At 45.2% G+C, this 71064-nt stretch overlaps 7 protein-coding genes across 7 annotated transcripts in view; 4 read left to right on the top strand and 3 right to left on the bottom strand.

Annotated features, from left to right (window-relative positions):
* The window catches only part of LOC125510208 (plant UBX domain-containing protein 8-like), a 5917-nt gene extending 5415 nt beyond the window's left edge, over positions 1–502 (top strand). The window contains exon 10 of the mRNA XM_048675308.2: positions 118–502. Within this exon, the coding sequence (XP_048531265.1) occupies positions 118–231 (114 nt within the window). The 3' untranslated portion in view covers positions 232–502. The remainder of the gene's footprint in view (positions 1–117) is intronic.
* Positions 503–604: 102 nt separating this feature from the next.
* On the bottom strand, positions 605–1710 carry LOC125510209 (protein YY1-like). Its single transcript, XM_048675309.2, has 2 exons — positions 904–1710; positions 605–782 (listed from the first exon to the last, which is right to left on the bottom strand). The coding sequence occupies exons 1-2, from the start codon at positions 1208–1210 to the stop codon at positions 778–780; spliced, it is 312 nt and encodes a 103-aa protein (XP_048531266.1). The 5' UTR covers positions 1211–1710; the 3' UTR covers positions 605–777.
* An 8652-nt stretch (positions 1711–10362) lies between these two features.
* Positions 10363–12423, top strand: LOC125532371 (uncharacterized). Its single transcript, XM_087524299.1, has 5 exons — positions 10363–11019; positions 11149–11301; positions 11383–11628; positions 11757–11808; positions 12137–12423. Exons 1-5 carry the CDS (start codon positions 10462–10464, stop codon positions 12421–12423), a joined length of 1296 nt encoding a protein of 431 aa, XP_087380425.1. The 5' UTR covers positions 10363–10461.
* Positions 12424–13693: 1270 nt separating this feature from the next.
* Positions 13694–16750, bottom strand: LOC147972334 (protein FAR1-RELATED SEQUENCE 5-like). The gene is made up of 6 exons (XM_087524298.1): positions 16059–16750; positions 15745–15957; positions 15191–15455; positions 14399–15089; positions 13846–14303; positions 13694–13750 (listed from the first exon to the last, which is right to left on the bottom strand). Exons 1-6 carry the CDS (start codon positions 16085–16087, stop codon positions 13694–13696), a joined length of 1713 nt encoding a protein of 570 aa, XP_087380424.1. The 5' UTR covers positions 16088–16750.
* Positions 16751–29458: 12708 nt separating this feature from the next.
* Positions 29459–30038, top strand: LOC147972333 (uncharacterized). Its single transcript, XM_087524297.1, has 2 exons — positions 29459–29584; positions 29658–30038. Exons 1-2 carry the CDS (start codon positions 29459–29461, stop codon positions 30036–30038), a joined length of 507 nt encoding a protein of 168 aa, XP_087380423.1.
* A 1429-nt stretch (positions 30039–31467) lies between these two features.
* Positions 31468–32941, bottom strand: LOC125510216 (glucuronoxylan 4-O-methyltransferase 1-like). The gene has a single exon (XM_048675316.2). The coding sequence runs from the start codon at positions 32691–32693 to the stop codon at positions 31803–31805; it is 891 nt and encodes a 296-aa protein (XP_048531273.1). The 5' UTR covers positions 32694–32941; the 3' UTR covers positions 31468–31802.
* A 6282-nt stretch (positions 32942–39223) lies between these two features.
* Positions 39224–39796, top strand: LOC125507257 (uncharacterized). Its single transcript, XM_048671898.1, has one exon. It carries the CDS (start codon positions 39224–39226, stop codon positions 39794–39796), a length of 573 nt encoding a protein of 190 aa, XP_048527855.1.
* Positions 39797–71064: the final 31268 nt, after the last annotated feature.

Below are 71064 nucleotides of genomic sequence, written 5' to 3'. Positions count from 1 at the left end.
GTAACTTGAAGTGTGAAAATATTACAACCACTAATTTGTTTTCATTTGTATTTTAGCATTAAACTGCTTGACTCTTACTGCCATCCGGTCTCGTATTTACCATTGTGTGTCTTGCAGGTAAGGACATACCCCAGGCGTGCTTTTACCACTGCTGACGGCGACCAATCGTTTACTGATCTCGGGTTAACAAGCAAGCAGGAAGCCTTATTTATAGAGCAGATTACTGATTAGGGGAAAAAGATTGAGCCTCACCTAGGGATACCACCATCTGAGACTGAGTTGGGGTTTTACATGTCTATACTTGCATATGGCTTTTATTAGGGAATCTAAAATTGGTCTGTGTCGAAGAGTTCAAACTGTGTTCTTTTGTGATGTGGAACGGTTCGCATCACTTTAGTCTTATGTAGGGGGTATAAAACAGTGATCAGCAATGGATTCAGGATATTTGGTTATGAATGCGCGCTAGCGCAGCGATAATCATTGTTCGTTTCAGAGAGAGAAAGATGCCTTGGTTTCATTGTGGGTTCATTATATGTTTGGGTCTGGAAGGACCTTCGGTGCAAATTGGTTTCATTACTATTGTTATTAATCTGACCTTCAACAGAGGCCAACAGACACGAGAGCCTGTAATGATCACAGGGGATCGATCTAGACGGACAGGACAGCTACTAGGCACTGCTAATACTACTCAAGATGGTTGCTCCGACCATCGATCTCTTATTCATCGTCGTCTTCTTCAGTTCCTCCTCTTCTTGCATGGAGCCAGGCAGCGAGCGATCACTCTGCAGCGGCAGCAGTCAAAGGGAAACAACCGGGAGCCCGTCAGTTCAGCTAGATAGATATTCAGGCAAAGAGAGAGCAGCACATGAATCAATCAGCATGGAGTGTTTATAATGATCTTACGGCAGGAGACGCGCGGGAGGCCGCACTTGGCGGGGAGGCTGTTGATGATGTCGATGGCGCCGCAGGCGCAGTCGCGGGACACGGAGCCCAGCGCGGAGCAGCACTCCGGCCCGGGCGTCGGGAGCGCCTGCCCCGGCAGCGGCGGCACGCTGTACCGCGCGCACGGGGCCAGCTGGCTCAGCTGCGCGCCGCAGGTGCCGAGCGGCGGCTGCGCCTCCGCCGCGCCGCCCAGCGTGATGAGCAGCACCAGGACGAGGAGGGCCGCCAGGGCGCGCGGCTGCGGCAGCTGGGCCGTGGTCACCGCCATCGTCGTCGTAGTCGCCGGCTCGGTGCGCGCGCTGCTAGCTTGAGCGTTCTGTGTGCGTGTGGTTTGCGGCGCGGTGTGGTGGTGGTGCCGGAGGGCGTGATTTTATAGGCGCGGCGACGGAGGTGGGAGGGTGGGAGGCGGCGAGTCTTGCGTTGCTCACCTACGCTACGCACGCAGCGGTGCTCCGATCGGCGCCGGGCGGGAGGAGGAGCGGGGCACGGCAAGCGTGTGAGGCTGACCCAACCGAACGAGGGGCCGACAACCAGGCCTACCACGGCAGGAAGAGAGGAGGGAGCCGACGCTAGCATGCACCGCAGCTATATCTCGCTTACAGCGACTTGTAAGATACGCTCGCCACAAGCTTTCTCCTCTGCGCTACAGTATTTGGGGCGACCTATTTTGTCAGTTCATTCCTTCGCTCGTTCGCTCTGGTTTTCTTCGGGTCTTTCTTCATTATTGGTTTTTTTGCTTTTCTTCAGTTCTCTTTGTTTCGTCACTGCTTTTCTTTGGTTTTCTGTTTTTCTTTGTTTTTCATCGGTTTTCTTCGTTCATTTTTCGGTTTTAAGTGATTTTTCTTGTATTTCTTCCCTTTTTATGAGGTTTTCTTGTTTTCTCTTCACTTTTCTTTGTTCTCCCCATTTTTCCTTCTTCCTTGATTTTCAACATATGTCTACATTTTTCTTACACATTGTACAATTCTTGTATATGTCAAGAATATTTTTAAATACATGTTTACCAACTTTTTTAAATAACCGTTTTTCTTTAAATACTTATTTTAATGTTCATTTATTTTTGTACACATTGTACATTTTCGTTATATGTCAAGATCGTTTCTTTAAAACACGTTTAAAAATTTTCAAATATTTTTTTTGATATCTATTTTTTTGTACACACAGTACATTTTTGGTATACATACATAACATTTTTTATAAACGTTAAAAAAATTCATATAGTATATCATTAACATTTTCCAAATATATGTTTTGATGTCTACTTTTTTACACATCGTACATTTTTCTTATATATACGAAACATTTTTTTATACATGTTTACCATTTGTATACATGTTTAAATTTTTTAGTACAAGTTATATATATTTAAAATACATAATTAGCATTTTTCTATGAAATAGTTTTTTCAAAGTCTACTTTTTAATACACATTGTACATTTTTCTTAATACACCGCAAAGATATTTTTGGAACAATAAATGTTTAATAAGTTTTAAATATATGTTTCCATGTCTATTTTTTTCGTACACATTGTACATTTTTTGTATGCATCTAAAACATTTTCTTGTATAGGTTTAATATTTTTATACATGATTAACGTTTTTCAAATATATGTTTTGATGTGTACTTTTTGTACGCATAATACTTCAAAACATTTTCTATACATCCAAAACATTTTTATACATGTTTAATTTATTTTATGCACGCTTAATATTTTAAAAATACATGACTAACATCTTTTCACATCATTCTTTTGATGTCCATTGTTTTCATACACATTTATATTTTTGGTACAAATCTAAAACATCTTTTTACACTGGTTTATCATTTTTCAAACACATGATTAATATTTTTTTCAAATATATGTTTTGATGCCTACTCTTTTCGGACACATCATACATTTTCCTTATAAATATGGAAACAACAATTATACACGCTTAACATGTTTGTTGAATCACACGAACATTTTGGTATATTGTATGAAAGTTTATTTTTAAAATTCCATGTACATATTTTTGAAACACGTAACATTTTTAAATATATTTTTAAGTTATCATCACTTTTTAAAAGTTATACTAACAAAATATTACACTGCATTAACATTTTTCAAAATCTCAATTTTATTTTTTGACGTAAATTAATGTTTGGAATATTTGTATTGAAACATATTCTAAATTATAAACAAAAGTGAAAAATAACAACACAGAATATGAAGAAAACATTAAAAAAGATTAACTTAAAAGTTAGGCTGGCGCAATACTTGCAGCTGAGTGGGCGCTCCTTCGGCGAGACCTTCCTCGCTCTCAATATATAAGCGAGGCATAGGTGCTCCCGCATGTTGGGAGCCGACCCGAGAAGAATGATACGTAAATTAATGCTCTCCATTTTTTCCCGTTCGCAGAATCGTGGTAGAATATGAAGAATGTTACAAGTTCACTGATCTCTCAAAAACAAGCAATTACTTCACACCTTTTGCCATTGTTGTTTAGCAATGAATATCCGGGACAACAAATGTTGTCAAGGAAGAACGTCAAACAAAATTCTTCTTCTCATTGCAAAAGTAAAAATAAAAATTAGATCTTATTCTTTAAATGTTTGCTTTAGAGAAAAGGCTCAAGGTGAGCTTGACTTTGAATTAATATTAGATTACAACCAACAACTTACGAAGACTAAAAACAGAAAAATAGTGAAAATACAAGTTGCTGAGAAACCAACTAGCAGGTGTTGGGAAACGCAGTAATTTCAAAAAAAAAAATCCTACGCACACGCAAGATCTATCATGGTGATGCATAGCAACGAGAAGGGAAGAATGTTGTCCACGTATCCTCGCAGACCGTAAGCGGAAGCGTTATGACAACGCGGTTGATGTAGTTGTACGTCTTCACGGTCCGACCGATCCTAACAACGAAAGTACGGCACCTCCGCGATCTGCACACGTTCGGCTCGGTGACGTCCCACGAACTCTCGATCCAGCTGAGTGTCAAGGGAGAGCTTTGTCAGCACGACAGCGTGATGACAGTGATGATGAAGCTACCGGCGCAGGGCTTCGCCTAATCACTACGACAATATGACCGAGGTGGATTATAGTGGAGGGGGCATCGCACACGGCTAAGGGATCAATGATCAACTTGTGTGTTCTAGGGTGCCCCCTACCCCTGTATATAAAGGAGTAAGGGTGGAGGCCGGCCGACCCTTGGGGTGCGCCAAGGAGGGGAGGAGTCCTCCTAGTAGGAGTAGGACTCCCCCTTTCCTAGTCCAACTAGGAGGAGGAATGGGGAAGGAAGGGGTGCGCGGCCCTGCCTTGGCCGGCCCTCTCTCTCCACTAAGGCCCATGTGGCCCATTAGTTTCCCGGGGGGAGGGGGGTTCCGGTAACCCTCCGGCACTTCGGTTTTCTCCGAAATCATCCGGAATACTTCCGGTGTCCGAATATAGCCGTCCAATATATCAATCTCTCGTCATGTCTGTGATCACATCCGGGACTCCAAACTATCTTCGGTACATCAAAACATATAAACTCATAATACCGATTGTCACCGAACGTTAAGCGTGCGGACCCTACGGGTTCGAGAACTATGTAGACATGACCGAGACACGTCTCCGGTCAATAACCAATAGCGGAAATTGGATGTTTATATTGGCTCCCACATATTCTACGAAGATCTTTATCGGTCAAACCACATAACGATATACGTTGTTCCCTTTGTCATCGGTATGTTACTTGCCCGAGAGTCGATCGTCGGTATCTCAATACCTAGTTCAATCTCGTTACCGGCAAGTCTCTTTACTCATTCCGTAATGCATCATCCCGTAACTAACTCATTAGTCACATTGCTTGCAAGGCTTATAGTGATGTGCATTACTGAGAGGGCCCAGAGATACCTCTCCGATACTTGGAGTGATAAATCCTAATCTCGATCTATGCCAACTCAACAAACACCATCGGAGACACCTGTAGAGCATCTTTATAGTCATCCAGTTACGTTGTGACATTTGATAGCACAGTAAGTGTTCCTCTGGTATTCGGGAGTTGCATGATTTCATAGTCATAGGAACATGTATAAGTTATGAAGAAAGCAATAGCAACAAACTAAGCGATCATCGTGCTAAGCTAACAGATGGGTCAAGTCAATCACATCATTCTCTAATGATGTGATCCCGTTAATCAAATGACAACTCATGTCTATGGTTATAAAACATAACCATCATTGATTCAACGAGCTAGTCAAGTAGAGGCATACTAGTGACATTTTGTTTGTCTATGTATTCACACATGTACTAAGTTTTCGGTTAATATAATTCTAGCATGAATAATAAACATTTATCATGATATAAGAAAATATAAATAACAACTTTATTATTGCCTCTTGGGCATATTTCCTTCAATATCCCACTTGCACTAGAGTCAGTAATCTAGATTACATTGTAATGATTCTAACACCATGGAGTCTTGGTGCTGATCATGTTTTGCTCGTGAGAGAGGCTTAGTCAATGGGTCTGCAACATTCAGATCCGTATGTATCTTGCAAATCTCTATGTCTCCCTCCTTGACTTGATCGCGGATGGAATTGAAGCGTCTCTTGATGTGCTTGGTTCTCTTGTGAAATCTGGGTTCCTTTGCCAAGGAAATTGCACCAGTATTGTCACAAAAGATTTTTATTGGACCCGATGCACTAGGTATGCCAACTAGATCGGATATGAACTCCTTCATCCAGACTCCTTCATTTGCTGCTTCCGAAGCAGCTATGTACTCTGCTTCACATGTAGATCCCGCCATGACGCTCTGCTTGGAACTGCACCAACTGACAGCTCCACCATTTAATAAAAACACGTGTCCGGTTTGTGACATAGAGTCATCCGGATCGGTGTCAAAACTTGCATCGATGTAACCGTTTAGGACGAGCTCTTTGTCACCTCCATATACGAGAAACATATCCTTAGTCCTTTTCAGGTATTTCAGGATGTTCTTGACCGTTGTCCAGTGATCCACTCCTGGATTACTTTGGTATCTCCCTGCTAAACTAATAGCAAGGCACACATCAGGTCTGGTACACAACATTGCATACATGACAGAACCTATGGCTGAATCGTAGGGAATGACTTTCATTTTCTCTCTATCTTCTGCAGTGGTCGGGCATTGAGTCTGACTCAACTTCACACCTTGTAAAACAGGCAAGAACCCTTTCTTTGCCTGATCCATTTTAAACTTCTTCAGAACCTTATCAAGATATGTGCTTTGTGAAAGTCCAATTAAGCGTCTTGATCTATCTCTATAGATCTTGATGCCCAATATATAAGCAGCTTCACCGAGGTCTTTCATTGAAAAATTCTTATTCAAGTATCCTTTTATGCTATTCAGAAATTTAGTATTATTTCCGATCAACAATATGTCGTCTACATATAATATCAGAAATGCTACAGAGCTCCCACTCACTTTCTTGTAAATACAGCCTTCTCCAAAAGTCTGTATAAAACCATATGCTTTGATCACACTATCAAAGCGTATATTCCAACTCCGAGAGGCTTGCACCAGTCCATAAATGGATCGTTGGAGCTTGCACACTTTGTTAGCACCTTTTGGATCGACAAAACCTTCTGGTTGCGTCATATACAACTCTTGTTTAAGATATCCATTAAGGAATGCAGTTTTGAAATCCATTTGCCAAATTTCATAATCATAAAATGCGGCAATTGCTAACATGATTCGAACGGACTTAAGCATCGCTACGGGTGAGAAGGTCTCATCGTAGTCAACTCCTTGAACTTGTCGAAAACCTTTTGCAACAAGTCGAGCTTTGTAGACAGTAACATTTCCGTCAGCGTCAGTCTTCTTCTTGAAGATCCATTTATTCTCTGTGGCCTGCCGATCGCTACCTCTTGAGCATGTGTTGGTTTTCCCTTAAAGAGGAAAGGGTGATGCAGCAAAGTAGCGTAAGTATTTCCCTCAGTTTTTAAGAACCAAGGTATCAATCTAGTAGGAGACTACACGCAAGTCCCTCGTACTTGCACAAACAATCAAGAACCTTGCAACCAACGCAATAAAGGGGTTGTCAGTCTCTTCATGACCACTTGCAAAAGTGAGATCTGATCAAGATAATAAGATAAATATTTTTGGTATTTTTGTTGTATAGATTGAAAAGTAAAGATTGCAAAATAAATGGTGACATAAATAGCTAGTTGACGGGAAAATAATATGATGGAGAATAGACTCGGGGGCCATAGGTTTCACTAGTGGCTTCTCTCAAGATAGCATAATCTATGATGGGTGAACCAATTACTGTCAAGCAATTGATAGAAAAGTGAATAGTTATGAGAGTATCTATGCATGATCATGCATATAGGCATCACGTCCGTGACAAGTAGATCGAAACGATTCTGTATCTACTACTATTACTCCACACATCGATCGCTATCCAGCATGCATTTAGAGTATTAATTTCATAAGAACAGAGTAACAAATTAGGCAAGATGACATGATGTAGAGGGATAAACTCAAGCAATATGATATAAACCCCATCTTTTTATCCTCGATGGCAACAATACAATACGTGTCGTGCTGCCCCTGCTGTCACTGGGAAAGGACACCGCAAGATTGAACCCAAAGCTAAGCACTTCTCCCATTGTAAGAAAGATCAATCTAGTAGGCCAAACCAAACTGATAATTCGAAGAGACTTACAAAGATATTTAAATCATGCATAAAAGAATTCAGAGAAGAATCAAATATTTTTCGTAAATAATCTTGATCATAAACCCACAATGCATCGGATCTCAACAAACACACCGCAAAAAGAATTACATCGAATAGATCTCCAAAAGAATCGAGGAGATCTTTGTATTGAGATCCAAAGAGAGAGAAGAAGCCATCTAGCTAATAACTATGGACCCGAAGGTCTGTGGTAAACTACTCACACATCATCGGAGAGGCTATGGTGTTGATGTAGAAGCCCTCCGTGATCGATTCCCCCTCCGGCGGAGCGCCGGAAAAGGCCCCAAGATGGGATCTCACGGGTACAGAAGGTTGCGGCGGTGGAAATAGGGTTTCGTGGTGCTCCTGGATGTTTTCAGGGTATATGAGTATATAGAGGCGAAAGAAGTAGGTTGCTTTTCCACATTCATCAAATACTCCTATTCATCCCCTCTGGTCGATTAATCATTCTGACGGCTACCTATAAAGTCACCTTTAGTTATGGTGTCCAAGGCATGTATCTACCTAGAATACAAGCTAACATAAAAGTTTCCGAGGAGTATTGTAGTGAACATTTGTGAGTAGATCTACACTGTGCATCCTGAATCCTATACCAAGCATTTAAAGGTCTATGTTCGAAAATACTCATGTGAGCGCGAGCTCACAGGATCCCGCTATCTGTGCCATTTATCCCCCTCGTGATCTGTGCTGCAATTGGTATAGTACTAGGTATATATCCACATATATTATTACTCCATATGTGCAATGGCCCACTGCACAGGAAACCCTGTCAGTTAGTGGGGCGGCGGATCAGACGGGGTTGGACGAGGGGAACCATTTTGTCACGGTAGCTGGTCCAAAGGAGCCGGTTTGCTCATTTATGGCAACACCGGAGGCAGCTACCAATCTTCTCCAGCACACCTCCTCGCACTCATCCTTCTTCATATAGCAGTCCACCCATTGCTCCCCTAGTCAGAGATTGAGAGCGAACTAAACCAGACGAGCGCCACATATTCTTGTGGGTAGCATGTCTGCGTCCTCATCCTCAAGCGGGTTCGAGCAACTCCCGCCGCTAATCAGCTGCCCTGAGTGCGGTGGTCGGGTCTTCACCTGGATTGCTCGGGCGGGGCAGAATGCAGGCGTTCGTTTCTACAAGTGCGTCAACAAGGACGTGAGTACAATCCATTCGCCATTCCTTCATCTAAGTACTCGTCTGCAGTCAGATCGACTAATACATTGAGTTTTACTGTCCGATTTGAGTTGCAGGCTGGAATCTGCAACTACATGAGCACCAAGGAGGAGTACCTTGCAGAGTTAAGCTTCCATTTGGGGACGGCACAACAGCTAGGACACGGAAGCAGCCAGGCTGGATCTTCTTTGAATCGCAGAGTCCGTGTTGTCCAGCAGCAGTGCACTGTTCCAGTAGTTTCCCAAGCCTTCAGGGTTAATCAAGCAGGCTCTTCCGCCGCCGCGCTCCGTGTTCTTGTGTTCTTGGATGCTGCCATACTGTTTGTTGGTGTCCTCATTTTCTTGGCGTTGCTGAAAGTAGTCTCCCTCCTTAGCAGGTAGAAGGTGGTCTTGTTGACAGAATAGAAGGAATAATTAGGTAGTCTGTCTTTTGTATCACAGTGCTTGGTAATCAGAATCAGGTTGTGTGTCCTTTGTATCCCAGTGGTTGGTAATGAGAATAAGGAAGTGTTTCATTTGTATCCGAGTGGTTGGTAATGAGATTTGTCAGTGGGTTCTTCTGGAAGACCGTTGTTACGATATGTGTCATGCAATTAGTACTCAATTTATGTTCAGATATTTATTTTTGCCCCGACCGTATTTTTGGGCAGAAGTACTAATGTTAGATCTTTGTTCTATAGCCAATAAAGCGTAATTTTTTTGTGAGGAAACTGGTTACTTAATTAACCACATTAGAACGGGATGCCGCTGTCATCGGCATGACCGGTGGATGCAATAAATTCTTGCACCTACCCACCGTTCCAGAAATTTACTGACCTTATCTCCAACCACCAGCCCGCACCCACCCAACAGCCCTCATATCACCCCTCTGTTTCGCTTGCCCCGGTTTAAGCTCCTCTCCCAAGCGAAGTCGCCGGCGATTTGGCCCACGGCGAACCCATTCCGGCGGGAGATCTATAGGTAAGTGCTCATTTTTTTCAATCCCCTCACCCCACCTTCTCCGCCCCTCCTCGTCCCATGCATATGACCCGAGCAATCCACCCATTATCTATTCAAATTTGCGCTAGATCAGCAAAGATGGATCTGTCGCACCATTCAATTCCAAAATTCATGCTGCCGTCAAACTGCTTGTGTGCTGTATCCGGATCTGATTCAACTTATCCTAACGACCAGTCCTAAGTTGTGTTGTAATAATTGTCTTCACCGTATTTATTAAGCAAGTTCAGTCATACGCCTATTTAACCCAACAGTAGCTACTTGAGGCACCAGGCAATCTGATTATCTAGTACTAATGTTCAGTTCAGCATAGTTCGCCAGGCATGGGGAGCAACACATGTACAGATGATTTTACTCCATGTCTTGTAGCAAAAAACTCCATCATTCTTTTATCAGGGTACATTAGTTCAAGCTCACTCACAATAAAAGTGTTCTCAATTGTAGGCACCATGTCTGACGCTGGTAGTTGTGATGGGACCGCAGCCTCTGGGGATGCAGCTAATGACAACACCAATAGGCAGCCATTGCAAGCCAATGATGAATAGGCACCTCCTGCTCCAACTTCACGAATATCAGTCAGAAAAGCAGTAGAAGTGATCCAGACATTTGATGATTACAAGAGGTGGCTCATTACTGAAATTGGGTTTGGTGGAATGCTAAAGCTACCCTTGCTGCAGAAGCTCAACCTTAAGTTCAATGCCTGGACTATGAGCAAGGTCTGCGTCGAGCGCCGAGCAATTGTTCTGTCAGAAACCAAGGTACTAAAGTTTTTTGCGGAAGACATCCACAAGGTTTTTGGCATTCCGTGTGGTCACCGAAGTGTTAAAGGGCGCGATGGCTTCATCAAGCCAGAAGCGGTAACATTCATAAAGAGGACGTTAGGGATGGACAGGACGGAAGTGCATAGCCTGCGTGCGGCTGAGGAATTCCTTCTCCGTGACATTTCCGAGGCTTCCAGCAAGATGGAGAGGGATTGCTTGCAGATTGCATTCGTCATATTTGTTATGGGCCATGTTCTGGCACCTAGAACAAAACATGATTATGGCACCATAGACTACTGGGGTGCGCTGGCAAATACGGAGAACATATCACAATTCAACTGGTGTGAGTTTGTACTTGACTTTTTGCTAGAGGCAGTCTGGCGGCTTAAGAACGATATGATGGCCAACAATTTGAACACCAATCTTGTTGGTTGCCACTTGTTTTTACAGGTTTGTCTGCTATCTGTGCTGAGGCCACAACAGCCGGCTCATCATCATGGTTTATGTGATCCTTTGTAATGCTTTGTGTGATACATTTCTCATTCACATGGATGCCGTATTAACAACCTTTATATGCAGATATTCTTCCTCGACAATGTTGACCTTGGAATTTTCAATAAGAACCATAATGTCCTTCCTCACATTAGTGACTTCGACCAAAGCAGCATGATGAACATGATAACAATGGTGACTCACATTGGGAAGGGCCCCACATCCTACTCGAAATGCATGGTAATCTTACTGTTGTTAGGTGACAGTGATGATTGATTCTCCCTCATCATAACAAATGTTTTTCATATGTATCCATGGAAGATTCGTCAAGGTAATGATCTATGCTACGCTCGTTGCAACATTGCTGATTCCACTGAGAGAACATCCAACCAGCCAGTTGATGGCGGCAATATGGAGGAAGATGTTGGCAAGTTCAACAATGACAGGAACGATTCAGCTCATGTAGCATCTTCAGCTGTCGGGAACCTAATGGATGTTCAGACACCACTACGTATGCTTGGACCAATGGACTTTATAGAGCACATGCGGAGCCGATACCCCAGTCTGGTAGGTTTCGCTGCTACGGTTTCTTCTATTTTTTGTATTTTCTTTAACTTCCAACAATTGCAATTGGGGCTACTCTCGCCATCTTTACTGAATCTGATGCCGTATGTGGGTTAACTTGTTTGCTGCAGGTTAGGGATGAGTTGAGTTTTATATTGAAGGAGCAGAATGCCAAATGCCAGCGTGAAATCAACACCGCCCGCGCAAATATGTAGGCAGACATGATCAAATTTGTGGACAAACTAATGGCATCAATCAGCAAGAGGTGCATCTGCTGTACTGCTAGAGGTTTTACTAACTGTCCGGCAAGAGCAGTAGATAAATTTCCAGTTGACACACTGAGGACTCCGGTTGGCCAGAAAATACCAGGTGTCAGGCTCGATATGTCTGCTTGCAAAGGTCTCGAACCGTTAACATTGTAATTACCTGCTTTCTGTTTACTTGCATATTGTAATGAATTTGCCATGTGCCGATTTTTTATTATATATGTTAACTGTAACTCCAATTTCAGATGGCAACTCTGAACCGAGGTTCCATGGTGATGACCAGTCAGACCGTCAGCAGAACAAGAGGTCGCGACATGAGGAAGGAGCACTCGCAACAACGACATCTCAGATTTTTCAGTTTGCAAGGCAGACACTGCAGGCTATCAGTGAATTGTTTATTGACCTTCCGAATGATGGAAGCACCACGGTGTTTGGACAAAAGGCAGAGGGACTTCCTGGAAGAAAATATGTCGTCAGATCTGGATTCCAGATAGACCCATGGATCAGGGGTGCTGTCCCGCTACCACCGTAGCCGTATGTGTCCCAACAATTGGAAGGGTTCTTTGCTACAGCACCGACAGAAGAATTATGCAGGTGCCTATCTCAATGCAGACTCTTCTGGTACATGTTTCTTAACTATAGACATCTATTCACCATGAGGCTGACACTCCATTGTATATATATCCAGGAATTTTCTTGTTCATGAGAATCTGAGGTTCTTACGAATAACGGGTTCAACATTGAAATGCCAGCTGGTTGAAGATGAGCTTATCGACCATGAGGTGATGTCAGTCATTATCAGAAGGTATTGTCAGTCTGACCAGGAAGCAGATAAACACTCACCATACTTAACTTGAAGGCACCCAATTGAACCAGAATTCTCGGTCAGTCTTACATAGCTATCGAAATTTTTTGCACGTTGTTCTTTAATATACAGTATGGTCATGCAATCACCGACTGATGGATTTGACTAAATGCAGACGCTTGTACTATCGGATCATGATTTCCTACATACGGTGTCAATACAGAAAGCATTGTGTGCCGACTCACTCAAATATGACATCACATCAGCTCAGCTGGTATGAGAGTGAACTAGCATCGGCCATTTGATTTTTCTCTTATCATATGCCTACTAGTTGGTCACCTGTTGCTTCATTTCTTATATGCAGTTCTTCACCCCCGTTCCACGGCCTAAAGGATGGATTGTAGTTTTCTGGGACATGGTAGCCCGCCTCATGTTTGTAATTGATCCAATGTACAGCAAGAGAAGCCAACCCTTGTCCACTCAGCAGAGAGATGAGATTACAGCTTGGAAGCTACATGATGCCTTGTTTATTTGCTTAAATGAGTATTATGCTGGCTGGCCTGTGAGGAAAGATGGATGGAAAGTCACGTTCCCCGCACTTGCTGATAGCATTTTTTCTCGGTAATGTGTTTTCTATCTGCAATTTGCTTCCATCATTATGTCAAATGTCATCTGTGGTTTCTTATGGAATTTGTTTTGTGATGATCAGTAATGAGACTGGAGCTTGCGTCGTCCATATAGCCCGCCATTTCGATGGGAAAAAGCTGAAGATGCCCCTCACCAAGGTTGGTTATCTATGTCAGCTAGCCAAATTACCTTTTGAGTCATATTTCTGTGACTCCATTTGCAATTTTTTGTCCTAACCACACCATATCCCGGTGCCATAAAACAACACAACATATCGAAGGTGAAGCGGGAAACGTTGTATGAGTGCATGATATAATATGTGACCACACTCATATAATATGTGACCAAATTGCTCAAACATTGCCCTCGTCTAAATCTTCCCGGCATGTCTCTTAGTTGCCAGATTTTCTCGCATAAGAGGCCTTCCCTGAGAAACAATGCATCAATAAGTAAGCAGTTAGTTCATCATACGAAAAAACCGAATTTTTAATCTGGAAAATTTGTATTTCATTCACCACTTACTATTGTTGTCCGCTTCTCCTCATAATTCTCCTCAGATTCTCTGTCAAAAATTAAACTCATGTATTTCCTCATGAAGATATGCATTGGACACCCAGGGGGCACATAGTTCTTCAACATATGATTTGCGCTTTCACTCCGTTGAGTACTAGTCATCTTTGCACAGAATACGCCCTTGAAATACGGCTTCGCCAATTTGTGTCGTATCTCGTACAAATTAGTCATGTAGTCATGACTTTTCAAGTTGTATTTCTCTATTAGGTACTTCCATCCTTCCTCGAACTCATCTATTGTTAGCATGTGGTTGACGACCTTATGGAACTCTAGTCGGAAATCACTCTTCTTTGAGTACAAAGGGCCTAGCGACTCCTTTGCCTTCTTTAGCACATGCCACTTGCACCATCGGTGTGCCGTGTCTGGCATCACATTTTGTATGGCAACCTCCATTGCCTTGTTCTGATCTGCAATTCACAAATACAATGGTCAATAGTGTTTCACCCCACCTGATTCAATGCATAAATGCAACATAAATTAAATTAGTTCTGCACCATCTTACCAGTCAGGATTGTCTGTGGTGCACTACCGCCCATTATCCTAACAAACTTTGAGAAGACCCACTCAAAGGTTTCAACTGTCTCATGCCTCACAAGCACACCAGCTAATATGATGCTCTGGAAATGGTTGTTGACACCAACAAATAACCCAAAGGGCATGTCATACAGGTTTGTTCTGTACGTCGTGTCAAATGTAACCACATCCCCAAAGAAGTTATACTGCAGCCGGCTGTTACCGGTAGCCCACATAAGGTTGCTGATTCTGCCCTCATTGTCTGCTTGAACCCGATAGGTAAACTGTGGATCCTTTGAGCACAGATCATGGAAGACTTCCATTGTTTTCCTCACATCATCCTCTAAATTCTCGCGGCTAATCTTGCCACACAAATTTCTTAATGCTCTTTTAGTGAACGGCACATTCTCCATCCTCCCGAAGAAGCTGCCTATAATGCTATACACCTTAGCAAGATTTACATTATTCTGCCGCAGCTGCTTCACTAGGTCCCTGCTGTAAACATCAATATGCTTGTGTGACGGCCAGTGTATTGTCTGTCCATAAGTTTGGGAAAGTGCATGGTTGTGCCCATCTCGATGCTCTGCTATGTACCATCCATTGTCCTTTGACCGAAGTAATCTGACGAGTGCTGGGCATTCACAGTGGCACGAACGAGTATTTTTGACAATTGGCTTCCCCTGATACAAGAAAGAAGAAAGTCAGATACATAATCAGGGATTTTCATACATGATCATAATGGGAAAATGCTACAGCTCTTGGGGTGTATAATTATCCGTACCGCGCATCCGCAAACTATCTCTTGCATACACTTGGTCCTGCTAACATTTAGCCTGCTCTTTCCATATCTTATTCCAAATCCCTTCTCCCATGAATACAGATTGTAAAAGTCATAAGCTTCTCCGAGCGTGTCAAAAGTTGTTCCAATCTTTGGCACCATAACCACTTCGCCTGGATGCTCCGCAAATTCCCTGACAGTCTTCTCCAGCGCCGTTACCCTGTCTGCACAAGGAGGCCTTCCTGGAGCAGCAACACCAACTCGCACTCTGCACAGACAGATCAGCGAATGAATTACATGTGACTATCAGGTACAGCCTAACGTTTTGGAATTACAAACCGTAGAATGATGTCATTAATATATCATATCACAAATCAGCTGCTCAATATATATCTGCATTAACAAATTCATGCGACCTACCAACATCCGTAGATATCTAACTCATCAGAGGTTATGTACTCTGTTCCACCGTCGCTTCGTCAGTTAAATGTCGCAAATCTGATAGTACAGACTACTTTGCCGAACAGTATCGAGTATTTTGATTCACAGGGTCGTACCTTTGCGTCCACCCTGGTGTTTTGGGGTCAATTTGTTCAATTGAGTTCTCGGAGCACTGAGCCATGTCCGCGGCTCCTGCCTCCGCCGGGCATATCTGCCCGTCGACGCTCGAAGCCGCCGGGGCTGCATCCTGAACCTCGGCCACCGCGGCAACTGGGAACCGCACGGGTTCCATTGAGCCATTGTTATCATTCACCTCTTCCAGGAGTGTTCTTATCAATCAAAAAGCAAGTTTAGAAGACTGAATCTAGATCAGTTCCCAACCACAGAGCCAAAAACAATGATAATATTTGGCCAAGCATCAGATCCGTACCTGTTTATAGGCTGAAGTAGGAACTCCATGGTCGCCGGAGCCTCTCACGGGTTGCTTCGCCGCCCACTTCCTCCCGCCGGAGTCAATATCTCCGCCTCGAGTCTGATGGGGATGATAGCCAAATCCAACCTCACTCCTCTAATCGTCCACTGTCCCAACTACTGCAATAACTGTGGGCTCTGCCGACGCTAGCGGAAAGCACCGGACCTGATCCACGGATCAGGACGGCGGCGAGAAGCTCGAGCCACGGCTCAGCCGCGCTCATGCGACGGCGTGCATTTCTCCGTCGAACTTGCCCCAGCTGTCAGACAAGTATTGTGACGTATATCTAAATTTCCCGTCGTTGCTATGGACCCACCCACCCGAACTAGCATTGAATACAACGAATCTCATAGCAATCCTGGACGGGTGTGATTCCGAGCTCCTGTGAGCTCGCGATCACATACTCCGCGTCCGTCTATGTTCCCTTTTCTTGAAGTTGAGTACTTCCACCTTAGGGGAAATAGTAGTAACAGGAAAAACTAGCCATGACAACTAAGTAAAACAAAATAAACTACTTGCTGAAATTTAAACATTTTTGTTGTTTTTGAGTTTTTCAAAGTGTAGAAATCAAATTAATGATAAATAAAAAGCGACTAAGCAAAGTAAATAACTAGGAGGAAAAATAATTAAATGCAGAACCTATGATCTTTTTGAAAACACCCTCGGCAACGGAAGATGCAAGATGATTACTTCCTGGTATGCTCGTCTAACATAATGTACCCGATAGATGAATATTTGTTAGGCCATGAAGATAATAAGTTTGTAGTATCTGAAGAATCCTCTCTTGGTATTTGAGAACCAAGGTATCGAATTTGTGGAGTTCCCCTACAGGCCAATGATCTGGCCGTCACACAACTAAAGAACTTGAGGTTGTCAATCCCACTAGCTTTGCTAGTTCAAAGAATTAATGTATTGCGTGGTCAAAGTTGATTTTTGTTTACGAATGAACAAAAAATCAGAATGTTACGAAACTGAAAATAAAGAAAACTAAAGGAAAGGGATCCATAATTCCTAGTGACATCTCACCAAAGCAGTAGAATTAGAGTTGTCCATAATTCATTTTGTAATTAGAGTTGTTTATCAATTAAATTGAAATGTTTATGAATAATCATATATGTTACGAGTACACAGTCACAATGGCGTCCTCTTCGATAAGTACTAGTACTTGCTACTACCTCATTTACGGTTTATAGGGCTTATCTCAATTTTTTTTTGGTTTTTATAAGTCTTTTCCCCTCCTCATCACATGTTGAAGGTGCATTAAATCACTCCATGCAACAGTTAAGCCTGGCCACAAAGACAATATTATAGATAGTATCATACATGTCAACTATTTTTGTCGAGGTGGCACACAATTGAATGAGGAAAGAGATGCTTGTATCATGATATGATACCGTATCATATTAAATTATGTAGTAGTATGTGTCATGAATGACAATAAATAAAGGTCATTATATTTTTTTTAGAAAAGGGGGATGACCCCCGGCCTCTGCATCTGGGAGATGCATACAACCACTTTATTGATTATTCTCGAAGACCTTACAAAGTATTACAAACAATATACCTGAATCCACCATCTTGGCAACATATGCCGCTACTCCTATCCATATGATGAAGGGATGCTAGCTGGGCCACTACCCAGACCACTCACCTAAGCCTAACATCAAAAGCCGGAAGCCCCAGCCGAGCCACATACCGGGTCTGGGACACAATCCGGTCAGACGCACTCGTGTGTCGTCACCGCCATCTTCCACAGGTCCGTCTTCAGATTATATTGAGGCTTCTACCTTGTCTGGCCACTCTGGCATCGACGTCACCATGACGCCAGACAGCTACCTCCTCCTGCGCGAGTCCATCTCCGCGCATCGGACGTCGAGCCTCCACAGCGCCATGCCGCCGATCTCTGCCGCCATCAATGTGTGAGATGAAGTACCACTCCACCATCCCCTAGCCATCATTTGCTCCAAAAACGATGCCCCCAGGAGGGAAAGCGATAAAACACCATCATCGTCCGATCCGGAAGACCCAGATCTAGGGTTTCCCCCGGAGCATCCCGAGCCTGAGGACGCAGACTGCAACGACGATGCCACGACAAGGAAACGACTTCTAAGACGCCGTCATCGTCCGCCATGACCGTAGTCGACGGGATTTTCACCGGCAGTTGCTCCACCAGACATGCACCACCGAGGTCGCTGGTCCCTTCAACCGAAGTAAACTCCAAAATGATGCCCTAAAGAGGGACTACGACGCAAAAGCGTCGTCATCGCTCGATCCCAAGGAGATCTAGGGTTTCCCCCGAAGATGCCCGCGCTGTCAAGGATCAGAGAAGGGTAGAATCCCGGCGGATCTGCCCAGCTGCCGACGAGTCGCACCCGCCACCGTGCCGACGGCAGACCATTGATCAAGGCCCATGCTTGGGCATACTGAAGGAAATATGCCCTAGAGGCAATAATAAAGTTATTATTTATTTCCTTATAATCATGATAAATGTTTATTATTCATGCTAGAATTGTATTAACCGGAAACATAATACATGTGTGAATACATAGACAAACAAAGTGTCACTAGTATGCCTCTACTTGACTAGCTCGTTAATCAAAGATGGTTATGTTTCCTGACCATGAACAATGAGTTGTTATTTGATTAACGAGGTCACATCATTAGTTGAATGATCTGATTGACATGACCCATTCCATTAACTTAGCACCCGATCGTTTAGTATGTTGCTATTGCTTTCTTCATGACTTATACATGTTCCTATGACTATGAGATTATGCAACTCCCGTTTGCCGGAGGAACACTTTGGGTGCTACCAAACGTCACAACGTAACTGGGTGATTATAAAGGAGCATTAAAGGTGTCTCCAAAGGTAGATGTTGGGTTGGCGTATTTCGAGATTAGGATTTGTCACTCCGATTGTCGGAGAGGTATCTCTGGGCCCTCTCGGTAATACACATCACATAAGCCTTGCAAGCATTACAACTAATATGTTAGTTGTGAGATGATGTATTACGGAACGAGTAAAGAGACTTGCCGGTAACGAGATTGAACTAGGTATTGGATACCGACGATCGAATCTCGGGCAAGTAACATACCGATGACAAAGGGAACAACGTATGTTGTTATGCGGTCTGACCGATAAAGATCTTCGTAGAATATGTAGGAGCCAATATGGGCATCCAGGTCCCGCTGTTGGTTATTGACCGGAGACGTGTCTCGGTCATGTCTACATTGTTCTCGAACCCGTAGGGTCCGCACGTTTAAGGTTACGATGACAGTTATATTATGAGTTTATGCATTTTGATGTACCGAAGGTTGTTCGGAGTCCCGGATGTGATCACGGACATGATGAGGAGTCTCGAAATGGTCGAGACGTAAAGATTGATATATTGGAAGCCTATGTTTGGATATCGGAAGTGTTCCGGGTGAAATCGGGATTTTACCGGGTTACCGGGAGGTTACCGGAACCCCCCGGGAGCCATATGGGCCTTATTGGGCCTTAGTGGAAAGGTGAAAGGGCTGCCCATAAGGGCTGCGCGCCTCCCCCCCTAGTCCTATTAGGACTAGGAGAGGTGGCCGACCACCCCTCTCCCTCTTTCCCCCTTGGGAATCCTAGTTGGAATAGGATTGGGGGGGAGTCCTACTCCCGGTAGGAGTAGGACTCCTCCTGTGCCCTCCTCCTGGCCGGCGGCCCCTTCCCCCTTGGCTCCTTTATATACTGAGGCAGAGGCACCCCAGAAAGACACAAGTTGATCCACGTGATCTATTCCTTAGCCGTGTGCGGTGCCCCCTGCCACCATATTCCTCGATAATACTGTAGCGGAGTTTAGGCGAAGCCCTACTGCTTTAGTTCATCAAGATCGTCACCACGCCATCGTGCTGACGAAACTCTTCCCCGACACTTTGCTGGATCGGAGTCCGGAGATCGTCATCGAGCTGAACGTGTGCTCGAACTCGGAGGTGCCGTAGTTTCGGTGCTTGATCGGTTGGATCGTGAAGACGTACGACTACTTCCTCTACGTCGTGTCAGCGCTTCCGCAGTCGGTCTGCGTTGGGTACGTAGACAACACTCTCCCCTCTCGTTGCTATGCATCACATGATCTTGCGTGTGCGTAGGAAATTTTTTGAATTACTACGAAACCCAACAGTGGCATCCGAGCCTAGGTTATTTATGTTGATGTTATATGCACGAGTAGAACACAAGTGAGTTGTGGGCGATATAAGTCATACTGCCTACCAGCATGTCATACTTTGGTTCGGCGGCATTGTTGGACGAGACGACCCGGACCAACCTTACGCGTACGCTTACGCGAGACCGGTTCCCCCGACGTGCTTTGCACACAGGTGGCTTGCGGGCGACTGTCTCTCCAACTTTAGTTGAACCAAGTATGGCTACGCCCGGTCCTTGCGAAGGTTAAAACGGAGTCTATTTGACAAACTATCGTTGTGGTTTTGATGCGTAGGTGAGATTGGTTCTTACTTAAGCCCGTAGCAGCCACGTAAAACTTGCAACAACAAAGTAGAGGACGTCTAACTTGTTTTTGCAGGGCATGTTGTGATGTGATATGGTCAAGGCATGATGCTGAATTTTATTGTATGAGATAATCATGTTTTGTAACCGAGTTATCGGCAACTGGCAGGAGCCATATGGTTGTCGCTTTATTGTATGCAATGCAATCGCGATGTAATGCTTTACTTTATTACTAAACGGTAGTGATAGTCGTGGAAGCATAAGATTGGCGAGACGACAACGATGCTACGATGGAGATCAAGGTGTCGCGCCGGTGATGATGGTGATCATGACGGTGCTTCGGAGATGGAGATCACAAGCACAAGATGATGATGGCCATATCATATCACTTAAATTGATTGCATGTGATGTTTATCTTTTTATGCATCTTATCTTGCTTTGATTGACGGTAGCATTATAATATGATCTCTCACTAAATTATCAAGAAGTGTTCTCCCTGAGTATGCATCGTTGCCAAAGTTCGTCGTGCCCAGACACCACGTGATGATCGGGTGTGATAAGCTCTACGTCCATCTACAACGGGTGCAAGCCAGTTTTTGCACAAGCAGAATACTCAGGTTAAACTTGACGAGCCTAGCATATGCAGATATGGCCTCGGAACACGGAGACCGAAAGGTCGAGCGTGAATCATATAGTAGATATGATCAACATAAACGATGTTCACTATTGAAAACTACTCCATCTCACGTGATGATCGGTTATGGTTTAGTTGATTTGGATCACGTAATCACTTAGAAGATTAGAGGGCTGTCTATCTAAGTGGGAGTTCTTTAGTAATATGATTAATTGAACTTAAATTTATCATGAACTTAGTCCCTGATAGTATCTTGCTTGTTTATGTTGATTGTAGATAGATGGCTCATGCTGTTGTTCCGTTGAATTTTAATGCGTTCCTTGAGAAAGCAAAGTTGAAAGATGATGGTAGCAATTACACGGACTGGGTTCGTAACTTGAGGATTATCCTCATTGCTGCTCAGAAGAATTACGTCCTGGAAGCACCGCTGGTTGCCAGGCCTGCTGCTGGAGCAACACCAGATGTTATGAACGTCTGGCAGAGCAAAGCTGATGACTACTCGATAGTTCAGTGTGCCATGCTTTACGGCTTAGAATCGGGACTTCAACGACGTTTTGAACGTCATGGAGCATATGAGATGTTCCAGGAGTTGAAGTTAATATTTCAAGCAAATGCCCGGATTGAGAGATATGAAGTCTCCAATAAGTTCTATAGCTGCAAGATGGAGGAGAACAGTTCTGTCAATGAGCATATACTCAAAATGTCTGGGTATAATAATCACTTGGTTCAATTGGGAGTTAATCTTCCGGATGATTGCGTCATTGACAGAATTCTCCAATCACTGCCACCAAGCTACAAGAGCTTCGTGATGAACTATAATATGCAAGGGATGAACAAGACTATTCCCGAGCTCTTCGCAATGCTGAAAGCTGCGGAGGTAGAAATCAAGAAGGAGCATCAAGTGTTGATGGTTAACAAGACCACTAGTTTCAAGAAAAAGGGCAAAGGGAAGAAGAAGGGGAACTTCAAGAAGAACGGCAAGCAAGTTGCTGCTCAGGAGAAGAAACCCAAGTCTGGACCTAAGCCTGAAACTAAGTGCTTCTACTGCAAGCAGACTGGTCACTGGAAGCAGAACTGCCCCAAGTATTTGGCGGATAAGAAGGATGGCAAGGTGAACAAAGGTATATGTGATATACATGTTATTGATGTGTACCTTACTAGAGCTCGCAGTAGCACCTGGGTATTTGATACTGGTTCTGTTGCTAATATTTGCAACTCGAAACAGGGAGTACGGAATAAGCGGGCACTGGCAAAGGACGAGGTGACGATGCGCGTGGGAAATGGTTCCAAAGTCGATGTGATCGCGGTCGGCACGCTACCTCTACATCTACCTTCGGGATTAATATTAGACCTAAATAATTGTTATTTGGTGCCAGCGTTGAGCATGAACATTATATCTGGATCTTGTTTAATGCGAGACGGTTATTCATTTAAATCAGAGAATAATGGTTGTTCTATTTATATGAGTAATATCTTTTATGGTCATGCACCCTTGAAGAGTGGTCTATTTTTATTGAATCTCGATAGTAGTAATACACATATTCATAATGTTGAAGCGAAAAGATGCAGAGTTGATAATGAAAGTGCAACTTATTTGTGGCACTGTCGTTTAGGTCATATCGGTGTAAAGCGCATGAAGAAACTCCATACTGATGGACTTTTGGAACCACTTGATTATGAATCACTTGGTACTTGCGAACCGTGCCTCATGGGCAAGATGACTAAAACACCGTTCTCCGGTACTATGGAGAGAGCAACAGATTTGTTGGAAATCATACATACGGATGTACGTGGTCCGATGAATATTGAGGCTCGTGGCGGATATCGTTATTTTCTCACCTTCACAGATGATTTAAGCAGATATGGATATATCTACTTAATGAAACATAAGTCTGAAACATTTGAAAAGTTTAAAGAATTTCAGAGTGAAGTTGAAAATCATCGTAACAAGAAAATAAAGTTTCTACGATCTGATCGTGGAGGAGAATATTTGAGTTACGAGTTTGGTGTACATTTAAAAAACTATGGAATAGTTTCGCAACTCACGCCACCCAGAACACCACAGCGTAATGGTGTGTCCGAACGTCGTAATCGTACTTTACTAGATATGGTGCGATCTATGATGTCTCTTACTGATTTACCGCTATCGTTTTGGGGTTATGCTCTAGAGACGGCTGCATTCACGTTAAATAGGGCACCATCAAAATCCGTTGAAACGACGCCTTATGAACTGTGGTTTGGCAAGAAACCAAAGTTGTCGTTTCTTAAAGTTTGGGGCTGCGATGCTTATGTGAAAAAGCTTCAACCTGATAAGCTCGAACCCAAATCGGAGAAATGTGTCTTCATAGGATACCCAAAGGAAACTGTTGGGTACACCTTCTATCACAGATCCGAAGGCAAGACATTCGTTGCTAAGAATGGATCCTTTCTAGAGAAGGAGTTTCTCTCGAAAGAAGTGAGTGGGAGGAAAGTAGAACTTGACGAGGTAACTGTACCTGCTCCCTTACTGGAAAGTAGTTCATCACAGAAAACTGTTTCAGTGACACCTACACCAATTAGTGAGGAAGCCAATGATAATGATCATGAAACTTCAGATCAAGATACTACTGAACCTCGTAGATCAACCAGAGCAAGATCCGCACCAGAGTGGTACGGTAATCCTGTTCTGGAAGTCATGGTACTAGATCATGATGAACCTACGAACTATGAAGAAGCGATGGTGAGCCCAGATTCCGCAAAGTGGCTTGAAGCCATGAAATCTGAGATGGGATCCATGTATGAGAACAAAGTATGGACTTTGGTTGACTTGCCCGATGATCGGCAAGCAATTGAGAATAAATGGATCTTTAAGAAGAAGACTGACGCTGATGGTAATGTTACTGTCTACAAAGCTCGACTTGTCGCAAAAGGTTTTCGGCAAGTTCAAGGGATTGACTACGATGAGACCTTCTCACCCGTAGCGATGCTTAAGTCCGTCCGAATCATGTTAGCGATTGCCGCATTTTATGATTATGAAATTTGGCAGATGGATGTCAAAACTGCATTCCTGAATGGATTTCTGGAAGAAGAGTTGTATATGATGCAACCGGAAGGTTTTGTCGATCCAAAGGGAGCTAACAAAGTGTGCAAGCTCCAGCGATCCATTTATGGACTGGTGCAAGCCTCTCGGAGTTGGAATAAACGTTTTGATAGTGTGATCAAAGCATTTGGTTTTATACAGACTTTCGGAGAAGCCTGTATTTACAAGAAAGTGAGTGGGAGCTCTGTAGCATTTCTGATATTATATGTGGATGACATATTGCTGATTGGAAATGATATAGAATTTCTGGATAGCATAAAGGGATACTTGAATAAAAGTTTTTCAATGAAAGACCTCGGTGAAGCTGCTTACATATTAGGCATTAAGATCTATAGAGATAGATCAAGACGCTTAATTGGACTTTCACAAAGCACATACCTTGACAAAATTTTGAAGAAGTTCAAAATGGATCAAGCAAAGAAAGGGTTCTTGCCTGTGTTACAAGGTGTAAAGTTGAGTAAGACTCAATGCCCGACCACTGCAGAAGATAGAGAGAATATGAAAGATGTTCCCTATGCATCAGCCATAGGATCTATCATGTATGCAATGCTGTGTACCAGACCTGATGTGTGCCTTGCTATAAGTTTAGCAGGGAGGTACCAAAGTAATCCAGGAGTGGATCACTTGACAGCGGTCAAGAACATCCTGAAATACCTGAAAAGGACTAATGATATGTTTCTCGTATATGGAGGTGACAAAGAGCTCACCGTAAAAGGTTACGTTGATGCAAGCTTTGACACTGATCCGGACGATTCTAAATCGCAAACCAGATACGTGTTTACATTAAACGGTGGAGCTGTCAGTTGGTGCAGTTCTAAACAAAGCGTCGTAGCGGGATCTACATGTGAAGCGGAGTACATAGCTGCTTCGGAAGCAGCGAACGAAGGAGTCTGGATGAAGGAGTTCATATCCGATCTAGGTGTCATACCTAATGCATCGGGTCCAATGAAAATCTTTTGTGACAATACTGGTGCAATTGCCTTGGCAAAGGAATCCAGATTTCACAAAAGGACCAAACACATCAAGAGACGCTTCAACTCCATCCGGGATCTAGTCCAGGTGGGAGACATAGAGATTTGCAAGATACATACGGATCTGAATGTTGCAGACCCGTTGACTAAGCCTCTTCCACGAGCAAAACATGATCAGCACCAAGGCTCCATGGGTGTTAGAATCATTACAGTGTAATCTAGATTATTGACTCTAGTGCAAGTGGGAGACTGAAGGAAATATGCCCTAGAGGCAATAATAAAGTTATTATTTATTTCCTTATAATCATGATAAATGTTTATTATTCATGCTAGAATTGTATTAACCGGAAACATAATACATGTGTGAATACATAGACAAACAAAGTGTCACTAGTATGCCTCTACTTGACTAGCTCGTTAATCAAAGATGGTTATGTTTCCTGACCATGAACAATGAGTTGTTATTTGATTAACGAGGTCACATCATTAGTTGAATGATCTGATTGACATGACCCATTCCATTAACTTAGCACCCGATCGTTTAGTATGTTGCTATTGCTGTCTTCATGACTTATACATGTTCCTATGACTATGAGATTATGCAACTCCCGTTTGCCGGAGGAACACTTTGGGTGCTACCAAACGTCACAACGTAACTGGGTGATTATAAAGGAGCATTACAGGTGTCTCCAAAGGTAGATGTTGGGTTGGCGTATTTCGAGATTAGGATTTGTCACTCCGATTGTCGGAGAGGTATCTCTGGGCCCTCTCGGTAATACACATCACATAAGCCTTGCAAGCATTACAACTAATATGTTAGTTGTGAGATGATGTATTACGGAACGAGTAAAGAGACTTGCCGGTAACGAGATTGAACTAGGTATTGGATACCGACGATCGAATCTCGGGCAAGTAACATACCGATGACAAAGGGAACAACGTATGTTGTTATGCGGTCTGACCGATAAAGATCTTCGTAGAATATGTAGGAGCCAATATGGGCATCCAGGTCCCGCTGTTGGTTATTGACCGGAGACGTGTCTCGGTCATGTCTACATTGTTCTCGAACCCGTAGGGTCCGCACGCTTAAGGTTACGATGACAGTTATATTATGAGTTTATGCATTTTGATGTACCAAAGGTTGTTCGGAGTCCCGGATGTGATCACGGACATGACGAGGAGTCTCGAAATGGTCGAGACGTAAAGATTGATATATTGGAAGCCTATGTTTGGATATCGAAAGTGTTCCGGGTGAAATCGGGATTTTACCGGGTTACCGGAAGGTTACCGGAACCCCCCGGGAGCCATATGGGCCTTATTGGGCCTTAGTGGAAAGGTGAAAGTGCTGCCCATAAGGGCTGCGCGCCTCCCCCCTAGTCCTATTAGGACTAGGAGAGGTGGCCGGCCACCCCTCTCCCTCTTTCCCCCTTGGGAATCCTAGTTGGAATAGGATTGGGGGGGGGGAGTCCTACTCCCGGTAGGAGTAGGACTCCTCCTGCGCCCTCCTCCTGGCCGGCGGCCCCTTCCCCCTTGGCTCCTTTATATACTGAGGCAGAGGCACCCCAGAAAGACACAAGTTGATCCACGTGATCTATTCCTTAGCCGTGTGCAGTGCCCCCTGCCACCATATTCCTCGATAATACTGTAGCGGAGTTTAGGCGAAGCCCTGCTGCTTTAGTTCATCAAGATCGTCACCACGCCGTCGTGCTGACGAAACTCTTCCCCGACACTTTGCTGGATCGGAGTCCGGGGATCGTCATCGAGCTGAACGTGTGCTCGAACTCGGAGGTGCCGTAGTTTGGTGCTTGATCGGTTGGATCGTGAAGACGTACGACTACTTCCTCTACGTCGTGTCAGCGTTTCCGCAGTCGGTCTGCGTTGGGTACGTAGACAGCACTCTCCCCTCTCGTTGCTATGCATCACATGATCTTGCGTGTGCGTAGGAAAATTTTTGAAATTACTACGAAACCCAACACATACATCTGGCCACGCCGCCGCGAACCGATCCGGTCACGCCGCCACCGTCCCTGGCGACCGCGACACACCAGATCGTGAGGCCTCCTGCCGCGGGGGAGCGAAGTCGCCGAGGCGCCGCCTCCACCCGCTGTGGCGTCCGGCCCGCCGCCACGCTCCGGCCGAGGGGCGCCGGCCCGCGCTAGCCCCACGCGAGCGAGAGGGCCCGAGTCCCCGCCGCCGCCGGCGACGACCAGGCTTCGCCTGGCCGCGGCCTTGGGCGGCGGCGAGGGATGAGGAGGAGGAGTGGGGGAGGGCCGGCCGACGGGATCTGGGGGCCTCCGGGCCGCCCACGCAGGGAGCGACTCGGGAGGGGATCTGATAAGGTGATACGCATATCATAAGGTTATTATGATACCAAGTTATGATGTTGTGTACTGTGAAGATAACATCATATGCATAACACCAGTATATAATACTTTCCCTTGTGATCAGTTTAAAGCATGTCCAATAGATTATGTAGATGAAATAATAATAAATTTCTACATCGCAAGAGGGCAAAAATGGTGCTCCAATTGCTGATGTAGTATATGTAATTTTTGTTTACTCGAGGATAGAGCTTGATGTGTCACTCGAGCAAAACGTGAGCAGTCACATGCACAACCCCAACTGCTGCACGAAACATTCTCACCACGCTCGAGCTCCTCCACCCGACCACCGCCCCCAGCGATTTCGCCTGACAAGGTTGCCTCCACCGCCCATCCATCCTCCCCAAGTCCGGCGCGACCCCGCCACCCTGGACACCCACCAGAGGATCCGCCACCGTGCCGATTTGGATTCACCGTCGCGCTGAGTTTCAGCCGATTAGACTGTTGGCTGGAGCGTCGGCGCCCGTGATGGCTCCCGCAGCTTGTGGCCATCGTCCGGAGTAGGACTTCTGGCCGCCGGACCTACCACGAGCAGGAGCGCGCCCGCCGCGGCTGAGCCGGGCAGCCTTTCGGTCGGCATCTCCGGTGCCGCGTCGCCGAAATTACGGGCGGCCCCAAGCCGGCACGAGTCAACGAGGCGGAGGAGAGGCCTCTGTGACCGGCATGGCTACCATCTTTGCTTCGACGAGCAGCTGCTTGATTTCATAATCCTGGAGCACAAGGCGTTTGACAAAAATTGCACATGGTAGTACTTCCTCCGTCCCAAATTTTTTTAAAATTCGTCTAGATACAAATACAGATGTATCTAGTATTAAAACGTAACTTCATACATTCGTATTTAAACAAATTTAAGACAAGAATTTTAGGACGAAGAAAGTAACATATGTAACTTATATTTACGTCACCTGTTAGAGCACCAATGCCTTATTTTATATCACCTGTTGGAGTAAGAGGTTTTTGATGATGTAAAACCACATTTTAGTGTCTGAAAATACTTGTCATCAAAATGAAGAAGAGACGTATTTTAGTTCTACATACATCACTTTTTATCCATTTTGTTGACAAGTATTTTTGGACGGTGGATTTATTTCAGGGTTTCCGACGATGCGCATTCAGTGGGAGGAGACGTTCCCGTCGACGACAGGTGTCTACGGTGACTTCATAAATTTCAAGATGATATGCCGGTTAAGTCTTTCGAAGGTGCTTATAGGGGTAAAGTATGTGTGTGTGTTCATAGGGATGAGTGTATGAACGCTTACGTCTGTACTGTGTTAAAAAAAATATTTTCGAACGAAAAGAGTAAATATTACTCGAAACACAATTTTAATGTATTTTATACTCCCTCCGTCCGGAAATACTTGTCTTAAAATAGATAAAATAGATGTATCTATAATTAAAATAAATCTAGATATAATTATTTTTTGAACAAGTATTTTCAAATGGAGTATCATATATTGGAGATGCTCTACTGCTAGTATTATACTATATGCATGAGAAAACCAGTAGTATTCACTCACCGGTCGCCACCTCTAAGAGCATCTCCAACAAACGCCCTAAACGACGCGCGCGCGCGGTAAACCTAGCTTTTAGCGCGCGAGGCGGTTTGCCGCGCTTTAGCGGCCGCGGGAAACAAGCGTGCGCCGGAACCGTTTGCGCGCGCGCGAAAAGGCGCAAGCTCGCGCGCAAGATTTGGCGCGCCGCTTCGTGCGCGCCTATAAAGCTGCGCGCCGTTTCGCCACGCACTTCTCCACACTTCCTCTTCCCCTCTTCCTCTCCCTCTCTACCACGCGCCGCTCCAGCGCCCCGCCACCGACGCACCGCCATGCCGCCGCGCCGCCGAGGAGCGTCCGGCTACCGCGGCGTCCGCCTGCGCTCCAACGGCTGCTACACCGCGGAGATACGCTCCGGCGAACTCCGGCTCGGCCTCGGCATGTACGGGACGGCGCGCGTACGACGCGGCGGCGTGGCGCCTAGGCTGGCCGCGCGGCCAGATGAACTTTCAAGATGTGTACACGCTCCAGCAAGCGCTCAACCTCGCCCCTCTGCCTCGTCTGAACACGGCGGAAGACCGTGCGGAGCACGCCGAGCGGCAACGCCGCCTCCTCGTCGCCCAGGAGGACGAGCGGGTCATGGCGGAGTGGCGCCAGCGCCACCCGGAGGACGTCGCCTACGAGCAGGCCTACTGGGCAAGGCGCCGCGAGGAGGACACGCGAAGGCGCCGCGAGACGCGGTTGGAAAGGCGTCAGCGGAAGGCGTTGGCGAATGCGCAGTCCGACATCGTTGCAGCAGGTGGACAGTTGTTCTTCGCGCCGAACGATGATCGGTGGCTGGACATCTGGCTAGACACCTCGGACGATACCGCTGAGGATGATAATGGTGATGATGATAGCGACTTAGAGTAGTTTCTATCTAGTTGCGCCGTAGTTTATCTATGCTTTCGAACTATCTATCTAGTTGCACCGATGTAAAATACCTTTGTATCGTTTTTTATTTATGCAATCTATCTAGTTTTTATTTTATCTATGCGTTCGAAAATTTAAAAAAAATTATGTGCGCGCTACATTTTTTGCGCGCTGCTGGTGCGGCGCGCGCGCTGCTGGAACAAGTCCAGCGCGCCGTGCCAAACCAGGCGATGGGCGCGCGCTAAAGCTGTTTTTTGCGCGCGCCGCGTTAGGCGCCTGTTGGAGATGCTCTAAGGCTCTAATGCACTGGCTTCGTCTCTGCCGGAAGGGAGGGAGTAGTGAGGTTTGGGGCCTCTGTTTTGAGATCTCAAGGGGAGGTTTCAGAGTTGCTACTGGAGTACAGTAGTGGCTTGTTTCCCGTTTATCGAACTGATTGGAAATCTGGAATGCATCCGGCCTCTAGAAACAAGAGAAACATCAGACGTACGTCACACGCACGTTTTTGAACTCGTTAAACAACTTCTTGGAGCTCGTCCCGTACGCCGTTGGCAATCAAAACTCAGCTCCTGTGCCAAGGTACAGTTCCTGGGCACTGTGCCGTGGAAATGAAATGAAAAGCAAGGCGGGGCGGGCGGCTGTCTACAAAATGGCAGGCAGTTCACCGCCCTAGCAAAAGGGCAGCGTACCAAGCAATCAAAATCAGGTGAGGGGCACCCTCCCTTACTGCTGCCAGCGTCAGCGTCAGCTAGCCAGATAGAAAATTCAGAACACACATGGACAAGTACTCCTACTTCCTTTCAATCAAAGAAAGGAACATGGACAAGTACTGGACTGATTAATGTTGAAGCCGATGGACGTCCTTTCAGTGGTAAGAAGAATAATGCACTGTAGTATTAACCAAATTACACTCACCAGCCAACCTGCACTTTCCAACCTATCAGTAACTTGTATCGTCTTTAGGCTAATCATAGTGGAGTATCATATATTAGTATCATGCATATCATACTAGTGTATGATACCATCTTCATTGTGCATAGTAGTAGTGTAGATGAGCCTATCTTATTTATTGTCTTGCATGATAAATAGTAGCATATCATTTATTATGATGCGGTATCTACCTACGTTACTCTAACCTTCTTGTTCTTCTGTAATTATCTATCACATCATCATGTTTGCTAGTCTTGAATGCATGATACCAGCTAAGATACCATCACTATAGCCTTGATACCGGCTAAAAAACCACCACTATAGCCTGCCTTCCAAAAATATGCAAGTAGCTAGTGCTTATAATATATATATATATATATATATATATATATATATATATATATATTCATCACTGGTATTATCGCTTCAAACAAAACAAAAAATCCCATTGTCCTCACTCCACGTGCATCTCGATCTCTTTTATTATGAGCCACACAATACAAAAGCAAAATATCTGGCCAAAATACTAATAGAAACATTGCAGATAATTACAACATATAGTTTGCATGATACATGCTCCACTCTTGATCAACTACCAGGAACCATGGAGCTAGAACCACCGCTATCAACTGCATCCGCAGATGGAAGGAAAATCACACTGATTTTCTCCGGACTACTCGATCGCGAACGCTCGTTTCTCGATCTGACGCCATTAACTACCTCCAATGGTGTATGGCATGACCGTCCTTCAGGCTTCAGCATGCGTGTGTGTCCTGATCAAGGTAGGTGTGCGGTCCTACTATAATGAAGGAGGATAAAACGGGTAGCCGATAATAATCAGTTCTGAGGGCAGAAGGGCGTGCCGGGCTTCTCCCGGTGGCTGGGGATGACGAAGTGCCGGATCCTGCCGACCTGCTCCGTGAGGTAGGCGTCGCACAGGAACGCCTTGGAGAACCTGTCCTCCACCGTGCGGTCCACGTCGTGCACGAACACGTCCGTCGCGCCGTCGCCGGGCCGCCGCGCGCGCGCCGCCATGCCGGCCGTGTAGATGGCGCCCATCCTCCCGGGCGCCTCGGGCGTCCACCCCGTGGGCGCGTCCACCATGATGAGGTCCCACTCCACCTCGTGGAACACGGCGGGGAGGCCGCGCAGCGCCAGCCGGCACGAGGCCTCGGCGGCGGCGGCGAGGTCCGGCTGCGCGGTGCACCCCGGGTGGTCCCGCAGGGCGATGAGCTCGTCGGCCTCGGTCAGGCGGGTGTCGTAGGTGACGTGGTACGACTCGAGGCCCGGGTGCGCGGAGCGGACGGAGGCGATCCAGGACGCGTCCTCCTCGAGGAACACCGTGCGGCCGCCGTGGTTGAGCGCCGCCCACATGGGGCTGTCGTGGCCGAGGCCGAACACCAGGAAGTTGCAGGGCGAGCGGCGCTGCAGCACGCGCAGCGACACCCCGATCTCCGCCGCCGTCTGCTGCGGCGTCACGTTCGACGTCGCGTAGTGCACCAGGGCCTCGGCCACGGGCGCCGGCAGCTTCGAGCACGACCCGTCGCCGCTCAGCCGCGAGGCGGCGCCAGGGCCACGGGAGGAGGAGAATAGCGTGCGGGCGGAGAAGAGGAGGAGGAAGGCGGCGAGGGCGGTGACGAGGAGGAGGCGGTGGCCGGCGACGCCCTGCAGCTTGGCCTTCATGGCGGCGAGGTGGAGGGCCTTGCGGACGTGCGTGGGGCTCGACATGAGGAGAGCTCGTCGGTTCTTCTCGTTGCGCGCCCGGCCTACGTGGGTTCTTGGGTCGTGAGAGGTTTATAGGCGAGGACGATGGTTGAAGGAAGGAGAGGAGAGGCGACGGAAGATTGGTAATGGAGGATGGCGAGGGGAGGGCGGATGAGATTGTGATGATGGGGTTGGGTGATGAGGACACGAGACCTGCAGAGTTTGGTGTAGGGTTGGCTTTCGGATGGACGGGCGGATGGATGCGTCCTTTGCGTTGTGGGGCGCCCTTTCGGTTGAGAGGACGCGACGCGTTCATGCTAAGGAATGGGCCGAATGTCCCGTGTATTTCCTGGGTTTTTCCCCCTTGAGATATATATGGTACTAATTATTGTGCTTTAAGTACGAAGTAGACGTCCTGAGGGATGGATGTCGGCCACGGTCTTATCATCAGTTTAGATATGAATTTTGTTTGGAGAAGCATTTAAATAGATATTACTATCACAAGCATTGGCTTATCGTTGTCTTGATGTATTTGCGAGAAGGCCCATAGAAAGACACAAAAACGAGAGTTTCATCTTGGTTGTCTGCAGGAAAGAACAAAGACCCAGTGTGACACTCGGTGACCATTCTTGCTCGATGTTATTATTGACAGCTTGGATCCATGAGAGCTCACTATGCATGATTGTCAGTTTACCTGGGCCGATAAGGGTCCCTAGTGACTTCCTCCGGAGCAGGTCGACCGCTAGATCCAAGGCGCCCAACACGGTGATGGTAGAAGCACCAGGCCAGGGGGATGGACCGGATTGCGGCGGCAGGCGAGGCCAGGAGGATGTCATTTTGCAAGCTGTCACAATTTTGATACATGGTCTTGAGCCCATCTTGCATCCTAAGGCCCCGCTTGGAATGTAGTTTTTCTGCCACCCCTGTAATCTTTTACACCTGTATTATACCAGCCTCCAACCAAATACATTCCGAAGGGTGGTATTTTCTCTCCGGTTGTAATATGTGCTTGGCTCTCCAGGTTTCAATCCACTTGTAAAATATGCGTGAGTACACGCATATTCAACAGCACAGACTACACAAGCAATTTTCAATACAACTGCACTTCGACACAAATTGGACAAGTATAAAATGAGCTAAAATTTTCATTTATATTACAATAGCACAACATCAGTAAAAAAATCATATTTTTGCAATCTTCCATTTGAAAATAGTTCCGATAACTCATAGTGCTCAAAGTCAGTAATTTAAATTACAATTCTATTGAGGCATACTTGTCTTGTCTCGCTAGCATGGTACATAACCAAAGTTAGGACTCGGCAATTGTTGAATCGGTGTGCGTCTAGACATAAAATATTTCTGAAAGATTATGACTGCTTCATGGACTCGGGTAACTACAGAATCATGCGAAAGGGCGACCTGAAAAAAAACATTAGCTATATAATGATCACTTTGTGCTCTAAGAATGATACCAACCACGGATGTTGAGAACAACCATGCATGTCAAAAAGATTAGCACAAAATCCTGAATTACCAAGGGGAGCCAGATGGTGCAAGGTAGCCATAGCATGTCACTCAAGTTTAAAGTAACTGCATTATTTTTCAAGAAACACCGATGCAGAAACAACATGGCAGCAATATAAACAAAATCTTGAATAAGAAAAATGTTCTAGGCAGCAACAAGTCTACACATGTCTAGAATATTATGTTGCAAAGGGGGATTGGAACATCAGCACCAACAATATAACTCTGAAGCTGAGACCATTTGTAGAACCCCAATAAACAGGGCAAGCAATCATGCAATAAACAGAGCAAGCAAAAATGAAGATTGGGATACATTCTATTGATTAACCTAGCGAAAATAAAAGGAGCACGTACAATACCTTTGATCAGAGCACCAGATTGATTGAAGGAATAGCACCAGATGAAAGCCGAGCTGCAAAGGAATACTCGCTCAACTAAGCCTTACAAACTTATCTTTAGTGGGGAGAAGAAATGCAGAAAACCAAGATAGTGGTACTTACAAGGAGGAGGCTGAGGACTAATCTTGTCGACTTCCTTCTTTAGCCACATACCCCGCAATCTTGAGTTGTAACCCAGGAAAATCTCACGATTTGCTGCATCCTTGAAAACATCAGAGGCAAAGATTTTGACCTCGTCGGGAACATCATCCATGTCATTCAAGACCTGCAAGCATTCTGTAATTGAGGGTTGTTTTCCTTGCTGTGACACTTTTTCCTTCTTGGAAGCTTGATCTTTCTTGAAATTCACATAAGCCATCATGGAATCTTCAAGCCGCTGTACAGATGTGGCACCTTTTTGTTTCTTAGTTTTTTTCCCTTTTGCACTTGATTCACTTATTTGTGGTTGATCGCCATCAGCATCTTCACTGGCTAATTCTTCCTCGTCATTGACAGTGTTCTCTCTTTCATCCACATCATCTAATGTAGGAGTATCATTGATGTCAATTATTGAAGAAGTCCTTACGTTGTCATCTCTTCCATGTCTTGTATTTTTCTTGCTAGTGCTTGCAACCATCTTATCCTTCGCTCCAAAGTTGCTACCTGTATTTGTGCCAATCGGAGGCTTCCTTGATGTGAGGCAGTGTCTTCCTTGCGCAATGTGTCCTTCATAGAGCACACCCAATGCCTCGTACAATGGAAAGCTCTTTCCTTCATACATTTTGAGCTTTGGGTCCTCCTACATAATTAATAGAAAGGTGTGAGCAGATCATGCATAGGCATGAAAAGTTCATGCACATATAAGGAAATCAAAAGTTAGAAGGAATAAAAACTTACTGCAATGATCTCTTCCCATTTTTCAGGCGTGGTGTTGATCACACATGCAATATCATTCCATGATATTCCAGAGCGGTTGACTATCAACTTGATATTTTTGTAGTGCTTTTTCAACTGAGCTTCCTTATCTTGAACCTGATCCTTGGTAAACCTTGCCTCTGGATATAAATTGTTCAGTTCCTTGACAACTTGATTCCATCCTTCGGTAGTCCACCCATTTTGGCCACGGTAATGAGATAGATTGTACTCTGTAAGTACCTCCACGAGACCTTTCTCATACCTTGCTGTCCACTTAGCCCTATTTTGCGTCATATTGAACCTATGACAATGTAACTTTAGCAATAAATCAATACAAGAATCTGATCACATTAAGCAACATAAGAATATGAAAATCCAACATCACATTAAGAAATATAAGAATCTGAAAATGCAAAATCACATCAAGTAATATGAAATGAAACATTAACATAACTCAAATGTTGCTAATATATAGGATCGATCCTAATAACATAACTCAAATGTCATCCTTACATAACTCAAATGAAACATTAACATAACTCAAATGTCATCTTTATATCTCAAATTCCACATCATTACAATAAATTACTTTGACAGAATAAAAACTTAAATTATTAGCTAGTAGATCTCCGTGAAGATCTTTCACTTCGAATTCTTTGATAGTCCGCCCACATCCTGTTGGCAATTTCATCTCTCATAGAATTACCAATGTCCCTTTGATTGCTTGAGGATGTAGGAACATGTCGAGGTCTGTCATCTCCATCAGGAAGAGTGACAAATAGAAGAGGGTCAATTTGCATTTGTTGCGTATCTAGCCATTGTTCATCACCTCTGTGACTCCGGATTATATTGTGAAATACAGCTGCCGCCATAGGAATTTTGACTTGAGTGTCAATTGGGTAATGTGTGCCAACTTTTAAAATAGGAAATCACATTTTCCATACACCAATTGTACGCTCTATATGGTTCCGTAGACGGGCATGCCTTAGATTGAATAATTCTTTGGGGTTCTTTGGACGAGGGCCACCTCTACCGAAATCTTTTAGATGGTAACGAACTCCACGGTACGGAGCTAGAAACTGTGGTGTGTTTGCATAGCCTCCGTCAACCAAATAATACTTGCTCGGAGGTACATGGAAGCCCGATTGAATAGCAGATTTCAATACTCCGGCATCTGAGGCAGACCCCTCCCAACCAGCTGACACATAAACAAAGTTGAGATCGAAGTCGCAGGCGACCATCACATTTTGGGAGAGGGTCCCCTTTCTATTCCTGTATGGAGCAGCCTCGTTGGATGTAATGGTCATGGGAACATGAGTCCCATCTATTGCCCCTAGGCAGTTTTGCATTAAACAAGCTATGGTTACTATATGTGTTATACTAAGGGAGGATATAAATTCCTAAAGTACATAGCAAGGGATGGCGTGTGCCTCAAAGAAAGGCCAAAACTGGGGATTTGTTGATATTTTCCAATGAGTATCTAGCGAACTATGCTTGATAAGGTCAAATGCCAATGATCTCATAGCGTTGAAGCATCCATTGATATGCCTATGCACCGTTTCAGGACTGTGCTGAAACCTATCAGTCAACGTATGATAACTCGCATTCCTGGATAGCATGTACATAAACATCCCTAGTTGCTCTTCAACACTGACTCCTTTTGAATTTTTTAGAAGATTTTTGGATCTAAGATGGTCACATAGAAGTTGGAAGATATGGGATTCCATCCTAAGAATATCAAGGCACCGTTGAGGGTGGCCATCCAATATTTCTCGGATATACTTAGCTCCCGTAAGAATGGATGTGTTCACTGGAATCTTTTCCCTCCTAGAAGATATACAATATATTGTCGGGAAGACAAGAAACATCATCTCCTCCTCCTCCTCCTCAGAATCAGTACATGACTCATATCCATCATCATGGTTACTTGTATCCATTATCTAGCGAGAAGAGATTACAAAATAAATACCGTAACTCTCCTTCAAAGTAAACACAGTAGTATATATAATCTATGTTATGACATTGGAATAAAAGGAGCACTAGCACATCAAGATAACGAGATTAGTGTAACATGAAAAGATATTACCATACTTTTATTGATTGATGTAACAGTCGAGTATAGATGTATATAGACAAGCACATGCGCAAAACAATGAAGAATAAATCAGTGACACACACACAAGCTGGACTGAATGCTTTTCAGTTTATTAAGTACCTTCAGTTCTGAGCTTTAAATGTCAAAAGAGCTTCACAGAATCTTGAATCCTCCAAATCACTCTTAACAGTTCTGCATTGCACAAAGGCAGCAATGAGCCAATGATATCAGTAGCAATAATAGGTGTTGCAGTTATATAACTTATCAAACAGGCCCAGCTTAGTTAGCATTCTATTTGCACAACTGGACAAAGAAAACAGATGAACTATTCATAAACCCATGGAAGTTTATTGGACCCTGTTCATAAACAAATCATTGGACCATTGTTCATCTGTTTGTTTATCAGTATTTCTAGGTTTACATCAATCTGAACTTCGACAACAGCTAACGAACTGAATTCTTGTGAAACTTTGGCAGCAGCTGTTAACTGGCAGGAGGGTTCGGGCTAATCATGACCAAGCAGGACGGCCACGTCGCCAAAGGAGTACTCCGCCGCCGGTTGAACGGGGAAGGGGCGGGGAGGGATGGCAGAGGAGGAGGAGGAGGAGGGAGGATACCTTGGTGGAGCAGAGGAGGATGAGCGATTCGCCGTCACGGTCAGGTCACGGCTGCCGGCCAACGTCGCCGTCGCGGCCAGGAGCGAGTCGCCGTCACTGTCGCGGCCAGGAGCGAGTCGCCGTCACCGTCGCGGCCAGGAACGAGTCGCCGTCGTCGGCGCGCCTAACCCCCGTCGTGGCCACCGTCTTCTGCGCCTCACCTCGTCGTCGTCGCGAACGCCGTTGCTTGACCACCTCGTGGACACCAGCCCCGGCGCCTCCCGGCGGCGCAACTCGATCTAGGTCTCGAGCGAGAGGCGAGGTGGGGAAAAACGACGGCCTCTGGTCTGTATCGGATACCGGCCTGATACGGGTGTAAACGAGAAAACCAGTGTAAAACTTACAGCCCAAAAACGACATGCCAAGCACCAACGACAGGCCCATCCGTTTTTATTTTACAGGGGTATATTTTACAGGTATATTGGGCCCTAAAACGAGGAACCAAGCGGGGCCTAAGAGCATCTTCAACAGATGGTACAAATGTAAAAATAATTAACTTTTGGACCTTTTTGGGGTAAAAAACGCTGCTCCAACAGACGGTCCATATGCAAAGAAAATTGGACCGCGACCTCCTTGTGATGTAAAATGCAACACCTCGCGATGCAAATATACATCACGAGATGAATCTGGTCCAAAACCAGCCGCCGCCCGCGAACACCCAACCATCACTTCATTTCCGTTCCCGACCGCTCGCCCGTCTGCCGCCGCCCCGCCACCTCACCGCACGCCGCCGGCATCAGACCCGGCGCCGCTCCGTCCCCCGCCGCTATTTCCACGCCGCCCCGCCACCCGCCCGCCGCGGATCCGGCCCCGCCACCCGCCGCTGTTTCCACGCCGCATCGCCGCCCGCCCTCCCCGTAGCTCCGCCCCGCAGATCCGCCATGCCCGGCTCCGCCCGCCACCGCCCCGCCCGCCATCGCCGCCCCGCAGCTCTGCCACCACTCCGCCCGCCACCGCCCTGGCCGCACGCCGCTCCACTGCTCTCCGATGGTGCCGAAGGGCAAGTCGGGCTTCTTCGACGTGAGGCAGAAGCCCTCCGGCAACTGGGGTGTGGAGATCTCCGACGCCGCAAGGCATTGGTGGATCGGCACGTACCCCTCCGCCCACGAGGCCGCGCATGCCTATGACGTGGCGATGTGGCGTGCCGAGAGGCCTCGGTCGCACCTTAACTTTCCAGAGATCGAGAGTCGGGCGGAAGCGGAGATGCTTGTGCCGCAGGGCATCAACATGAAGGAGATCACGACGACGAAGAAGAAGAAGACGAAGAAGCCGTCGGTTGTCGTCAGTGCTGGCGAGACCGATGAGGAGGCGATGGCGAGGTTTGCTTGGGAGCATCCGGAGTATGTCCAGGCCGAGATGGAGTACTACTGGAAGCGTGAGGCAGAGCAGAAGAAGAAGGGGCCGAAGAAGGAGGATGAGGCCGGTCCCTCGACGGTGATCCCCATCGAGTCCTCTTCCGAGGAGGATTGGGCAGACTTCTCGGAGGAGGAGGAGGAGGGGTGCGACGACCCGACGAAGGAGGAGTTCTGGGAGCAGTTCCGTAGCTCCGATGAGGAGTAGTTTATCTAGTAGTTTGAATAAGTAGTAGTTGAAGTTGATCTATGAAACTATGTTGAATGGACTAGTAGTATGTCGTTTTACATCTTCATTTTGGACCATCTATTGGAGTTGCTCTTTTGGACCATTAATTTGGACCATCTGTTGGAGTTGAGCTTTTTTCGAAGCTCCAAAATGCACTTTTTGGTGGTCCAAATTTTACATCTCCGGTTTTAGATCGCCAAATTTTGGACCATCTATTGGAGATGCTCTTAGACTTACAATAGCATACCGTGGTAAATTGACCCTCCCATACAGAGCATTGAGTTTTGCAATAGCAACAAAACTACAGTTTCAACAACACAAAAATTAGGCATGAAGCAAGTACTATTTGAGCCACTACCAACGATGATGTTATGCGGAACGGGGAACACCATATTTGTAGATGATGTTTCTGATGAACTTGGCAGAGTTCTCCGCCTCGGCCTTCAGTATTGGCCTCAATCCACTACAACAAGAAGATGTGTGAAGGCTCCAACGAGCATATACAATCTCATTTAATCCACCTGTTGACATTGACAATGGGTGTTTTGAACCATGTCACTAATGAGACACATGCACACACCTTACGATTGAAATTGGAGGAGTTGTTCGGACACCTTTGACAAGATAAACAAGTTGTGAAGACATGAGTATTTTGCTACATTTGTTTTGACGTGCCTTTCATATATCTCCTGATATTCTTGATGGACAATGGTTATATATCCTCCTTGGTTGGACAATGGTTATATATCCTCTCCGTATAAGGTTTCCCACGAGGCGGAGTCATCAATCTAGAGCAACAAAAGGGTAGAGTCAAAGAAACACTACAAGAAAAACTTCCAAGACCAAGTGTTAGGTAGTTTGGCGAGTGCATTTTATCGAGAACTCGGCAAACAAGGCCTTTGTCGAGTGCTTAGAGAAAAGGCTCGACAAAAAAATCACACTCGGCGAAGCATCACCATTGTCGAGTACCATCTAGAAGAGAGTTGGCAAAACGTTGCACTAGGCGCCAAATGAAGCCGACGGTTGACAAAGACCAAGCACACGGAGAACACAGTGGCACGTGTCCGTGGACGCCGTTGTTGATAGCAGAGTGACAGTGTTATCCCCTTGCCAAGTGCTCGACATAGAGCACTCGACAAATATTTTATTTTTCTTCTATTTATGTGTTTATTCTATTTTATTTATTTATTTTCTTTTCTTTGTTATATGCTTTCTTCTTCTATTTACTTTTCTTTGTTTCTTCCTTTTTTCTCTCTTCTTTTCTTATTTCTTTCTTTATTTCTGTTCTTTTATTTGCTTTACTTCCTTCTCTTGTGAGAGCGCAGCGACCGCTGATTCATTCTTTGCCCTTCAAAAACAATTAATCAACATGCACCATTACATGTCTTATGTTAAAATTTGGCATTTTCAGTGTTCCTTTGCTATATTTGAGTAATTAAGTGCATTTCTAGGCATCTAATGGATATAATTCAAATTTGGACTACATGTACATGAAATAGTCGCCATAAATGAGTTGAAAAAAAAATCCTACTTGTGTCCTTGAGTCTATTTTTAGGACGTGTGCAAGTAACTACTAGGACTTCCATACACAAAGGGGCCAAGACTCAATCACTGGCATAGGGAGTTATTGTCATTTTAATTCTATAAAATGCAAACGAAGCCAGAAATCATAAGACTTGGCACGGTGTTAGGATATGGCCCTTAGAGGTTGCGGTACAAATTTGAGAATCTTCTCTAAAAGTTGTCACACATACTGCTTATAAACCGGATCCACTCCAAGGAAGGAACTATGTTTTGACAAGGAAAGAGGGCAGGTTTGCATGCAAAGTGACCATTGATTCATCCATTTGCCTTCAAAAAATTTATACACTGAAGATACATCATTACATGTGCCATGTTAAAATTTGAAATTTTCCTTTTGAGAAATGTAGTAGAAAACAAAAATAAAATCCAGCCTACGTATAAAATCAAAGATCACTATGAAGATGCAAAGAGGTTCTGGTTCAGATGTTGATGTAGACTTGATGTAGATTCCCGCAACTATGATTAAACCTCACAACCATGAGACTTTTTCTCGCATTCGAGGATCAAAGGAATGATCCCTCTGTCGATATCCACGCGTACTAAATCAGCGATCCGGCAGAGCTTTGCCGTCCAGAATGAAGAACTACCGGAGTACTAGATGTATGATGAGTAGCCTTATGGTGGGGAGAAGATTCCTGAGAGAGAGAGAGAGAGTGTTACGGCATATCTCTCTCAAGGTAGTTTTGGTGATTGATGACAACATGTTTGCGGACTAATCATGTGCTTTGAATAGTTCACAGATTCACCCCTGGCACGAGACGTTTTCTTCCCTTCGGAGTGTCTTTCAAGACGGTGTAGCTCTTTCGTTTCTCTCTCGGTGGACTAGTTGCGTAGAGGGCACCGTTCTATCAAGAGGGGGTCCGCTAGGGTATTGCATGGGTGGAATCAACACGTACACATCAGCTTATCACCCTCCAAGCTTTTCCATTCCATTGAAGAGATCTCTCCACTTCTCTTTGTCCTGTCTGGGTCCCAGCGGTAGTACCGCGCAACCCAGCCGTAGTACCGCTGAGGAGCCACAAGCGGCAGTACCGCTTCACAGCGGTAGTACTGCCCGTGACTCCACATCAGTAGTACCGCTGGGGTGCCTGGCACCACCGCCTCGTCCTCAGCCTCTTTGGAGAGATCCTCTCTCTCTCTCTTCTGTGTCCCAGCGGTAGTACCGCACTACCAGCGGTAGTACGGCTGAAGGGTCACAAGCGGCAGTTCCGCTCCGCAGTGGTAGTACCGCCCGTGACCCCGCCGCCGTAGTACCATTGTGCTGTCTGGCTCCTACCGCCTCGACTCGAGGGCTCTTTTTCTCGTGTCGGGTTTTGCGGCACTAGTTGCGGTTGTAGAGAAGGTAGTACCGTTTCAGGAGCGGTAGTACCGCCCTTACCACCGCGGTAGTACCGCGTTGAGTCCTATTCCCTACTAGTCTTCTCTGCGCGGCAGTGCCGCTGGCTGGTGCGGTAGTACCGCTGACCTAGCGGTAGTACCGCCCCCTCTTAGCGGTAGTACCGCCCTGTGCGGGGCTGGTTGGTGGGGGCAACGGTTGGATTGTTGCCCCCGCTATAAAAGGGGGTCCCCTTCTTCCCTTTGACCTACCTCTTCCCCCTCAAGCTCCATTTATTGCTCAAGCTCCATTAAATGCTCCAAGCTCCATTTTCGCCCGATCTATCTCTCTAGCCAATCAAATTTGTTGATTTGCTCGGGAGTGGTTGAGAAGGCCCCGATCTACACTTCCATCAAGGGATTTTCGATTTCCCCACTCATCCCTAGCGGATCTTGTTACTCTTGGGTGTTTGAGCACCCTAGACGGTTGAGGTCACCACGGAGCCATAGTCCATTGTGGTGAAGCTTCGTGGTTTTGTTGGGAGTCTTTGATTAAGTTGTGGAGATTGCCCCAACCTTGTTTGTAAAGGTTCGGTCGCCACCTTCAAGGGCACCAATAGTGGAATCACGACATCTCGCATTGTGTGAGGGCGTGAGGAGAATACGGTGGCCCTAGTGGCTTCTTGGGGAGCATTGTGCCTCCACACCGCTCTAACGGAGACGTACTTCCCTTCAAAGGGAAGGAACTTCGGTAACACATCCTCGTCTTCACCGGATCCACTCTTGGTTATCTCTTACCCTTACTTGTGCAAGCTCTTTAGTGTTACTTCTCTTGCTTGCTTGTTTGCTTGTTGGTACTGCATCATATAGGTTGCTCACCTAGTTGCATATCTAGACAACCTACTTTGATGCAAAGTTTAATTTGATAAAGTTAAGTTAAAAATTGGTAGTTGCCTATTCACCCCCCTCTAGTCAACCATTTCGATCCTTTCAATTGGTATCAGAGCCTCATCTCTTTTTTAAGGACTTTACCGTCCAAAGAGTATGGTTGATACCGTAGACGGTGTGGAGGAACACTCCTGTGTGAATCCGATCCCGTCTACGGGCGATGGGGGAACCTCGGTCTCTCGTGAGGAGTTCAATGTGGCCTTAGAGACATTGAAGACCTCCATGACGACCGAGGTTGAAAGCATGTTTACTAAATTTATTGAGGGGCTTAAACTTTCCACCGCACCGTTGAAAGTGGGTGATCCCACCGACAAGGTGACGGATGTTATCCCGACAAGGGGGAAGCTAGTAGTGAAAAGGCTCCGTCCTCTAGTGGTAAAAATGGCACCAGCATCTTTGCTCATGTGGAACCACCACTTGTTTATGGTGGACTGGTTCCTTCTACTCATTTAAATCATGTCGGTCCTCCCCCTAAGATTGTGAAAAATGAGGACTTTGATTCTTGGGTTTATCGCTTTAAACGTCATTTAAATCATGTGAACACTAACCTTTGGAGAACCATTGAAGAAGGTTTCTATCCGCATAATTCAAGCAACTTCACTCCTCGAGAAGCCGCGGACAATCAATTCAACGAGAATGATCTCTTCATCATCCAAGATGCAATTCCACCCGAAGACCTACCTCATCTTCGTCCCTTCGCCTTGGCCAAATATGCATGGCATTGTGTTGTCTCTCTCTACCGGGGAAGCGCAAGTATTCAACGCTCCAACTATGAAGTGGTACAAGATGAGGCCGATGAGTTTGCAATGAAAGAAGATGAAGAACCCCGTGAGCTTTATCGGAGAATAACCAAACTCGCGGTCTCACTACGAGATCACGGGAGCAAGGACACGGATGACAATTAGATCAAGCGCAAATTCCTCAAGGCAATGATGCCCTATCACAAGGCCATGTCCTCCGTCATTCTTCAAAGACCGGACTTCCACACTTTGACCTCAAGCGAAGTGTTGGATGAGTTTGTGGCCATGAACATTTTGGACAAGACCGCCAACAATGTGGTGCTTCGTTCTCAAAGGGCAAAGAGGCCTAACCTTGCATTGAAGGCCAAGCTCACCATTGAAGAAGAAGAAGAGGAAGAAGAGGAGAGCAACCCCGAAGATACGAAGTATGCATATCATGAACACATGGCACTTGCTTTAAGGCAATTTTGGAGCTAGAAAAACTCGAGGCCAAACTTTAGCAAAAACAACTCAAGTGGCACGAGGGGCAAGCAACGTGTAAGGACTTGCTACAATTGCGGCAACGTGAGTCATTTTGTTGCGGAATGCCCGTATGAGAAGAGGGAAGACAATGGTGGCAAGCTCATCCGAAAGGACAAGGCCAAGTCGTTCCCCAACAAGAGCAACTTCACCAAGAAGACGCCTCCCAGGGCATTGGTGGTACAAGAAGAGTACAATGAGGATGATGACGATGATGAAAGTGATGAGTCGGTTGCCATGGCCTTCGTTGCCATTGCGATGACTCCACGGGTGTCTCTCTTCGACTTACCCAATGAGAGCATCACCGCCAAGTGCCTCATGGCTAAAGCCACCAACAAGGTAACCCCCAACATCAAAACTACCATCATTAATCATCCTTCTTCGACGGATAGCATTGATGAACATGAGGGAGCTAATGTGGAGGCAAATGAGTTTGAGGCCTTTATGGGCAAACTTAAGGGTAAATCCAAGAAGCACTTTGTTGCTCTCTTGGAACAACTTGGTGAAGACAATGACATGATCGAGGCTCACGAAGATACCATCACTAAGATGGAAGGGCATAGTCGTGACTATGCCGATGAGATTTCGGATCTTTCCAATGCTCTTGAGGAAGGGCGTGGTCTTCGTTTGGCTCTTGAGGAGTCACACAACGTTGATCATGCTAAGTTAAAGAAAGATTATGATCATGTTCTTGTTGTTTCTCGTGTGCTAAATTCCGAGAAGGCCGAACTTGGGGTTGATCTTGCTAGACTCAAAGAGGAGTTTGATATACTTGACAAGGCCCACAAGGCCTTGAAGGGTATTCACGCTAGTCTCAAGGAGTCTCATGATCAACTCCAAGTGAAGCTAACTAAGGAGAAAGCCACATTTCCTCATATGGTTTTAATTGACAATGCAAATGCTACTAACCCGTGTTGTGAGCATATACATCTTGTTGAGGAAAATGCTAAGTTGAAGGAGCAGCTTGAGAAAGGCCTTGTGTCGTGCATACAAGGTGAAAAGAACCTCAACGACCTTTTGAGTAGTCAAAAGGAAGTCGTGGCCAAGGAAGGGGTTGGGTACATGCCCGACTCCAAGAACAAGAAGAAGAATGACAAGACCAAACGACCTCCTCCTCTCATGCAAACCTTTGTGAAGGAGGGAGAGAGTGTGTCCAAGGAAAAGAAGAAGAACATTGCAAAGGGCGGCAATGTCAAGAAGGGCAATGCCACCCCTCCCAACAAAGTCGGCAATTTTAATCCGTCTTATGTGTTATGTCGTGCTAGTGATGGGCATGTTTATTCCAAATTTGTTGGTTCTCCTCATGAATACATTGAATGGTCTATTTGGGTTCCAAAGACCCTTGTTACTAACATCAAAGGACCCATTACAAAATGGGTACCTAAAACCAAGCATTGATCTCTTGTAGGTGTTTGCTTCCGGTGGGGGATCATGGTTGCTCAATAGCGGAGCTACAAATCATATGACCGGAAGCAAGGACTTGGTGGTGGACGTGCACAAGGTTCCATCTATGCCCACCAATGTCGAGTGGGGTGACGCCTCATCTTCTAAGGTATTGGGACTTGGCAAGGTGGTCATCTCTCATGATCTCACGATCGAGAAGGTCATGCTTGTTGAGTCCCTTGCATACAATTTACTTTCCGTTCGTCAACTTGCAATCATGGGCTTTGCCACTTTCTTTGATATCGATACCGTGGCCCTCTTGTGGAGCAAGACTCTTAAAGTAGCCTTTGTTGGGCATGTCGAGAACGGTCTATATGTGATTAACTTTTCGGAGCGACCCACTAAGACCGCGACATGCCTAATGGCTAAAGTTGATGTGGGATGGCTTTGGCATCGCCGTTTAGCCCATGTCAATATGAGATCTTTGCAAAGTCTCCTCAAGGGGGACCATGTCCGTGGACTAACGAATGTTAGTTTTGCTAAAGATCGTGCTTGCAGTGCCTGTATCGAAGGAAAGCTACATGAGAAGGCTCACCCTCCCACGACTATCATTTATTCGAAGAGGCCTTTGGAGCTCCTTCACATGGATCTCTTTGGGCCTCCATCCTTCGATAGTCTTGGAGGTAGGAAGTATTTCTTGGTGATTGTGGATGACTACTCAAGGTACACGTGGGTGTATTTCTTCAAGAGGAAGAGCGAGACCCAACAAACCATCATTGACTTTGCAAATGAAGCACAACGTCAACACAATGCAAAGATCTTGACAATAAGAAGTGACAACGGCACCGAGTTCAAGAATTACACCTTGGATGAGTTTCTTAGTGATGAGGGAATCAAGCATCAATATTCCGCACCCTACACCCCTCAACAAAACGGTGTTGCGGAGAGGAAGAACCGGACGTTGATGGATGCGGCAAGGACCATGATGGCGGAGTTCAAGTCTCCGTACAACTTTTGGGCCGAAGCCATCAACACCACGTGTCATGCATCCAATCGGCTCTACCTCCGCAAGGGCTTGAACAAGACTCCATATGAGATACTCACCGGTAACAAGCCCAATCTCAAGTACTTCCGGGTATTCGGGTGTAAGTGTTTCATTCTCAAGAAAGGTGTTCGGTTGTCTAAATTTGAGGCTAGAGCTTATGAGGGCATATTTGTTGGCTATGCTACAAACTCTCATGCTTACCGTGTCCTCAATAAATCCACGGGACTTATTGAGGAGACGTGTAACATGGAGTTTGATGAGAATAACGGCTCCCAAGTGGAGCAAAGTGGCACTTGTGATGTAGGTGATGAAATTCCTCCCCAAGCCATAGGAAGAATGGGTGTTGGCTTTATCCTACCCATTGAGGAACCCCTTGTGGCCGAAGGAGAAGGACAAAGCTCCACTCAAGTGGAGCCATCACCAACCCAAGGCCCACACACTTCCGAAGAACAACATGAAGGCCCTCATCCTCAAGAACCTGACCAAGGGCAAGATCACGCTCAAGACAGTGTTGACACATCAAGCGATGCCCAAGGTCAAGTTCTCTCCTCCGAGCAAGTTCAAGAACAAGAACAAGCCCAAGACGACGCTCAAGATGATCAAGTGACCACTCCTCGTCTCACCCCGAGGAGGAATTAGAGCGTCGTGCCGCCAAGGTTTCTTCCAAGCTCTCCACCAAGGATCATCTCATGACGAATGTGCTTGGAAGCTTAAGAAAGGGGGTAAGCACTCATAGACAATTAGCAAATTATTGTGAGCATCACGCGTTTGTCTCTTGTGTGGAACCCCACAAGGTCTATGAAGCGCTAGAAGATCCGGATTGGCTCAATGCCATGCATGAAGAACTCAACAACTTCAAGCGCAACAAAGTGTGGAGATTGGTGCCAAGACCAACCGGGAATCACAATGTCATAGGAACCAAGTGGATATTTAAGAACAAGCAAGATGCCCATGGGATTATCATTCGCAACAAGGCTTGTTTGGTAGCACAAGGCTACTCCCAAGTCGAGGGTATCGACTACGGTGAAATCTTTGCTCCCGTTGCTCGTCTTGAATCCATTCGCATGTTGATTGCATATGCTTCTCATCATAACTTTAAGTTACAACAAATGGATGTGAAAAGTGCTTTTCTTAATGGTCCTATTAATGAGTTGGTTTACGTCAAGCAACCCCCCGGGTTCGAGGATCCCTACTTTCCCGATCATGTGTCTCAACTCAATAAGGCACTCTATGGCCTTAAACAAGCCCCACGTGCGTGGTATGACCACCTTACCGAGTTGTTACAAGACCGTGGTTTTGAAGTTGGGCTAATCGACCCCACTCTTTTTACTAAGAAGGTCAAAGGGGAGTTGTTTGTGTGCCAATTATACGTTGATGACATTATCTTTGGTTCTCCTAACAAAGCTTTCAATGAGGAATTTGCCGCTCTCATGACCTCAAAGTTCGAGATGTCCTCCATGGGAGAGTTGAAGTTCTTTCTAGGGTTCGAGTGAAGCAAAGAAGAGAAGGAACCTTCATCAATCAATCCAAATACACTCAAGACATGCTCAAGAGATTCAAGCTAAGTGACGTCAAGCCGGCTTCCACTCCAATGCCCACCAAGTGCCAACTTGACTTAGATCCAAATGGTAAAGTGGTGGATCAAAAGGTATATCGTTCCATGATTGGATCCTTGCTTTACCTTTGTGCATCTAGACCGGACATCATGTTGAGTGTGGGAATTTGTGCACGGTTTCAAGCCGCACCTAAGGAAAGTCACTATGTGGCGGTCAAACGAATCTTTTGATATTTGGCTCATACCCCAAACTTTGGCTTATGGTACCCAAGAGGATCAAACTTCAAGCTTGTAGGGTACTCGGATTCCGATTGGGCGGGAGACAAAGTGGATAGGAAGTCCACTTCCGGAGGGTGCCAATTCCTTGGTTGCTCTTTGGTAAGTTGGTCTTCCAAAAAGCAAAGTTGTGCGTCTCTCTCATCCGCTAAGGCGGAGTATGTTGCCGCCGGTAGTTGTTGTGCACAACTCCTATGGATGAGGCAAACTTTAAAGGATTATGGTGTCACTTGTGACAAAGTGCCTCTTTGGTGTGACAATGAAAGTGCCATCAAGATCTCTCTCAACCCGGTGCAACACTTCAAGACGAAGCATATTGAGATTCGGTATCACTTCATCCGGGATCACATTAGGCGAGGAGAGATCGAGCTCAACTATGTCAACACTCATGACAACCTTGCAGATATTTTCACGAGGCCCTTGGATGAAGCAAGATTTTGCGAGTTAAGGCATGAGCTAAATATCATTGATTCGAGCAATGTGGCTTGAACCCTTGCACACCCCACCACGCTCAATTTGCTGTCTAATTTAGGTGTAGGCTTGGACATAGGGGGAGTGTTGTTCTCTCAATGAACTCTCCCTCCCCCCATTATGTGTAAATTGATCAAGTCTTTCACTTTAGCCATTGTTGATGGTACTTGTGTTTCAAAGACGAGTTTTGGTCATGGGCCCAAGGTTAAAATCTTCGCGGCGCCATACCTCTTGACTCAAACATAGGTGGCCTCGGCCACCGCCCTCTTTTGAAGAGGTGTGTCTTGGTCGTTTGCTAGTGTGCTCTCTTTTCTTGCCGTTTTGTTCGAGAAAAAGCCATGTTGTTAGGTTGTCGTGGCGTGCTGGGCGGTACTATCGCTGGTGGTGCGCGGTACTACCGCTCATAAGCGGTACTACCACCCCCCAGCACGGTACTACCACTGAGGGACGGGACCAGGGGGTTATATCGGGGCAGGGGGAGGTTTCTTCTCCCCCATACCCATTCGCTTCGCCCCCTCTTTCCTCTTCCTCTCTCCAGCCTCAACTCGCCGTGGGAGGGCTCCGGCGGATCTCCGTCTCCGGGTTGTCCCTCTCCATTTCCTTTGGTGGAGTCGATCCCCACCTCGTTCTCTTGCCATGGATGCCGGTATTGCCCCCGTTCCTTCTCTCCTTTTGTCTCGTTTTCAGATCTTGTTTCTTAGGGGCAATGGTGGTTGCATCTCTAGATTTTTGGCTAAATCTAGGCTTGAGTTGGTTGGAGAAGGCAACTACACTATCTCGATTAGATTTTGGTAGGAATATTTTTGAATTTGGCAGGCCGGTAGTGCCGGATCTGACCCCAGTAGTAGGAAACCGTTGTTTCTCCGCCTCGTGATGTAAGAAACCGCTGTTTCTCTGCCTCGAGCAGTACTAACGCTCTCGTTGGAGCGGTACTACCGCTTGACCTCGAGCGGTACTACCGCTCTCTTTGGTACGGTACTACCGCGGGCATGCCACGGTACTACCGTTGCCTGCCAAATTCCATCATATTCCTGCTTTACCTTGATCCTTTTGTTGTGTTTGTTGGCTTATGCTCGTTTTTCTGGTTGTTTTGCGTATTCTTGTGTTTGGCTCTAGGTGATGATCATTCTGAGCATCAAGCTCGCCGTATCAACCCCGGGCGTGCAACATCAAAACGCTACCGCACCTCTGAGCCAGCCGGTGGTTCCTCTAGCACCCAACCGCCTCCAGCAAGTGCATCCGCAAGTGTTCCTCCACCTCCTCAGCACTCGAAGAGATCCACCAATAAGCCAAAGGGGAAGACTGTGACTGAGATGACCAACAAGGAGTTTTGGGAAAGGCGTCGCCGCAATCCCTATGAGGTGGACCAAGAACCCACTTTGGTCAACCGCCCATTCTGGAACCGATTTTAGTTTGCCATCTATTTTGATGTGATCAAGGCCAAGAAGAATCTCTTTGTTGATGTTCGCTTCATTGACACTGATGCTATGGAGAAGGACCCGGAGTACTTTGGCGAAGCCCTTCAGATGTGCACTCAGCTGAACATTCTCAGGATCATGCAATTCAACAAGGATTTCGATGCAGATTTGGTGGCTCAATTCTTTGCCACCGTCCATCTTGGGACGGATGTCGACAGAACTCTGACATGGATGACCAATGGCAAGCTGCTTTCCGTCAAGTGGAAGACTTTCATGGAGTTACTTGATGTGGTGGATCACGGGCTTGAGACTCCTGTCGGTTTCCGCCCTCACCGCAATGCTACGTCCACCCACAAGCAAGCCCTTTGGCTCTACTGCACTGTGAAGGTTCACCCAGTGACTGAGAAGAAAACCTATGAGCTGTCTCCGTATCTGGACATTCTTCATCACATCTTTTGTGAGACTCTCTTCCCTCGGATCGGGAATCTGGATATGGTCCACTCTTACCTCGTGGACATGCTCCTTTTCTGTCAGCATGAGAAGGAAGCAAACACTGGAGAGAGCCTGGATATTTCTCATGTCATGTGGTCTGAACTTCTCTCTGCCGTGTCTGAGCGCAAGTGCCCGATATATGGTCCATTCATCATGAGGCTCATTGAGAGGGCCTGGGCACAGATCTATCCCCGAGTGTTGCTGGAAACTGGAGACTTGATTTTCCATGAGATCAAGCGTATGAGGAAGAAGGACAATTGGGTCACCCCAGCGCCTCAATCCTGGGGTCCGTCTGCTGCTGCTGCTGCCATGGAGACCGAGGGTGGGGCAGCCACTGATGATCACGAGGATGATATTGGGCCCTCTAGTGCTGAACCCTCGTGGGCAAAGAAGCTTAAAAACAAGTTGAAGAAGCTTTTTTGCATGGAGTCTCATGGTCAGTACATGACTCATGTGGCGGAGAAGCATGCCAGGGTGCGCCACAAGGAGCTCATGCGTCAGATGGGAGCGACAGTTGCCAGTGGATCTGAGGGTCAGATCACTGAAGAGGAGGAGTGGATTCATCAGCACTGCCCTTGGACCGACTCCGACGCCGAGCAGTTTTCGACCAACGACGGAGATGCAGACGATCACGCTGAGATATGATGATTCGAGATCCTCAGCTTGCCATCACCTGGAGTCGTAGCGTCGCTCTTTTCCCTTTTTTGGTGTCTCGCTGCCAAAGGGGGAGAGAGAGTAGGGATTTGTGTTGCCGAGCTTTGTGTTTGTCGTCTTGTGTTTTCTTGTGTGTTCTCTCGGTGTCCTTGTTTGGTTTGGTTTGGTGCCCGTGAGACCTAAGTTCTAGACATATGGTGTGAGACATATGCTCCCTATCGCTACCTTATTACTTATGTCTATTCAATACTGTAGTTTATTATGAGTTGCATGATTGTCCAGTTTTATACTCTTCTCTCATATATCTTGTGTTTAGTATTGTTGGACTATAAAATATAGGGGGGGTGTTGATCCGGATGTGTGTCTTGCTTTCCGAATGCTCCTCTAACTAGGTGCACACATTCTTGGGGAGCCCGTCTATATTTCGTAGTTCTTAGTTTTCTTACTTTTATTTCTTTTCCTTGCGCAAATCCCTAGTTGTCATCAATCCACCAAAAAGGGGGAGATTGTTACGGCATATCTCTCTCAAGGTAGTTTTGGTGATTGATGACAACATGTTTGCGGACTAATCATGTGCTTTGAATAGTTCACAGATTCACCCCTGGCACGAGACGTTTTCTTCCCTTCGGAGTGTCTTTCAAGACGGTGTAGCTCTTTCGTTTCTCTCTCGGTGGACTAGTTGCGTAGAGGGCACCGTTCTATCAAGAGGGGGTCCGCTGGGGTATTGCATGGGTGGAATCAACACGTACACATCAGCTTATCACCCTCCAAGCTTTTCCATTCCATTGAAGAGATCTCTCCACTTCTCTTTGTCCTGTCTGGGTCCCAGCGGTAGTACCGCGCAACCCAGCCGTAGTACCGCTGAGGAGCCACAAGCGGCAGTACCGCTTCACAGCGGTAGTACTGCCCGTGACTCCACATCAGTAGTACCGCTGGGGTGCCTGGCACCACCGCCTCGTCCTCAGCCTCTTTGGAGAGATCCTCTCTCTCTCTCTTCTGTGTCCCAGCGGTAGTACCGCACTACCAGCGGTAGTACGGCTGAAGGGTCACAAGCGGCAGTTCCGCTCCGCAGTGGTAGTACCGCCCGTGACCCCGCCGCCGTAGTACCATTGTGCTGTCTGGCTCCTACCGCCTCGACTCGAGGGCTCTTTTTCTCGTGTCGGGTTTTGCGGCACTAGTTGCGGTTGTAGAGAAGGTAGTACCGTTTCAGGAGCGGTAGTACCGCCCTTACCACCGCGGTAGTACCGCGTTGAGTCCTATTCCCTACTAGTCTTCTCTGCGCGGCAGTGCCGCTGGCTGGTGCGGTAGTACCGCTGACCTAGCGGTAGTACCGCCCCCTCTTAGCGGTAGTACCGCCCTGTGCGTGGCTGGTTGGTGGGGGCAACGGTTGGATTGTTGCCCCCGCTATAAAAGGGGGTCCCCTTCTTCCCTTTGACCTACCTCTTCCCCCTCAAGCTCCATTTATTGCTCAAGCTCCATTAAATGCTCCAAGCTCCATTTTCGCCCGATCTATCTCTCTAGCCAATCAAATTTGTTGATTTGCTCGGGAGTGGTTGAGAAGGCCCCGATCTACACTTCCATCAAGGGATTTTCGATTCCCCCACTCATCCCTAGCGGATCTTGTTACTCTTGGGTGTTTGAGCACCCTAGACGGTTGAGGTCACCACGGAGCCATAGTCCATTGTGGTGAAGCTTCGTGGTTTTGTTGGGAGCCTCTGATTAAGTTGTGGAGATTGCCCCAACCTTGTTTGTAAAGGTTCGGTCGCCGCCTTCAAGGGCACCAATAGTGGAATCACGACATCTCGCATTGTGTGAGGGCGTGAGGAGAATACGGTGGCCCTAGTGGCTTCTTGGGGAGCATTGTGCCTCCACACAGCTCTAACGGAGACGTACTTTCCTTCAAAGGGAAGGAACTTCGATAACACATCCTCGTCTTCACCGGATCCACTCTTGGTTATCTCTTACCCTTACTTGTGCAAGCTCTTTAGTGTTACTTCTCTTGCTTGCTTGTTTGCTTGTTGGTACTGCATCATATAGGTTGCTCACCTAGTTGCACATCTAGACAACCTACTTTGATGCAAAGTTTAATTTGATAAAGTTAAGTTAAAAATTGGTAGTTGCCTATTCACCCCCCCCTCTAGTCAACCATTTCGATCCTTTCAGAGAGAGAGAGAGGAAACCGGGTCCTCTAACATTGAGAAGGAAAGTTAGAGAAGCTACAATATCCTAACTTTCCTTCTTTCAATCCATATGATTATGGCTAAAATGACTTAAATTAATTTGCAAATTGATGATCTACTATGTACATTTATAGTAACTACGTACAAAGAAATTGATGGTAAAATAAAATTAGTTTTAATTTTTTTTTATCTACAGTAAATACCAATAGTAAACAATCTACTAAGTACCTACTAACAATCCCTAACTTTTCTTCTTCATTTAACACTAGGCAAACACTGTAGCACTGTGACTTTCATCCGGTTCAGGGGGGAGGGGGTAACATCCAAGCATAGAAGGATGTGTTTGAGCCTTTGAGGGTTGCCCCTCCTCTCTCTCTCACTGACACGGGAGGGGGGGGGGTAACATCCAAGCATAGAAGGATGTGTTTGAGCCTTTGAGGTGCTGACTAAGGAGGTGTTTGCGAGGTGTTTGTAGTCCATGTGACAGGGAAAGACTGTGCTAGGATGCAGCATGTTGGAATTATGTGTCCTACAACTATGTTCAAATTACTTGAAATTGTTAAATATCTGTAATACTTGATTGTGGTTTTATACATGTATTTATCCACGAAATTACTTTACATGTTTAGCATGACATTATTACTTGTTGGAGCATAGTTAAGTATTATATGCTTAAGGAAGCTGGTCGATTATCAGTGAAATATAATATACTATGTATATTGAAAAGACAACCCGAGTACACTAATAGTTGAAAGAAACAAGATCAATGGTTAGATTACAACCCTGACTATGATCTACATGATTAATCATTTAGACTAATTATGGCACACAACTCATATGTGTGTGTGTCATGGGACATAACAAATACTCCTTCCGTCCGAAAATATTTGTCCTCAAAATGGTTGTAAATAGATGTATCTATAACTAAAATAAGTCTAGATACAACTATTTGGAGGACAAGTATTTCCGGACGGAAGGAGTAGTATTTAATTAAAGATGAATTATATTGTGGTTGTGCTATTTAAAAATAAGTTTATTTAAACTTAAAAGTTTATCTGCATCTTTATCAGAAAAAAGCTTATCTGCATACAGACCAAGACTCAAATTAGCAGTATAAATAGGTCTCACTCTCTGGGCTCAAATTACATTGTGAGCGGCTCTACTTCCTCCCGAGCACATCTGGAACAGGTTCCACTTCCTTCGAAAAGCAAACTCGCCGGTCCGGCGAGGTACTGACCACGTTATGGGCTCGCTTCACGCTCACGTGACACCTGTCGGCTCGTCGATGCAGGTTCTGTCTGACTGCCCGCTCCGATGGAACCGAGAGCAGCCATCTGCCGATCCCAGCTCGTTTTCTGTTTTCAACGAGTGCTTCGGATCATGGTGTGCTCGGCCTTCTGTGTGAAAAATCTCAGCCCGTGAGTAGCCGATAAACAGGCGTCTCACACTAGTAGAAAACAGGGCTTTGCTTCGGCCAGAAAAGAGCATTAACCCTGGTTACATTACGAACCGAGACTAATGATCACATTAGTCCCGGTTGAAAAATCTCAGCCCGTGAGTAGCCGGTTCGAGCGGCTAGGGCACCGTACAGGCATTAGTCTCGGTTCAAATGGGACCTTTAGTCCCGGTTGGTGCCACGAACCGGGACTAAAGGGTGCGATGCCCATTAGTACCGATTCGTGGCACGGACCGGTACAACCTTTAGTCCCGGTTCGAGCCACCAACCGAGACAGATGGGGTTGAGGCATTAGTACCGGTTCGTGGGTTCTAATGCTGCAATTTTCAAATTCTACCCCCCGGTGTATCGCCTTTTCAGTTTTGTAAAAAGCAAAAGAAAATGATATAAACTTCAAAAGTTAAAATCCTTCGAGATATAGTTATGTTACTACATCTACTAGTTAGAAAAATTTTAAAACTTAAATTTGGACATGTTTTGCAAAAAGTGTAGGAAAAATGTAAAACGGCTATAACTTTTGCATACGATGTCAGAAAAAACGTATAATATATCAAAATGTCCAGCACGAAAATCCGCATCCGATTTTGATAGCCTACGGCCTGTTTATAAATTTTTAGAATCCTCAAATTCTAAAAGGAAAAATAGTTATGCTCAAATTTTAGTTTTTTTGAATTTTCGTTAAATCTGGTCAAACTATGGTCAAACTACTTATTCAAAAAGTATTACTGTTACTAAATAATTATTCAAGAATATTAGTGTTACTAAATAATTATTTCAGTTTTTTTGAATTTTGGTCAAATCTGGTCAAACTATGGTCAAACAATGGTCAAACTACTTATTCAAGAAATATTAGTGTTACTAAATAATTATTGTTTTTTAGAACGATAGTTTCAAACTCAAATAGTGAAATGTGTGACTTCATGCTCAAGCTAAACTCCTGAGAGTTAATAGTATTGACATCTTACTATTGTCAGGAAAACAACAAGTGCAGACTTGGAAACGAGGAAGAATAGAACCCGGAAGTTAAGCGGTGACCGTCCGGAAAGTTAGATGATTTGGAATGATGAGGAGTGATTAGAGATTAGAGGTTAAATTGAGCAGTGATGAGGGGTGACTAAAGATTAGAGGTTAAAATAATTCAGAAATTTTCTACTAGTGTTGGTTTATGAGAACAGACCCAACGTTCAATGCGGCTTCACCCAACACTGCATTCAGCTCAGCATTCTTTCCATCCAACCAGATGTCTCCTTCCCATGTCGCCAAATATCTCTTTTACATGGGACCACGGTAACTATATAGAAGCTCCAACGCGTGCCGCATCAGTACATATACAATCACCCCATACCCGCTCCAAACTCCCGGACTGGCTGCCCGGTCAATGCCAGAACGATTTTTCGCCACCCAAACGGGGTCCTCATACCGGCACTTCTCATACCTGGCTTATATACGGGGCGGATATGAGGACGACAAGACACGCCCGCCACATCAGACTGACCGATAGGGCCCACACACAAGGATACAGAGGGACCCCTCGTCCGATGGGCGCCTCATCCGCTCTACGCCGCGTGGCGCCGCTCTGGCATGCCGCCCGAAGGAGGAGGCTAACTATTTAAACTGGCTGGCGGCAGTCGAACCCTATCCGCTCCAATTCCTCTTTCTACTCTCCTCCACCACCACTTCCAATCCACCCACCGCACCATGACGAGGCACTGGATCACCACCTACACCATGCTCACTTCAGAGCGCCATCTACAGCTGTTGAAGGAGATCCTGACGAGGCGAGATGCTTGTTTCGCTATGGGCCTTCCTTTGGGTTTGCCCGAGCCGGAGGAGGAGGAGAAGGAAGAGAAGGTGGAGCCGGCTGCGGATACCTTTGATAATATAAACAAGTTGTGAAGCCATGAGTACTTTTACTACATTTGTTTAGACGATCATTTCATATACCTTTTGATATTCTTGGTTGCACAATGGTTATCCTAAATTCCAGTCGATTTTCAAGCCACACCATTTCGTGTATCCTCTCCGTGTAAGGTTTCCCACGAGGCGGAGTCATCAATCTAGAGCAACACAAGGGTAGAGTCAAAGAAACACTACAGGGAAAACTTTCTATGCTGAGTGTTAGGTAGTTTGGCGAATGCATTTTATCGAGCACTCGGCAAACAAGGCCTTTGTCAGAGTGCTTAGAGAAAACGCTCGACAAAAAAATCACGCTGAGCAATGCATCACCATTGTCGAGTACCAGCTAGAAGAGAGTTGACAAAAAATTGCACTAGGCACAAAATGAAGCCGGCACTTGACAAAGACCAAGCACATGGAAAACACAGTGACACGTGTGCGTAGACACCGTTGTTGATGGCAGAGTGACAGTGTTATCCCTTGCCAAGTGCTCGGCATAGAGCACTCGAGAAAGGTTTAGTTTTTCTTCTATTTATGTGTTTTTCTACTTTATTTATTTTCTTTTCTTTGTTATATGCTTTCTTCTTCTATTTACTTTTCTTTGTTTCTTCCCTTTTCTTTCTTTGTTTCTTTCTTTATTCTCTTTTATTTGTTTTACTTCCTTCTCGTTTGAAAGCGAAGTAACTACTAGGACACCCATACAAAAAGGGGCCAAGACTCGGTCACTGGCATAGAGGGTTACTGTCATTTTAATTCTAGAAAATGCAAACAAAGCCAGAAATCATAAGACTTGGCATGGTGTTATGATATGGCCCCTAGAGGTTGCGGTACAAATTTATAAAATCTTTTGTAAAAGTTTTCACACATACTGCTTATAAAACCGAGAGAGCGAGCGAGAGAGAGAGAGAGAGAGAAAGAGAGGGAGAGAGGGAGGGGGAGTCCAAGCACACAAGGATGTCTTGGAGGGTTGTCCCTAGCGCGAGAGCCAAAGCATAAGCGTAGGGGAAGGGCCAAGGCTTGTAGGAGGGGCTGCCTCCTGCTAGGGCTGTCGCCCAAACCCTAGCCACCGCCCTATGCTTTGGCCCCCACGCTAGTGGGTGTGCCCACTATATGGACCCCTTTAGGCCATGTAGCTGGCCCAAGCTGCTCCCACTTGTGCCAGCAAAGGGGATCAACTCATAGGGTCTTCTATTACTTTTCAGAAGGTTTTGGAGTATTTCAGAATCTTCCTAAACATTGTGGTGCCTTTTAGGGTTCTCCATGACCTTCCTAGTTCTTTGAATTTTATTTGTTTTCCCCTCTCCCATACTTTCAATCTTTTCGGAATTTTCTTGGTGTATTTTCCCTCGTGCTCCTACACATTTAGTACTCACATATCAATGACCCGTAAGCATGTGACCTCTTAGATTCAGTAATGTGCAGATATGACCGGAACTCCTTCCTGTCAATAATCAATAGCTGGACCTGAACATCCATATTGACTCCTACACATACACGAATATAGATATATTCGAATGTTTCTCCAAGTGCGTCCCTAAAAACAGAAATCATTCTTCGATGTCCAGAAACTCCAGCAGGAGGTAGCTGAAACAAGGTTAAGAACATGTTTCCTTTTGAGCAAGAGCGCACCTTGTTGCTCACATAGAGATCTTTTTTAGGGTTACACAAATAGGAGACCTCCTAATCCACACGCGAGTCGAAGGATACCCTCCAAACGCATATCCTCCTAAGTGATCTAGGTCAGCTCATTACGGGATGGGGACACCATTTTTTTACGTCTCTTTCATCATTTTTATAATCCTTTTTGTTTTTTGTTTTCACTATCTAAGTTTATACAAAACAGAAAAATGTTCGCGAAACAAAAAATCCTTGAAATAAAAAAAATCGAATTTCAAAAAATATTCATGAATTTTAGAAAATGTTCATGGAATTCAAAAATGTGCGCGAGTTTAATTTTTTAGCGATTTTTTCCAAATTATATAAAATGTTCATAAAATTAAAAAATGTTCTCCATATATAAAATGTTCAAGAATTTTAAAATTACTGCCAAATTTCGAAAAATGTTTATGAATTAAAAATATCTTGGATTTTAGAAAATGTGCATGAATTCAAAAATTATTCCCAGATTTTGCAAAAAGTTCACAAATTTGAAAATTGTTTGCAATTTTCAAAAATTGTGCGTGAATTTCATAAAGATCATGAATTTTGGGGGCTGATACACGTCCACCGGCTGATCTTTTCAAAAGATCGGCTGGCTCGCGGGCTGTCAGATCTAGCTCATCGGCGCCGTCTATCATTGCAACATAGGTCTTGTTGCGGAAAATTTCTGCAACAGAGGTCTTGTTGCATAATTTTTTTGCAACCGAGGTTTTGCTGCAGATTTTTTTATTGCAACACACGCTTTGTTGTAGAATTTCTTTTTTCGTCTTCATCTTTTTGCAAAAAAATTGCAACTGAGGTTTTGTTGTGAATTTTTTTCAACAGAGACTTTGTTGCAGAATTTCTTTTCCGTCTTCGTCTTCTTGCAACATAGCTAATGTTGCAAAATAAACTTATGCAACATTGGTGATGTTGCAGAAGTTGCAAAAATATCGTCAGGAGCTAATGGCATCTCACGTGGGACACATGTTATGCGAGCGAGGTGGCGGATGGGTTCCAAGAAATCAGTCGATTGAGGGGATTGCAAAAGGACTTTTGTAACATGGATGATGTTGCATAAATTAGAGGCAGACCATCGTGTAGAAAGGAGCTTGGGAAGAACATGGGGGGCGACTGCCCACAATGGAGCCAGATAAGTAAACCGCAACAAGCCTTCAGTTGCACAACTGTAAGAGATAATGTTAGGTGAGCCCACGCTGAACACGCATCGCACGGAAGATGCGGCGCGTGCAATCCACCGGCTGAAGGTAAGCATTTTCCATTTTAATAAGCACTCGCAGATTTGACAAAACTTCATGGATTTGAAAAAAATAAAAAAAGATAAATACAGGAAAAAGGTGCTAATGGGCGGCCACATACAGAGGACAAGCCGTGCGGCGCTGCGGGGGGCAAGAGAAAAGCCCTTTGGCCAGGAAGACCAGGTGCTCAATCTGCCTTGCCAACCAGATCAAAGGAGAGCAACTAGTTAACGTGCGTTTCATTGGGAGCCTCGGAACGATCAACGTCACTTGGCGTGCTCTCATCTATTCGCCACGTGTCGCGCTTTGGGTGTTTCTTCCGGATTTTATTTTATTTTTATTTTTTCGCACGCGTTTTTGGCTTTTCAAATGGTTTTTTTCGGGTTTTTTCGACGTTCTGGTTTTCCATCGGTCTTTCTTAGTTTTTCAATCAAAAAAATTGTAAAAAAATATTTTACGCGAAAAAACGTTTTTTTTCCTTTCATGAGAGTCACGGTTTTGCTTTCGCGAGAGTCACGGCCGTGCCTCTCGAAAAAGAAAAAAAACGTGTTTTCTGATTTTCTTTTTTCTTTCGCGAGAGTCACGGTTTTGCTTCCGCGAGAGGCACGGGTGTGCTTTCACGAGAGTCACGGCCGTGCCTCTCGGAAACAAAAAAAACGTATTTTCTGTTTTTTTTCTTTCACGAGAGTCACGGTTTTGCTTCCGCGAGAAGCATAGTTTTTTTCCTTTTGCGAGAGTCACGATTTTGCTTTTGAAAGAGTCATGGTTCTGCTTTCACGAGAGTCACGGCCGTACCTCCTCGCAAACAAAAAAAAAACGTGTTTTCTTTTTTCTTCTTTCGTGAGAGTTACGGTTTTGCTTCTGCGGGAAGCACGGTTGTGATTTCATGAGAGGCACGGGCATGCCTCTTTCAGAAAGACAAAAACCTTGTGCTCCTGGTTCGGTTTTTTCGTCCGGTTTTTTTCGTGAAAAAAAAGTTCGTCATAACCTATCAACATGTGATCTAGTTTTGAAGATCTCGACGCGAGAAATCCAAAGGTGAAAATGATTTGAGATTTGGACGCACGGTTTGAGAGATAAAACGTTTTAAATAAACAGATCTAGAAAAAAGAGAAAACTTCTAGGTTGCGATAAGTGGCGCGTTGCAACTTGTCGCAACTAGGGGAATTGGAGTGATCTTTGCAACGAGTACTCCTTAATTAGTGATTTCGGATCAAAGGAGGCCTTATCTATACCTACTAATAAAAAAATGTATTCTTAATCCGTCATGCTATTTTATAGAAAACTTCTTGATGTTTCTAACATTAAACCCATAGTATATATCAACTGTTTTTTTTTTAATACTCATATCTTCTAAACCGTAACTTTAAATTTAACATATTATATATGAAATTTGATTAGAAAAATATGTAAAATCTAAATATGATGTTATTTTACCTGTTAACAATTTAAAAAATACTATCTAGGCTGCAATGTTAATTAACAATGCATTATCCGTGTTTTTTCATACCGGTACTGATTCAGATTGGGGATGAACACATCAGCAAAATCATGATTGGACATGAAATTGAAGATAAATTTGCTAGAGGCACCCAATAAATAAGGACATGCATGGCAAGAAATAAAAGAAAGACTCAATAAAGATGTGATGTCCACTATAAGAAAATAAAAAAAATACAGAGGAGATCTATATATAAGAAGAAGAAAAGGAGGACATGCATGAAAAAGGTAAAAAGGAGGCATGCATGACAAAAAAAAATAACAACATCATATTGATTTTGCCGTGTGTAGTGGTCATCGTCGTCGTCAACTGATTTTGCCGTGCTGCTTTCGTCTTGGAATATCCAAGCGGCGGAAGCGATGAATCGTGGTAAACAACAACGACGGCCACCTTCTGGGCCTCGCTCGATCTCCGGCGTCAGCACTCCACTGCCACACGCAGCACCAGTCCATCCGGCGATCTAGCGGCCACCGACGCAGCAGGGCGGCCGGCGAGCGACGGCGGTTCGAAAGGGACGGAGCCCCGAACGGACGGCTGCGGCCGCGATCCTGTGGGACAAAAATTCATCTGGAAGCTACCGCGCCCAGGGACCGCACCACACGCGCGCCAGTGTCCTGAGGCAAGGCCACCTGGTTTTTGTTTGTGATGGAGACGTGCCACCGGTGACAGGTCTGGGTAGGCCATACCAGGTCGTGATTTTCTTTTTTGAGGGTCGTGATTTTCTTTTTTTGAGGGGATGGGGATCCCCGGTTGTGATGCCTCTACCTAGGCTGAGGTGTGTCCACGGATTGGATTGGAAGATGTAAATACAGAGTGCGTTCGCTCGCACCACATCGCATTGATCTTTGCGTGTTTGTTCGTACGTGAACCCTACGATGACGGTAAGCTTCGCAGCAGGTGTAGAGGGTTAAAGCGATAGCGATGCATGGCGGACAGAGATACTACTACTAGAAGCGAGCCGCCGGAGACCGTGGTGAATGGTGATCGACCTCGTCTTTATTCCGTGCTGGCGGTGGGTGAAGTTGAAGTAGGAGGAGGCTGTGATCTCGACGACGACTTGACTTGGTTCAGTCGCCGGAACTGCAATGTGATGACGACATTCTCCTCTTTCTTTTTTGAGAGAGAGTGCAATGTAATGGCGATCGGCATCCTGGTTGCACGCGTACGTCCACAAATTCTATTCTCCATGTGCTGCTTCTTTGGCGACTGAAGTTCTTTTGTCTTCAAATAATAGAACGCAAGATCTATTCCTTTTGGATTTAATGGGTTTACACACGAGGATTCAGAGGATCAAAACCTCTACAAAGATTCTGCGGATTCGCTGGACGAAGGTGGCGAGTCTAGGCACGGTGTTGAGAGCGTAATTCTGGATTAGTACTAGTGAGCTGTAGTAGGGTGTTGATCTTTTTTCTTTTGACGGGTAGTAGGGTGTCGATCTTAATGTTTGCGGTAGCCTTTTATATGTGATGGAGAGTTTGTGATCTGTGTGATCGATGCCACATGGACATCCGTGTGGATTTTGTCTTTCTACTTTTACCCCTATTTTGTATCTGTTTGATTGAATTTACGTTTTATACTTTCATGATTTTTATTTTTGTCTTCTCCATACTGCGCACATAACTACAATTGCATGGTCACCAACCGCCCACAGTTGTAATTGGACGCCGACAAGACCAAGGCACCAAGAGAAGCTTTCTAAGATCAAGATTATTGACCCAAGGACACAATGAACACTAAGATGGCTCCGACTCAAGGGACTCATGTTGAGAGAATAACCAAATTACACCGGGGGTCTCATCGAAATCCTACATGGCACTGCACATGGATGGTCGGTGCAACAATCAACACAAGTCATGTAAGGAGGTCAACAAAAGTCCAAATAAGTTTTCATGATCAACAAATCAAAGGAATAAGATCGTATGAAAGAATAATTCAGATGTAAGTCAAATGAGTAAAGAAGCGCAATCACAAGCAAAAAAACATTATATGATGGAGAGAATCTCCCTTGGTGGGCCACAATCCCCCTCCTAAACAAACTAGGGGCTCGTGGACCCAAGAGCCTGTTTGGCAAACTAACGGAAGGGGAATGGGAGTTTAACTCTAATTCCATTTCCCCATCTCAATTACCAGCCCTCCCCCAGGTAATAGATATGTGAGACTTTTACACATGAATTCCCCTTCCACTTCCCTGTTGAATTCCCATTCCACCTAAACAAACAAAGGAGTAAAACTCTCTAAGCCTCAAACTCCCGTTCCCTCTCTCCAATTCCACCGAACCAAACACGCTGCAAGGGAAAAAAAGATTACGTAGTTCTACCCCGTCACCTCCTCTTGTCAAGGATAGTGTTGGTTATTTATCAAGGACCTCTAGGTCGTGTGAGCCCCCCTCCCCCTGGCATGTAATTCTTTCAATCCCTAGCTAATAAACTCAAGGGGACGGTCACTCTCAGCTCAAGCTCAATCAGAGGCTGGGAATCAAAGTCTGAGGGACCTAGTAAGGCTAATACTAGTTGGAAGTCATGAGACTTCGGAAGTGGCAATACCATAAGTATTTTGTGTAGTGAATACCACTCTCGAGGACCCTTCCTCATACGACGTAGGTCACGCTCCCATGAAGCGACTAAACCTATTTAAAGACATCATTTTGTCACTTTGTGGGCGTACAACGAGCTTTTCTATAAGGTTATTGTGAGTGCCCTCCCCTACTCACCACTAACCACATTGCTAAGCGTACCCGTTGTCTTGGACAACAACATTTGTATTTTTCAACCAAGATTGATCAAGGTGCTCAAGATGCAAGGTTTTCACCATGAGTGTTCTGGTGCATACGTATGGTTTGGTCGAATTATCATATAGGAACAAAGGAAAAAGAACGAATGGATACTTCTATCGATTGTTTTAATTAAAAATGTCTCATATAGTCGGGAATAAAGAGAGAAGTCTTATGGATGATATTTTATGTAACAGTCTGGGTTTATAATATGGCATTGTTGGGGAACGTAGTAATTTCAAAAATTTCCTACGCACACACAAGATCATGGTGATGCATAGCAACGAGAGGGGAGAGTGTTGTCTACATACTCTCGTAGACCGAAAGCGGAAGCGTTAGCACAACGCGGTTGATGTAGTCGTACGTCTTCACGGCTCGACCAATCAAGCACCGAAACTACGACACCTTCGAGTTCTAGCACACGTTCAGCTCGATGACGATCCCCAGACTCCGATCCAGCAGAATGTTGGGAAAGAGTTCCGTCAGCACGACGGCGTGGTGACGATCTTGATGTTCTACCGTCGCAGGGTTTCGCTTAAGCACCGCTACAATATTATCGAGGATTATGGTGGAAGGGGGCACCGCACACGGATAAGAGATCAATGATCAATTGTTGTGTCTTTGGGGTGCCCCCCTGCACCCGTATATAAAGGAGCAAGGGAGGAGGAGGCCGGCCCTAGGAGGGGGCGCGCCAAGTGTGGAGTCCTACTAGGACTCCCTGGTCCTAGTAGGATTCCACCTCCCATATGGAATAGGAAAAGAGGAAGGGAAAAGGAGAAGGAAGGAAGGGGGCGCCCCCCTTCCCTAGTCCAATTCGGACCAGACCAAGGGGAGGGGTGCGGCCACCCTTGAGGCCCTTTTCCTTCTTTCCCGTATGGCCCAATAAGGCCCAATACGTATTCCCGTAACTCTTCGGTACTCCGAAAAATACCCGAATCACTCGGAACCTTTCTGATGTCCGAATTGAAGGAAATATGCCCTAGAGGCAATAATAAAGTTATTATTTATTTCCTTATTTCATGATAAATGTTTATTATTCATGCTAGAATTGTATTAACCGGAAACATAATACATGTGTGAATACATAGACAAACAAAGTGTCACTAGTATGCCTCTACTTGACTAGCTCGTTAATCAAAGATGGTTATGTTTCCTAACCATAGACATGTGTTGTCATTTGATTAATGGGATCACATCATTAGGAGAATGATGTGATTGACATGACCCATTCCATTAGCTTAGCACCCGATCGTTTAGTATGTTGCTATTGCTTTCTTCATAACTTATACATGTTCCTATGACTATGAGATTATGCAACTCCCGTTTGCCGGAGGAACACTTTGTGTACTACCAAACGTCACAACGTAACTGGGTGATTATAAAGGAGCTCTACAGGTGTCTCCAAAGGTACATGTTGGGTTAGCGTATTTCGAGATTAGGATTTGTCACTCCGATTGTCGGAGAGGTATCTCTGGGCCCTCTCGGTAATACACATCACATAAGCCTTGCAAGCATTGCAACTAACGAGTTAGTTGTGAGATGATGTATTACGAAACGAGTAAAGAGACTTGCCGGTAACGAGATTGAACTAGGTATTAAGATACCGACGATCGAATCTCGGGCAAGTAACATACCGATGACAAAGGGAACAACGTATGTTGTTATGCGGTCTGACCGATAAAGATCTTCGTAGAATATGTGGGAGCCAATATGAGCATCCAGGTTCCGCTACTGGTTATTGACTGGAGACATGTCTCGGTCATGTCTACATTGTTCTCGAACCCGTAGGGTCCGCACGCTTAAGGTTTCGATGACAGTTATATTATGAGTTTATGAATTTTGATGTACCGAAGTTAGTTCGGAGTCTCGGATGTGATCACGGACATGACGAGGAGTCTCGAAATGGTCGAGACATAAAGATTGATATATTGGACGGCTATATTCGGACACCGGAAGTGTTCCGGGTGATTTCGGAGAAAACCGGAGTGCCGGAGGGTTACCGAAACCCCCCGGGAGAAGTAATGGGCCATATGGGCCTTAGTGGAGAGAGAGAGAGGAGCAGCCAGGGTGGGCCGTGCGCCTCCTCCCCCTGGTCCGAATTGGACTAGGAGAGGGGGGGCGGCGCCCCCCTTTCCTTCTCCCTCTCCCCTTCCTTTCCCCCTCCTAGTAGGAGTCCTACTCCTACTAGGAGGAGGACTCCTCCTTGGCGCGCCATAGGGCCGGCCGGCCTCCTCCCCTTGCTCCTTTATATACGGGGGCAGGGGGCACCCCTAGACATACAAGTTGATCCTCGTGATCGTTTTCTTAGCCGTGTGCGGTGCCCCCTTCCACCATACTCCTCGATAATATTGTAGTGGTGCTTAGGCGAAGCCCTGCGACAGTTGAACATCAAGATCGTCACCACGCCGTCGTGCTGACGGAACTCTTCCCCGACACTTTGCTGGATCGGAGTCCGGGGATCGTCATCGAGCTGAACATGTGCTAGAACTCGGAGGTGCCGTAGTTTCGGTGCTTGATTGGTCGGGCCATGAAGACGTACGACTACATCAACCGCGTTGTCATAACACTTCCGCTGTCGGTCTACGAGGGTACGTAGATTACACTCTCCCCTCTTGTTGCTATGCATCACCATGATCTTGCGTGTGCGTAGGAAATTTTTGAAATTACTACGTTCCCCAACAGTGGCATCCGAGCCTAGGTTTTATGTGTTGATGTTATATGCACGAGTAGAACACAAGTGAGTTGTGGGCGATATAAGTCATACTGCTTACCAGCATGTCATGCTTTGGTTCGGCGGTATTGTTGGATGAAGCGGCCCGGACCGACATTACGCGTAAGCTTACGCGAGACTAGTTCTACCGACGTGCTTTGCACACAGCTGGCTGGCGGGTGTCAGTTTCTCCAACTTTAGTTGAACCGAGTGTGGCTACGCCCGGTCCTTGCAAAGGTTAAAACAGCACCAACTTGACAAACTATCGTTGTGGTTTTTGATGCGTAGGTAAGAACGGTTCTTGCTAAGCCCGTAGCAGCCACGTAAAACTTGCAACAACAAAGTAGAGGACGTCTAACTTGTTTTTGCAAGGCATGTTGTGATGTGATATGGTCAAGACGTGATGAGATATAAGTTGTTGTATGAGATGATCATGTTTTGTTGAAGTTATCAGCAACTGGCAAAATCCTTATGTTGTCTCTCTATTGCATAAGATGCAAGCGCCAAATAATTGCTTTACTTTATCGCTATGCGATAGCAATAGTTGCAAGAGAAATTGTTGGCGAGACGACCACGTGACGACACATTGATATAGATCAAGATGATGGAGATCATGGTGTCATGCCAGTGACGATAGAGATCATGACAGTAGTTTAGAGATGGAAATCAAAGGCGCAAGATGATGATGGCCATATCATGTCACATATTTTGATTGCATATGATGTTTATCTTTTATACATCTTATTTTGCTTAGTTTGATGGTAGCATTTTAAGATGATCTCTCACTAATTATCAAGAAGTGTTCTCCCTGAGTATGCACCGTTGCGAAAGTTCTTCGTGATGAGACACCACGTGATGATCTGGTGTGATAGGCTCTACGTTCAAATACAACGGGTGCAAAACAGTTGCACACGCGAAATACTCAGGTTATACTTGACGAGCCAAGCATATACAGATATGGCCTCGGAACACGGAGACCGAAAGGTCGAGCGTGAATCATATAGTAGATATGATCAACATAGTGATGTTCACCAATGAAACTGCTCCATCTCACGTGATGATCGAACATGGTTTAGTTGATTTGGATCACGTGATCACTTAGAGGATTAGAGGGATGTCTATCTAAGTGGGAGTCCTTAAGTAATATGATTAATTGAACTTAAATTTATCATGAACTTAGTCCTGGTAGTATTTTGCAAATTATGTTGTAGATCAATAGCTCGCGTTGTTGCTTCCCTGTGTTTATTTTGATATGTTCCTAGAGAAAATTGTGTTGAAAAATGTTAGTAGCAATGATGCGGATTGGATCTGTGATCTGAGGTTTATCCTCATTGCTGCACAGAAGAATTATGTCCTTGATGCACCGCTAGGTGACAGACCTATTGCAGGAGCAGATGCAGACGTTATGAACGTTTCGCGAGCTCAATATAATGACTACTTGATAGTTTAGTGCACCATGCTTAATGGCTTAGAATCGGGACTTCAAAGACGTTTTGAACGTCATGGACCATATGAGATGTTCCAGGAGTTGAAGTTAATATTTCAAGCAAATACCCGAGTTGAGAGATATGAAGTCTCCAACAAGTTCTATAGCTAAAAGATGGAGGAGAATTGCTCAACTAGTGAGCATGTGCTCAGATTGTCTGGGTACTACAATCGCTTGAATCAAGTGGGAGTTAATCTTCCAGATAAAATAGTGATTGACAGAATTCTCTAGTCACCATCACCAAGTTAGTAGAACTTCGTGATGAACTATAATATGCAAGGGATAACGGAAACGATTACCAAGCTCTTCGTGATGCTAAAATCGATGAAGGTAGAAATCAAGAAAAACATCAAGTGTTGATGGTAGACAAGACCACTAGTTTCAAGAAAAGGGCAAAAGGAAGAAGGGGAACTTCAAGAAGAACGGCAAGCAAGTTGCTGCTCAAGTGAAGAAGCCCAAGTCTGGTCCTAAGCCTGAGACTAAGTGCTTCTACTCCAAAGGGACTGGTCACTGGAAGCGGAACTACCCCAAGTGATTGGCGGATAAGAAGGATGACAAAGTGAACATAAGTATATTTGATATACATGTTATTGATGTGTGCTTTACTAGTGTTTATAGCAACCCCTCAGTATTTGATACTAGTTCAGTTGCTAAGATTAGTAACTCAAAATGGGAGTTGCAGAATAAACAGAGACTAGTTAAGGGTAAAGTGACGATGTGTGTTGGATATGGTTCCAAGATTTATATGATCATCATCGCACACTCCCTATACTTTTGGGATTAGTGTTGAACCTAAATAAGTGTTATTTGGTGTTTGCGTTGAGCATGAATATGATTTGATCATGTTTATTGTAATACGATTATTCATTTAAGTAAGAGAATAAATTGTTGTTCTGTTTACATGAATAAAACCTTATATGGTTACACACCCAATGAAAATAGTTTGTTGGGTCTCGATCGTAGTGATACACATATTCATAATATTGAAACCAAAAGATGCAAAGTTAATAATGATGGTGCAATTTATTTGTGGCACTACCGTTTAGGTCATATTGGTGTAAAGCGCATGAAGAAAATCCATGCTGATGGGCTTTTGGAATCACTTGATTATGAATCAGTTGATGCTTGCGAACCATGCCTCATGGGCAAGATGACTAAGACTCCATTCTCTAGAATAATGGAGCGAGCAACAGATTTGTTGGAAATCATACATACTGATGTATGTGGTCCGATGAATATTGAGGCTCGTGGCAGGTATCATTATTTTCTGATCTTCACAGATGATTTGAGCAGATATGAGTATATCTACTTGATGAAACACAAGTCTGAAACATTTGAAAAGTTCAAAGAATTTCAGAGTGAAGTGGAGAATCATCGTAACAAAAATGAAAGTTTCTACGATATGATCGCAGAAGTAAAATATTTGAGTTACGAGTTTGGACTTCAGTTAAAAAAACAATGTGAAATAGTTTCACTACTCACGCCACGTGGAACACCATAGCATAATGGTGTGTCCGAACATCATAACCGTACTTTATTTGATATGGTGCAATCTATGATGTCTCTTACCGATCTACCACTATCGTTTTGGGGTTATGCATTAGAGACAGCTACATTCACATTAAATAGGGCACCATCTAAATCCGTTGAGACGACACCGTATGAACTATGGTTTGGCAAGAAACCTAAGCTGTCATTTCTTAAAGTTTGAGGTTGCAATGCTTATGTGAAAAAGTTTCAACCTGATAAGCTCTAACCCAAATCGGAGAAGTGCGTCTTTGAGTGGGAGAGTATGGCGTCTAGCGAGGGAAATTATCACCGTAGAGGTCCTTACTTTGATGGTACTAATTTTTCTAGTTGGAAGCATAAAATGAAAATGCATATTCTTGGACATAACCCCGCCGTTTGGGCTATTGTGTGTGTTGGTTTGCAAGGTGACTTCTTTGATGGGA

Source organism: Triticum urartu, chromosome 5A (genome assembly GCF_056163025.1).
Source record: "Triticum urartu cultivar PI428250 chromosome 5A, HENAU_Tu73, whole genome shotgun sequence".
In the NCBI taxonomy this organism is placed as follows: Eukaryota; Viridiplantae; Streptophyta; class Magnoliopsida; order Poales; family Poaceae; genus Triticum; species Triticum urartu.
Note: the sequence above shows the minus strand (reverse complement) of the source record. Positions and strands in the feature narration are given on the sequence as shown.

Excerpts from the sequence above, each read along its gene's own strand:
- LOC125510209 (XM_048675309.2), bottom strand. The coding sequence starts at position 1,210 with ATGGCGGTGACCACGGCCCAGCTGCCGCAGCCGCGCGCCCTGGCGGCC.
- LOC125532371 (XM_087524299.1), top strand. The coding sequence starts at position 10,462 with ATGCTAAAGCTACCCTTGCTGCAGAAGCTCAACCTTAAGTTCAATGCC. Across the intron at positions 11,020-11,148 it reads GTTGCCACTTGTTTTTACAG|ATATTCTTCCTCGACAATGT; the intron begins GTTTGTCTGCTA and ends CTTTATATGCAG. Across the intron at positions 11,629-11,756 it reads GGAGCCGATACCCCAGTCTG|GTTAGGGATGAGTTGAGTTT; the intron begins GTAGGTTTCGCT and ends TGTTTGCTGCAG.
- LOC147972334 (XM_087524298.1), bottom strand. The coding sequence starts at position 16,087 with ATGGAGTTCCTACTTCAGCCTATAAACAG. Across the intron at positions 15,958-16,058 it reads CTACTTCAGCCTATAAACAG|AACACTCCTGGAAGAGGTGA; the intron begins GTACGGATCTGA and ends TTGATTGATAAG. Across the intron at positions 14,304-14,398 it reads ACCACAGACAATCCTGACTG|ATCAGAACAAGGCAATGGAG; the intron begins GTAAGATGGTGC and ends TGTGAATTGCAG.
- LOC147972333 (XM_087524297.1), top strand. The coding sequence starts at position 29,459 with ATGCCGCCGCGCCGCCGAGGAGCGTCCGGCTACCGCGGCGTCCGCCTG. Across the intron at positions 29,585-29,657 it reads GCATGTACGGGACGGCGCGC|CAAGCGCTCAACCTCGCCCC; the intron begins GTACGACGCGGC and ends TACACGCTCCAG.
- LOC125510216 (XM_048675316.2), bottom strand. The coding sequence starts at position 32,693 with ATGTCGAGCCCCACGCACGTCCGCAAGGCCCTCCACCTCGCCGCCATG.
- LOC125507257 (XM_048671898.1), top strand. The coding sequence starts at position 39,224 with ATGGTGCCGAAGGGCAAGTCGGGCTTCTTCGACGTGAGGCAGAAGCCC.